Source organism: Microcaecilia unicolor, chromosome 1 (assembly GCF_901765095.1).
Source record: "Microcaecilia unicolor chromosome 1, aMicUni1.1, whole genome shotgun sequence".
Classification (NCBI taxonomy): domain Eukaryota; kingdom Metazoa; phylum Chordata; class Amphibia; order Gymnophiona; family Siphonopidae; genus Microcaecilia; species Microcaecilia unicolor.
Window position 1 is genome coordinate 290,616,038 of NC_044031.1, and position 72,089 is coordinate 290,688,126.

The 72,089-nt window shown below is 43.7% G+C and overlaps 1 long non-coding RNA gene across 1 annotated transcript; it reads right to left on the reverse strand.

Annotated features, from left to right (window-relative positions):
- Positions 1-25,493: 25,493 nt before the first annotated feature.
- LOC115460217 lies at positions 25,494-37,427 on the reverse strand. The gene is made up of 3 exons (XR_003940420.1): positions 37,415-37,427; positions 31,589-31,592; positions 25,494-25,598 (listed from the first exon to the last, which is right to left on the reverse strand). It is a non-coding gene; the product is annotated as an uncharacterized LOC115460217 (long non-coding RNA).
- Positions 37,428-72,089: the final 34,662 nt, after the last annotated feature.

Sequence of the window (72,089 nt, forward strand, 5' to 3'; positions counted from 1 at the left end):
GCATACTGCTGTGATGGACCTGAGTATGACATTTGAGGGTGGGAGGGGGTTAGTGACCACTGCGGGTGTAAGGGGAGGTCATTCCCGATTCTCCACAGTGTTCATCTGGTCAGTTCGGACACCTTTTTGTGCCTTGGTCGTAAAAAAAAAACATGACCAGATAAAGTCATCCAAGTTCTCATCAGGGACGCCCTTTTTTTTCCATTATGGGTCGAGGACGTACATGTGTTAGGCACGCCCAAGTCCCGCCTTCTCTACACCTCAGACTCACCCTCGTGAACTTTGGCCAGCTTCCGATTTGTGTCGAAAGATGGGCGTCCTTCTCTTTCGAAAATAAGCCTGAGAGTAGACACAAATTGTGACTCTTTTAACATATGTTGATAATAGGCTTATTGCTTTTTAGTTTTATCACTTTTTTACTTTTATCCTGTCCCTTTTACAGGAGTTTGAAATTGTATATATTTTGAATCCTTTTTGTTTGCTGGAACCTCTTATATTGTAAGTTGGAGTAAGATATATATAGTCCAACTTACAATATAAGTCTTACAATATATATCTTTTGCCTTCACTTTCCCCCCATTTTTTCTTTCCTCCCCCTCCCACCCCCTCTTTATACCCCCTCCCATCCCCTCTTTATACCCCCTCCTTTTCCCTTCTTCCTTTCCCCTTCCCATCCCTCCTTTTACGCCTTGACCCTTTTTAGCATCTCACTAAGGGCTCCTTTTACAAAACGCAAATGCGATGAAGCCCATTCAATGACAATGGTCTTTGTCACATTTAACATGCTAGAATTTCTAGTGTGGCTTTGTAAAAGGAGCCCTCAGGATTTTAGATTAGTATTTTTGTGCCATAATATATAGGTGTCTTTTTTTACCTACCTTCATGCAGTTATATATTATATATCATCTTTGTTATTGTAGATAGATATATTTATCGATTGTGGTTTCTAATTTGGTAATCAATTTTTAAAAAATGTTAAATTGTTCCTTTCTTTTTGTTTATTTTAACTAATATATCTGTAATATACCCTATACACATTTATATATGTATGCTTTTACTCATGTTTTTAGGACCCCTGATGCAGGCATAGTGCCGAAACACTTACATGTTGGGTCTAAGGATTCCTTATTAGACCTGTGATTGTGGCCATCACCGCCCCCCCCCCCCCCCCTTTTTTGTTTTGTACTGCTATCTACAGAGGTTTTTCTTCTTTGTTGATGCTTTCTCGTGTTACCATAAAAGCATTTGAGGTTTTTATCTGCATATAATAATAACATTCACATTGATATTATAATACCTAAAACAGAATCATAAAGGACCGATAGGCTGTCTCCCATGGTCAGTGCTGAGGCTGGATATTCAATGCTGGGCCGTTTCTGGTGACCAGCTTTAATTATCCAGTTTATTTTTGGCTAGTTATATTTAAACTGACCAACGATATTCCTGCTATTTTGGTGGCCAAATATGGCTGCCAAAGTCAAACTGAAAATGAGCAGATAGTGGGTTATATCAGCCTATATAACTGGCTATCCACTATCCGGTGATATTCAGTGGTTGATATTGTCTAGTACTACTATAGAAATGTTAAGTAGTAATAGTATTTAACTGGCCAGGAGCCGTTCCTGGCCAGTTAAATGGTTTTGAATGTCAGGGGGCTATTGACTTCAATTCTTCAAGACTTAGAACCATAGAAATGGATATATTTCAAAATATCTATCTCCTGACATGGAGGGGCATAATCGAAAAGGATGCCCAAGTTTATTGAGGACGTCCTCGCAAAACGTCCTGATGGAGGGGGTGGGGAAACCCGTATTATCGAAAGATGGACATCCATCTTTCATTTCGATAATACAGTCGGGACGCCCAAATTTTGAAATTTTGGTCATCCTTAGAGATGGTCATCTCGTCCCTACGACTTGGTCATTTCTTATTTTTGGCGATAATGGAAACCAAGGACGCCCATCTCAGAAATGACCAAATCCAAGCCATTTGGTCATGGGAGGAGCCAGCATTCAAAGTGCACTGATCCCCCCTCACATGCCAGGACACCAACCGGGCACCCTAGGGGGCACTGAAGTGGACTTCATAAAATGCTCCCAGGAACATAGCTCCCTTACCTTGTGTGCTGAGCCCCCCAAACCCCCCCTAAAACCCACTACACACAACTGTACACCACTACCATAGCCCTTATAGGTGAAGGGGGGCACCTAGATGTGGGTACAGTGGGTTTCTGGTAGGTTTTGGAGGGCTCGCTGTTTCCTCCACAAACGTAACAGGTAGGGAGGGGGATGGGCATGGGTCCACCTGCCTGAAGTGCACTGCACCCACTAAAACTGCTCCAGGTTCCTGCATACTGTTGTCATGGACCTGAGTATGACATCTGAGGCTGGCATAGAGGCTGGTAAAAAATATTTTGAAAGATACTTTTTGAGGGTGGGAGGGGGTTAGTGTCTACTGGGGGAGTAAGGGGAGGTCATCCCCGATTCTTTCTGATGGTCATCTGGTCATTTTTGCCACCTTTTTGTGCCTTGGTCATAAAGAAAACACGACCAGGTAAAGTCGTCCAAGTGCTCGTCAGGGACACCCTTCTTTTCAATTATGGGTCGAGGACGTCCATGTGTTAGACACACCCAAGTCCTGCCTTCGCTATGCCTCCGATACGCCCCCTTGAACTTTGGACATCCCTGTGACGGAAAGCAGTTGGGGATGTCCAAAATCAGCTTTCGATTATACTGATTTGGACGACCCTGGGAGCAGTGGCGTAGCCAAGGGTGGGCTTGGGTGGGCCCAGGCCCACCCACTTTGAGCTCAGGCCCACCAGTAGCAGCACACCTATGATGTGGCCGGCAGAGATTCCCAAGCTGAAACCTCCCAACAACTGTCCCTCCTGCATACCTTATAAATAGCAGATCTTCGCCTGCAGGAAGCAGCGACTGATACATACTGCTTACACCGGTTCCACAGCCTTCCCTCTGACGTATTCCTGCCTATACAGAAACAGCAAGCTGCATCAGTGGGAAGGATGTGGGGCCTACATGAGTAGTGTGTATTAGTTGCTCCTCACTGCCGGTGAAAATCTGAAATTTATAAGGTGTGCAGGGGAGGGGGGATATTTGAGAGACCATATGGCATACAGGCGAAAGGAGAGACCAAATCACCTATGGGATGGGGTGGGGTTTCTGCCCACCCATCTTGGGCCCAGGCCCACCCAAAATTGAGTGTCTGGCTACGCCCCTGCCTGGGAGAACGACGCCCATCTTCCAATTTGTGTCGAAAGATGGGCGTCCTTCTCTTTCGAAAATGAACCCAATGGTTTCTTATGCTACCATGAAGACATTTGTGCCCTAATTCTATAAAATGTGCTAACATATTCATGTGCCAATTTGTGCGCACATTTTAATTGAATAACTAGCTAATTAGCAACAATAATTAGCTTTTGAAATAATTATTAGCACTAATTAGATTCAATTAACATGTACGCATCTAAATTTTATACGTGAGCCAGTAAAGGGAGCATGGAAATAGGAGTGCCATGGGTGGATCAGGTTTGAATTTTGGGCGAGAGGTCTTGTGAATGGGCTGTGTCAGCATTAGTGCATGGCAGCCACTAGCACGGTTTAGTAAACAAAGGGGTAAGGGGTGCTCTTACTAAGCTGCGTTGTGCTAGCACATACCTAATGCAGCTAAAAATGGAGTATCACAGGACATTCTAAGGCATCCTGCCATAACTCTGAAATGTGAGCATGCTAACCATGCACTAAAAATTATTTTGAATTTTTGGGGAAGAGGCGTATTTCATGGGCAGAGAGTGGGAATTCTTGTGCTAATTAGTAGGTGCATCTACATTACTGCATGGTAGCTGGTTAGCACAGGGATATCAGATAAGCCCTTACCACCTACAAAAAGAGTGGTGGTAAATGCTCATGCAATAATTTCTAAAAATAGCTGTGCACTAATGGCAACATTTGCACATGGCTATTAATACAAAAAAAAAAATAACAAATAGAGTATTTTACAGCTGTGGTAAAATGGCCTTAGCACCTAAAGGCATACTAACAGCACTTTTTGCTGCAGCTTATTAAAAGGATCTCTACAACAACTGCTCCTATAGCTGCCTTTTTAGCAAACTGTGTTAAAGGCCATTTTTACTGCCTGGGTAAAATGGCAAATGTTTCTACCTATTAATGGCCACACACTAATTTGTCAATTATGTGGGTGGTAAGGACTCACTCACTAAGGGCCCTGTTTACTAAAATGTGTTATAGGCAGATTAGTATTTTTAACGCATGTTAACTATGTACATGCGTTAACTGTATACATGCTTACAATATCCCTATAGGTGCCTACATGGCTAGTGTGCGTGCTAATTGTAGGCACGTTAAAAGCGCTAACTTAGTAAACAGGGACCTAAGCACAAACTAATCTGTTAGCACACATCTGTTTAGCTGTGCTAATCGATTAGTGCAGAGAACTTTATATTTTTAGCACATGGGTGGCGAGCATGAGATGCCTGAGTGTGCCCTGCAATAAGCCATTTTTTCCTGCAGTAAACAGGTGTCAGTAAAAGGACCCCATAGATTTACAAGATGATTCTCATCTTAATAAGCCCTGGTGTCTTTCCAGAATTTCCATATTATCAGAATTCTGGGTCTTTAGAAAGCAGTAACATTTGTTTTCATTCTGTATAAGTAACAGTAAGGGCCAATAATACTATTAGCATTCAGTGTTGCTTCTCATGTTACAAAGGTTACAGTGGAGGCATGACTCAACTAATCCATCTCGGCTTGGTTCAAGTTAACACTATAACACTCTTCTCCTGCTGTTAAGTCGGCTGATTGCATTGTACTGCTCACTTTTGTACTGTGATTTACTTCCCTAATAAAAACCGAACCAATGCTTTCCATTTGGAATCTAATGGGTATAAATAAAATACAAAAAAAAAGGAACATAGTCTTAAAAGGAGAAAAAACAAAGGAGAAAATGGCTTTGTGACTTTTGCCTTATGGGTTTGTGAGTCCTTAAGGAGTACTTTCAATCTACACTAGTGGGTGAATTGGCTCAGCTTCCCTAGCAGAGGAAAAGAAAGCACTTTATCTTTGTTGCACAATGGAAACAGAAAGTTATCTGCCTCTTTTGAGCAAAATACTATAATTTGTTCAGATATATTAAATACCCCACTATGGGGCCCTTTGACAAAGCACTGCTAAAATATGAATATAACGTGCTCTTACATGGATATTTTCCATGCTCTAAGGCCATTTTTAGTGAAGCAGTAAAATGAATTTTGTATTAATGGCCATGCGCTAATGTTATCATTGGGATGTGGCCATTAAAATAGATTAGCACATGAGACGTTACTTCTAACTATTTTGTCGGTGGTAAGGGCTCATGTGCTAATCACATGATAATCAGTTAGCACAAGACAATGTAGCTGTGCTGATTACCGCAGACACACCCACTCTGCACCCCCCGGTCATGCTCCCTCTGTGGTAATAATACAAATAATTTTTTACTGCCTGGTATGCTAACCCAGAACTAACCACATGATGCGTGAGTGCACGCCATGGTATGCCCTTTTAAACTGTGGTAAGCCTTCATTGGTGAACACTGTAGCTTATTTATTTATAGTAAAAGGACCCCTATAAGTCTTATCATGCTTGCTCATAATATACATGAACAGTATTATTATGTTAGTAAGATGAGAGCTTGTTCTAGATGTGTTATCAAGTCAACTGAAATAAATTCTTTACCCAGTCTGGGCAGGTTAAAATGGCTGAGTGAGGAAAGTTTTAGAGCTTTTCATAAGTAGATAAGACATTGTGACAGAACCGTGCAATATTGGATTTTTACTATATTATTATGTTTAACCACACCTTCTAAGATGTGGAGTTTGATATCTTTCCCAAAGCCCTCTCTCACTACCTTGGAAGAAAGAATCAAGCATTTAACAAAATATCTGGTACTTCCTTTTGCCTCGACTCCTGTTCATGGAATTATGGCAGTAACTCTATAAATTGTTTGTAGGCAGCATGAAGGCATGCAAAGGCTGGTACTCAAATCATCTGAGCACAAACCGACCAATTACACATGTAAGTGACTCCTTATAGAATACTGACTAGTGAATCTCCCTACATTCCTCCCCTGGAACTCACTGGGTAAATCTCTCTCATCTGCACCCTTCTCCTCCACTGCTAACTCCAGACTTTGTTCCTTTTATCTTGCCGCACCATATGCCTGGAATAGACTTCCTGAGCCGGTACGTCAAGCTCCATCTCTGGCAGTCTTCAAATCTAAGCTAAAAGCCCACCTTTTTTATGCTGCTTTTAACTCCTAACCCTTATTCACTTTGTTCAGAACCCTTATTTTATCATCCTCACTTTAATATTCCCTTATCTCTTGTTTGTTCTGTCTGTCCTAATTAGATTGTAAGCTCTGTTGAGCAGGGACTGTCTCTTCATGTTCAAGTGTACAGCGCTGCGTACGTCTAGTAGCGCTTTAGAAATGATAAGTAGTAGTAGTGGTAGAGTTGCCATTCCTTATGCTGTGTCCTATTATTTTTGGTTGGATCCTTCTTCCATATTCTGAAGAATTTTCTTTATGCTCCAATAGCTTCCTTCATCTCACTTTTTTATCATCATGACTGTCGTTTGTTCTTCCTTCCTCCTTTTTTAATACATGGAATATAGTTGGCCTGGGCTTCCAGGATGGTATTTTAGAACAGCATCAATGCCTGATTTAAAATTGGATGAAATGCTCTAGTTGAGTTCTTTACCTATTGTGGCATAAGGATGGCTCACGTGGATGCAGAATATAGGCTTGCATTTAACAGTGTGACAGTGCAGAGTCAGAGGTCAGTATTTTATTTATTTTATTCTTTTTATAGGAGAGTTCCAGGCAACATAATTAAACTCATAATTTTTGTTGATTATAACCAATTTTGGCAGGGTTTTTTATTAAATTGTTTAGGAATATATACATTTCATTCTTTTTTTTTTTCTTGGGGCAACTGCCTAACTAATGTTTAGTGTGAGGGGAATGCCTCACCCTCCTTTCTGATCAGAGTTTTCAGGAAATCCTCTCTTTGGGTGCCTTGGAGTGGTGCTACCTCATGCTTCACCTCAGACAGCAGCCTGCCATGAGTTGCTCATGGAGATAAGTGCTGTTGGTGGAGGGGGCCAAGAGGACAAAAGTTATGCCTGAGGGGTAAGTGCTGCTTCTGGGGTGAAGGGCTTGAAAAACGTGCTGCCTGTGGATGACCCCAGGAAAAAAGTTATGCCTGGATGGGGGAGGGGGTATGTTTTGGAATCCATGTGCATGGTATGGGGAAGTGCTGGTAAGGAGGGAAGAAGGAAGAGCTGGAATTCGCAGAAGGAGAAAATAGGTGGTTGACGGTGTCGGGCCTATATAAAAGGAAAGAGAACGTGCACTCTCCCCTTGCTAATTTATGTGAATGTGAGAAGGAGCATAATGAGAGAAATTTCCTATGGTGCTGGATCATTTCAGTAAAAAACAAAATATATCTCCACTGTTGTGATATTCTGGCTTCATATTCAGTGATTTAGTTTTGAATAACCATAATGAATATGTATGAGATTTATATATGCAAATGAAAATGCTAATATATCAAGCTCCACCCTTTGCCCCCCCCCCCTCCAAATTAACAAGTCAAACTACGCTAATGAAGCTCTGTTCTGCTAGTGTGTAATAAATAGCCAGCCCAATTTGTGAGCCTATGGAGTGTGTTTATTCTGAAACATTTCTGACAAATAATAGACAAACATTCATTAGAAGATGTTATGTGAAGTGTTCACACAATAACATTTAAAGAATGTTTGTCCATTACTTTTTTCTGAGCTACATAAAGGGGCATAATCGAATGGGGCGCCCAACTTTTTCTGAGAGCATCCTTGCAGGACATCCCCGCGAAGGGGCAGGGAAACCCGTGTTATTGAAACAAGATGGGCAGCCGTATTTCGTTTCGATAATACAGTCGGGGACGCCCAAATCTCAATATTTAGGTCAACCTTAAAGATGGTCGTCCCTAGAGATGGTCGTCCTCGATTTTTGGCGATAATGGAAACCGAGTACGCCCATCTCAGAAATGACCAAATCCAAGCCATTTGGTCATGGAAGGAGCCAGCATTCGTAGTGCACTGGTCCCCCTGACATGCCAGAACACCAACCGGACACCCTAGGGGGCATTGAAGTGGACTTCAGAAAAAGTTCCCAGGTGCATAGCTCCCTTACCTTGTGTGCTGAGCCCTCCCAAAACCCACTCCCCACAACTGTACGCCACTACCATAGCCCTTAGAGATGAAGGGAGACACCTAGATGTGGGTACAGTGGGTTTCTGGTGGGTTTTGGAGGGCTCACATTTACTACCACAAGTTTAACAGGTGGGGGGATGGGTTTGGGTCCACCTGCCTGAAGTGCACTGCAGTACCCACTAAAACTGCTCCAGGGACCTGCATTGTGCTGTCATGGAGCTGGGTATAGAGCTGGCATAGAGGCTGGAAACAATATTTAATTTTTTTAGGGTGGGAGGGGGTTAGTGACTACTGGGGGAGTAGGGGGAGATCATCCCCAATTCCTTCTGGTGGTCATCTGGTCACTTAGGGCACATTTTTGTGGCTTGGTCGTAAAAAAAAAAAAAAAAGAACCAAGTAAAGTCGGCCAAGTGTTTGTCAGGGACACCCTTCTTTTTTCCATTATCGGCCGAGGACGCCCATGTGTTAAGCACGGCCCAGTCCCGCCTTTGCTGTGCTTCCGACACGCCCCCGTGAACTTTGGTCGTCCCCGCAACAGAAAGTAGTTGAGGAAGCCCAAAATCAGCTTTCAATTATGATGATTTGGGCGATCCTGGGAGAAGGACGCCCATCTCCCGATTTGTGTCGAAAGATGGGCACCCTTCTCTTTTGAAAATAAACCTGATAGCTTTTGTACTTAACTTTTAGATTCTAATTATCTCCATTTTCAGGTTTGGTCATTTGTCTTGCTTGTAAATAAATTGGCTTCTATTTTTATTATGTGGGATTTGTGTCAGTTGTTTGTCAGTGTATCCAGGAGGTAAGGACCCAGATTTGCCCAGTCAAGGGGATGTGATATTAAAACCTTTGGGTCCCTTTTACTAAACTCCAGTAAAAGGGACCCTGTGCTATCAGCGGTAGTTGTGTTTGCTGCGCACTGAGGCCCTTTTTAACGCAGCGGGTAAAAGGCTGAAAAAAAGAAATGACCATGCGGTAAGGTAGCACTTACCTCATGGCCATGTGAGGGGGAGCACTTACTGCCACTTATCCACACCTTTGCCTAATTACCACCGGGTAACTGCTATGGTAAAAAATAGGGACCTATTTTCCCTAGCGCCAGAAATGGCACGCTCTGGGGGCGGAACTACTGCTGGCACCTGTGTTGGGCCGGTGGTAGCTCTGGATTGTCGCAAAGTAAGCCCGTGGTGGGCTTACAGCTGCATTTTAAAATAGTCTCCTAATTATCCAGAGTGCTACCTCAATATAGTTTGCACATCCCTACTTAAACTGTTCTACAGGAGGCAGTGTATTTCTGGTTTGCTCCTAAAAAAGTAACCCTCCCTGATGCTCACAGGGCAACCAGGGTTTTGTCGTTAATTCTATATTTCAATAGCAAGGGCAAAGTAGAAACATGATCTTCCATTTACACTACTAGTCTTTAGAGTTAAATTGTATTAGTTCTTAGTGAAGCTGTTCTTTCTGACACTGATACAGCAGTAAATGTGTGATAAATAAAGGCGTTCATTTGAGAGGAGCAGTATTTTTTCTGTACATGTTTTAAGAGTAAATTACCAGTTGAATGGGCAATAAAAGATACATTAGAAATCAGAATTTCAAATTTATAACTACTTGACATTTGCAGAACTTTCAAATATTAAAAAATATATTTCTCATTAATAGTCTGATTCACTAAGCTTTTTTTGTAGACATAATTGAAGAAAAGCCTTACAGGATCAGGCCCTAAGTGGGTGGAAAATTGGAAAGTATAAATAAAATATGGTATATATCACTTAAAAGTTATTTGATTCTTATAGTCACCTGTGCCTCCAAGTTCAGTTTATTAAAAAAAAAAAAAACATACTTTATAAATCTTCATTTCTTGGGTGCATTAATGGGGGGATGGGGAGTATTTTGGAATTTTTAAAAATAACTTTCCACTTCCAATAACATTTTCTGCAAAAGTAAATGTGACTTCTCCACACATTTATATGCTCATAAACATGCACACATTGAAGGTAATTTTGCTAAGAATAGTTGCTTTCACATTTGCCTTCAGATAACAAAAACGAAAAGAGGTTTTAAATTACTGGTACACAGTCAAAGTAATTAGTGGCAGAGTGAAAGAGTCCTCTCTGTGATTAGATAAAGCCATCCGCAGTGTTGTATGCTCATATTAGTTTATCAAACAACACTCGTCGATGACATAATAGAATCAAATTTAATATTTCTCAAACCATTATTGTAGATTTAAGGTTGTTTGTTGGAAATGTGCAGTTAGCCATGTAGAACCTTCTCAATGATGTTACATTGGGCTTTCTTCTGCTGGCTTCATTTCACATACAGAGCTGCATTACTACCTTAAATTCACTCTCCTATTAACTACTAGTAAAAAAGGCCCGTTTCTGACACAAATGAAACGGGCGCTAGCAAGGTTTTCCTCGGAGTGTGTATGTTTGGGAGAGTGTATGTGAGAGTGAATGTTTGAGAGTCAGAGTGAAAGTGTGAGTGTGTGAGAGAGAGAGTGAGTCTGGGTGTGAGTGTGTTTGTGAGAGAGTGGGGCTCATTTTCAAAGCACTTAGCCTCCCAAAGTTCCATAGAAACCTATGGAACTTAGCCTCCCAAAGTGCTTTGAAAATATGCCTCAGTGTGTGTGTGAGAATGAGAGTGTGTGCAAGTGTGTATGTGAGACACAGTGTGACAGAGAGTGTGTGTGTGTGGGCGAGAGAGAGAGTATGTGTGAGACACAGATTCTCTGTGAGAGTGAGTGTATGAGACCAAGCGAGTGTGTGAGAGTGAGAGTCTGAAAGACATTGTATATGAGAGAGAGTGTGAGCCCTGCCCTCCCAATCCATGGCCATCTGTCCCCTGCCCCCTCCATTCATCCTTTTCCAGCAATTCCCCTCTCTCCCTGAGCCCTGCCCTCCCAATCAATGCCCATCCATGCTCCTCTGTCACCTGGCCCCTCCATTCATCCCTATCCAGCAATTCCCCTCTCTCCCTGAGCTCTGCCCTTCCAATCCATGCCCATCCATACTCCTCTGTCACCTGTCCTCTCCATTCATCCCTATCCAGCAATTCCCCTCTCTCCCTGAGCCCTGCCCTTCCAATCCATGCCCATCCATGCTCCTCTGTCACCTGGCCCCTCCATTCATCCCTATCCAGCAATTCCCCTCTCTCTGTGAGGCCTGCCCTGCAATCCATAGCCATCCATGCCCATCTGTCCCCTCCATTCATCCCTATCCAGCAATTCCCCTCTCCCTGAGTCCTGCCCTTCCAATCCATGCCCATCCATGCTCCTCTGTCACCTGGCCCCTCCATTCATCCCTATCCAGCAATTCCCCTCTCTCCCTGAGGCCTGCCCTGCAATCCATATCCATCCATGCCCATCTGTCCCCTCCATTCATCCCTATCCAGCAATTCCCCTCTCCCTGAGTCCTGCCCTTCCAATCCATGCCCATCCATGCTCCTCTGTCACCTGGCCCCTCCATTCATCCCTATCCAGCAATTCCCCTCTCTCCCTGAGGCCTGCCCTGCAATCCATATCCATCCATGCCCATCTGTCCCCTCCATTCATCCCTATCCAGCAATTCCCCTCTCCCTGAGTCCTGCCCTTCCAATCCATGCTCCTCTGTCACCTGGCCCCTCCATTCATCCCTATCCAGCAATTCCCCTCTCTCCCTGAGGCCTGCCCTGCAATCCATATCCATCCATGCCCATCTGTCCCCTCTATTCATCCCTATCCAGCAATTTCCCTCTCTCCCTGAGTCCTGCCCTCCCAATCCATGCCCATCCATGCTCCTCTGTCCCCTGCCCCCTCCATTCATCCCTTTCCAGCAATTCCCCTCTCTCCCTGAGCCCTGCCCTCCCAATCCATGCCCATCCATGCTCCTCTGTCCCCTGCCGCCTCCATTCATCCTTTTCCAGCAAGTCCCCTCTCTCCCTTCCATGACCCCCCCTCGCATCCATGCTCCTCTCTCTCCCATGTCCCAGCCTGGCCCGCCCTCTTCTCCCCCCCCCCTTCGCATCCATGGCCCCCCCCCCCCCCTTCGCATCCATGCATCCCTTTTTGTTTTTTTTCTTTTTTTTAAATTTACCTCCGTGGCGGTTCCGGCAGCGAAGCGTCAGGGAAGGAGGCGGCGCTCCCGACGTCTAGCTTTCCCTTCGATGTGTTCCGCCTTCTTTTGATGTCATCTTTGACGTCAGAAGAAGGCGGAACACAGCGAAGGGAAGGCTAGATGTCGGGAGCGCCGCCTCCTTCCCTGACGCTTCGCTGCCGGATTTTTTTTTTTTTTCCGCCCTCGACGTCATGATGTTTGACGCGAGGGCGGGGCAGAGATGGCTGGCTGGCTGGCTTGAAGGCTTCACACCACGAATCCACGAACCCTTCAGCCTGGGAGTGATGTTAGATGGCTTCATGGCTTCACAGAACGTTGTCCTCAGAACGTTGAGGGTGCGTTTTATTATATTAGATTTCCTACAGAGGTAGATATTCAGCAAGTTGCTGATTGTTTAACTTGACATATAATATGTTGACTTTTAAAGGGCAATTCTATAACTGGGATCCTGCATTTACAAGACATTTGTAAATGCAGAATATAAGTACTTGTGCAGGTAGGTGTAGGGTATGCATGTAAGTGGAAGGAGAAAGACTAAGCAGCATTCAGCACATATAAGTGGCATAGCATGTAAATTAAAGGGCTTTTCAGAAGGGTGGATCATGGGAGGGGCATGGACGGAACTGCCTCTTATGTGTGCAATATACAGAATGCTGCCAGTTACAAATGCCCCTGCTGCTTTAATGCAGCCATAATTGTGCCAGGTCTATAGCTGGCATAATTTGGCCACAGCACAGAGAGGGTTCAGAGTACAGAACAAAAGAACAAAGTCCAAATAACCAAAGAAAGCACTAAGAGCCTAACCAGCTTATAATCGAACGAGAAAAACGCCCAAGTTCCGACCTAAATCGGGAGATGGGCGTTTATCTCACAAAAACGAATAACGCGGTATAATCAAAAGCCGAATTTGGGACGCTTTCAACTGCACTCCGTCGCGGATGCGGACAAAGTGGACGGGGGCGTGTCGAAGGCGTGTCGAAGGCGGAACTGGGGCGTGGTTATCACCCGAACAGAGATGGGCGCCCTTCGCCGATAATGGATGCGTTTGTAGCTAGAATTTAGGGCACTTTTCCTGGACCCTGTTTTTTCACGAATAAGGCCCCAAAAAGTGCCCTAAATGACCAGATTACCCCCAGAGGGAATCGGGGATGACCTCCCCTGACTCCCCCAGTGGTCACTAACCCCCTCCCACCACAAAAAAATGATGTTTCACAACTTTTTATTTTCACCCTCAAATGTCATACCCTCCTCCCAGGCAGCAGTATGCAGGTCCCTGGAGCAGTTGTTAGGGGGTGCAGTGGACGTCAGGCAGGTGGACCCAGGCCCATCCCCCCTACCTGTTACAATTGTGCTGCTTAATGCTTATTAGTCGTCCAACCCCCCCAAACCCACTGTACCCACATGTAGGTGCCCCTCTTCACCCCTTAGGGCTATAGTAATGGTGTAGACTTGTGGGCAGTGGGTTTTGAGGGGGATTTGGGGGGCTCAACACACAATGGAAGGGTGCTATGCACCTGGGAGCTCTTTTACCTGTTTATTTGTTTTTGTAAAAGTGCCCCCTAGGGTGCCCGGTTGGTGTCCTGGCATGTGAGGGGGACCAGTGCACTACGAATCCTGGCCCCTCCCACGAACAAATGCCTTGGATTTATTCGTTTTTGAGCTGGGCACTTTCCCTTTCCATTATCGCTGAAAAGCAAAAACGCCCAGCTCACACATTGGCGAATAAAACATGGGCGTCTATTTTTTATCGATAATACGGTTCGGTCCGCCCCTTCACGGACCCGTTCTCGGAGATTAACACCCATGGAGATAGGCGTTTCTGTTCCATTATGCCCCTCTAAGGTATGCAAATGATACATTGGGATGCCTAAAGCAGGAGCACATTCATAGAATTGCTTCCTTAAAGTTATATATATTTCATCAACACTATGAGGGCATTTGTTTAATAAGTTATCTAGGTGGAAAGGGCAGTGGATTTAAAGACACATAGGGGCCCTTTTACTAAGTTGCGGCAAAATCTGGGCTTAGCACTTCCTAACACATGACTTTCCTGCACATTAACCCATTTTTACCGTGTCCCCAGTAAAGGATATTTTTCTATTTTATTTTATTTTTACAAGTTCCATGCTAACTTTTCCATTAGCATGTTAGACTTACAAAAATATTAGGGGTAATTTTACAAAAGTGTATAAGGGCCTACGTGCGTCCAGCACGTGTCAATCATCATTACCACCCAGCTACCATGTGTCCAGAGTGGTAATTCTGAATTTGGCGCACACTGAAAACACAGTAGAAAATATTTGCTATTTTCTACCACGTGGTGCTTACCCAGCAGTAAATGGCAGTGGGCACATGCTGCATGCCTACCAACAAGGTAGCGCGTGAGACCTTACTGCTAAGTCAGTGGGTGACGGTAAGTCCTCAGGCCAAAAATGGTTTTTATTTTGCTGCACGTCCATTTTCCGGCCCCTTAAAAAAAGGACCTTTTTAAAGGATGTGACAAAAACTGGCCTGGCGTGCGCCCAAAAGAAGCTCTCGCACTGCCACAGGCCACTTTTTGCCTCAGCTTAGTAAAACAGCTCCTTAATGCAGGAGCGTTTAATACCTCCTATTTAGGAGGCATCTTGTGCTCCGGTGTTAAACATTTAGCATGGTGGTTAGTGCTTTCATGCCTATTTCCCAACCATGCCATACCCCTCCCCCAGAATATTTCAAAAACATAATTAGCATGTGATTACTGCATGAAAACAGGAAATTTACCACAAGATGCTGTGCTGCGTCTTACAGTAAATCAAAGAAATAATTTCCTCCCCCCCTACCTTTTTTATACAGTAATAATAAAAAGTACTGCAAAAAACTGGGCTCAAAAAACAACATACTCAATAACAAAGGGGTTCTTTTACTAAGCTGCGGTAAAAGGGGGCCTGCACTAGCATCAACGCATGTTTTTAGCAGTGGGTAAAATGCTGTCCACTTACCACTAGGCCATTTCTGTGCTAAGCCCTTACTGCCACCCATTGAGATGGTGGTAAGGGCTCCTGCGCTAACCTGGTGGTAACCGCTTAAAGTCCCAGCGCTACAAAACTAGGACATATTTTTGTAGCCCCAGAAATTGTGCTTACTAGGAGTGGGAACTATCACCAGCTGCTGCGGTAGCCCATTGGTAGTTCCAGATTGGTGTGCAGTAAGCCTGCAGTGAGTTTACCTCTGCTTAGTAACAGAGACCCTAAATGAAGTAGGGACTGACATCATCATTGCCTAAAAAAAATCTAAACAGAAAACCTTTTTTTACAAAAACTTATCTGTTAAAAAAAGAAGTCTATTATCTCAATCCACTGTATGAATCTATATCACTCTTCAGTGAAACAGCAGTTTCTTCACTCACAACAATTTCCTGTATTCAAGGTAACACCCAACCTTGGCCTCACCCGCACACACTTCACCAATCACCCTGATCATATACATTAGTGCTCATATTCTATAACAGGTCATCCAAGGTTAGGGGCAAATATGTGCCCTTTAGTTTTAGAATATTAGTACTTAAGATTTGTAACTGTTATAGTTACATTAACTTAGTATGCAACTTGTTTACATTCACCGGGGAAGGCACATGGGCAGGGCATGGGTGTGACAACAATTACGAGTGTAACTTATAGAAAACTGTTTGTTAGGTGTTAAACTGCTGTATTTTGAGGTATACATTTACTCTTGCTATTGCCATGGTGTAAATGGTGTCCAGATGCCTTTATATCATTCATGCTCAGTACGCTTCATATTGGCACCTAACTTCTGGTGTCATTTATAGAATAGCCCCTAGGGATGTGCGGCCCAATAATTGTTATTATGGGAACGTTCATTTTCTTTGGGTTTTCTCTTTATTTATTTTTTCCATTACAGGAGCAATATTGTTGGCAGTGTGCATTTAAGACTTCTACTACTACTATTTATCATTTCTATAGCGCTACCGGACATACGCAGCGCTTCATACTTGAACATGGAGAGACAGTCCCTGCTCAATAGAGCTTACAATCTAATTATGACAGACAGACAGGACAAGTAAGGGATAAGGGTTAGGACAGACAGGACATATCAGGGATAGGGGCAGTTGAAGGTTTAGGTTTAGGAGTTAAAAGCAGCATCGAAGAGGTGGGTTTTTAGCCTAGATTTGAAGATGGCCAGAGATGAGGCTTGGCGTATACCTTCTTTAAAAAGAGTATGCCCACTTTCAGATGATTACACATTCTTTTCAGATAATGTGCACCTGAGTGATTATGCACAAACAATCAGAAAAAAAGTGGGTGCTCTTTCAAAAAGTTTAATCCTGTTGTTTCGGGCAGAAAATGAAATGAAACTACATGCTGTTTCAAATGAATGCACTTCCCTAGTGCACACACTAGTCATTTTCAAACAAATACATACCCATTGCTCAAAGATGCACACACATGCTCTCATGCTTACATTCATGTTCTGCACCCCACACACTCCATTCCTCTTCCCTGAACACACATATATACACATACACTCTGCTCCCAGAAATACACAACTCCCCCCTACTGACATATTGAGGGGCATTATCGAACGTGGACACCCATCTCTAAGGGTGTCCATCTGTAAGGACGGCCCAGCGAAGAGGTGGGGAAACCCGTATTATCGAAACAAGATGGGTGGCCATCTTTCGTTTCGATAATACGGTCGTGGACGGCCAAATCTCAACATTTAGGTCAACCTTAGAGATGGTCGACCTAAATGTTGAGATCGCCAGCCTTAGAGATGGGCGACCTTAATTTTTGCCGATAATGGAAACCGAGGCCGGCCATCTCATAAATGACCAAATCCAAGCCATTTGGTCATGGGAAGAGCCAGCATTCATAGTGCACTGATCCCCCCTGACATGCCAGGACACCAACCGGGCACCCTAGGGGGCACTGCAGTGGACTTGAGAAATTGCTCCCAGGTGCACAGCTCCCTTACCTTGTGTGCTGAGCCCCCCAACCCCCCCCCCCAAAAAAAAAAACCCCACTACCCACAACTGTACAACACTACCATAGCCCTTAAAGGGTAAAGGGGGCACCTACATGTGGGTACAGTGGGTTTCAGATGGGTTTTGGAGGGCTCACATTTACCACCACAAGTGTAACAGGTATGGGGGGATGGGCCTGGGTCCACCTGCCTGAAGTGCACTGCAGTACCCACTAAAAACTGCTCCAGGGACCGGCATACTGCTGTGATGGTGCTGGCTATGACATTTGAGGCTGGCATAGAGGCTGGAAAAAAAAATTTTTAATTTGTTTTTTTTTGAGTGGGAGGGGGTTGGTGACCATTGGGGGAGTAAGGGGAGGTCATCCCCGATTCCCTCCGGTGGTCATCTGGTCAGTTCGGGCAACTTTTCGAGGCTTGGTCGCAAGAAAAAAAATGGACCAAGTAAAGTCAGCCAAATGCTCATCAGGGACGGCCTTCTTTTTTTCATTATCAGCCGAGGATGCCCATCTCTTAATCACGCCCCCACCCCGCCTTCAGTACACTGCCGACACGCCCCCTTGAACTTTGGTCGTACCCGCTACGAAAAGCAGTTGAGGAACGGCCAAGTCAGCTTTCGATTATGCCAATTTGGCCGACCTTGAGAGAAGGACGCCCATCTCCCGATTTGTGTCGAAAGATGGGTGCCCTTCTTTTTAGAAAATGGGCTGGATTATCTCCCCCAATCTTCTGCTACACATATCCACTTTGCCCCAGATACATGTACAAATAACTGTCATCTCCATATACACTCACACACCTATAACCCCAAGACATATACATTACAAACTTTCCCCTTAAAAAAACACATATACATACATTCCTTGACCCTAGTGTTCACAAATGCCTCTGCTCCCAGCAGACAGACAACATATATCCTCATACATACGTAAACAGAACCACATCTTAAGAAATACATGTACCATGTAGACACACAAGCACACACACACAAATGCGTGCATGCACGTACACACACTCACAGAGTTACATCCCCGTACATATATATTACACTCCACATCCATAAAAATACATTCTTCACCCCAGGAACGTATATACACCTTACCCCATACAAACATATACCCCCTTCAAAGGCCCCTCTACACACACCAGCATTGCCCACAAATATCTTTGCTACTACACACACACACACACACCATATATTCAACCTGCCTCTGGCACACACTGTCCACCATAAACATATCCATCCATACCCGAAATGCATCCTGTCCTTCATGCACAAACACCTCACCCCAACACACATACAAACCCTACCCCCACAAACACACATGCACACCCTACCTCCTATTCTCATACCCCTTGCTCCTAAATTTATATAATGGAATTATAAAAGATTCAAAGAAGAGTGACCAAAATGATAAAGGTGGTAGAACTCCTTCTCTTATGAGGAAAGGCTAAAGAGGTTAGGGCTCTTCATCTTGGAAAAGATACAGCTGAGGGGGGAAATGATTGAGGTCTACAAAATCCTTAGTGGTGTAGCACAGGTAAAAGTGAATCGATTTTTTACTCTTTCAAAAAGTATAAAGGCCATGGGACACTCAATGAAATTATATGGAAATACTTTAAAAACAAATAGGAGGAAATATTTTTGTTCACTCAATGAATAGTTAAGCTTTGGAACTAGTTGCCAGAGGATGTGGTAATGGCAGTTAGTGTACCTGGCTTTAAAAAAGCATTGGACAAGTTCTGGCGGAAAAGTCCATAGTCTATTATTGATACAGATATGGGGAAGCTACTGCTTGCCCTGGGATTGGTAGCATGGAATGTTGCCACTATTTGGGTTTCTGCCCAGGTACTTGTGACCTGGATTGGCCATTGACAGAAGCAGGATACTGGGCTAGATGGACTATTGGTCTCACCCAGTATGGCTGTTCTTATGTTCTTAAACACACATACATATTTCACACACCTCACCACAGATTCACACGAGTCCTCCCCACAAACATCCACAGCCCACTCAAACACATACACAGTATTCCCCCACACACATTCTTTGCTCCCTAAGAGACACACACTCCCTTTGTTTCTAAACACAAACAAACATATATAAATCCACACTGCCACCAGACACATATCTGCCCAGCCACACATATAAGCATATGCACACACTTCCCCCATATATACACACTCAGCCACACACCCCACATGCTCTGCCCCCACAAACCACAGATGCATATACACCCACATAGATCCCACTTAAATATGCACACACACACACATATACCCAATACATGCCCCATCAACCCATCCTGTCCCCAGACCACAGACATCCTTTGCTCCTAGTCACAGACTTTATACTCCATACATATCCCACTTCAAATACACACACACACACTCACACTGCCTCTCATGCACATCTCACCCTCAACACACATACACATACATACCTACTTCATATGTCCCAGCTACCCGTCCACATGCACACTGTATCCCCCACATACCCTTTATCCCGTAATGCACACATATAAACTGACCCCATCCCCACCAACAGACATACAACATACACATAGTCTGCTCCTAGAAATTCACATACTCCCCCCCCCCAAAAAAAAAAAAACATCCCACCACAAATGAACACTACCATTACTAATCATTTCTATAGCACTAGTAGATGTATGCAGTGCTGTACACATTATATGCAGGTACTTTGTCTGTCCCTAGTGGGCTCACAATTTAAGGTGTTTTTTGCACAAGGGGCAATGGAGGATTAGGTGACTTGCCCAAGGTTACAAGGAGCTGCAGTGGGAACTAAGCCCAGATCTCCAGGATCAAAGCCCTCTGCACAACCATTAGGTTACTCCTCCCACACACACACCTGTCTCTCAGATCATATAGCTCATCATCCACACACTCATTTCTACTACACATGCATCTCCACCTTTAGAAACACATTCCAGACATATAGCCTGCTCTCTCTCTCTCTCTCTCTCTCTTTCACACACATGCACACATGCACACACACACACAAATACACTGTCTCAGACACTCCCACTCACATAAATACTCACATACATACACCAGACACACCAGTAGGTATACACACACATCATATAAATATATATGCTATGTTTATAAGTGGCCTCCAGATTCATCCGACAGGGTTTGATCCAGCCCTGTGTTTATCCCATTGAATGAAAGGATGTATAGTCTTGCTATTCATAGGGAATCCAGTTTGGAAATCAGAATTTCAAGTCCAAGCATGCAATTGCGTAAAACGTGGACTGAATCAACCCTTTCTGGAGAATCTGGAACCAGCTGGCAACCTTAATACACACACATATTCCATCTTCAGACACAAATACACACACATGCAAACTCCTATCCTGCCTCCATAAACATGCACATTCCCTTAATCAAAAGGTTCTCAACCCAGTCAGTCAGGTTTTCAGGATGCCCACATTGAATATGCATGAGAACATCTGGCATACAATGGAGCCAGTAGATGCAAATTTATCTCATCCATATTCATTGTGGATATCTTGAGAAATAGGGCTTAATGTGTCCTGAGAAGTGAATTGAGAACCCCTGCCTTAACCCCTAGACACACATAAACCCTGTGCCCCCCCCCCCCCCAAGCACATACATACTCTGGTTACCTACTTCACTTGAGCCAAAAAACATACATGCCCCCATTCTACAACTACTACTACTACTTATCATTTCTAAAACGCTACTAGACATACGCAGCGCTGTACACATGAACATGAAGAGACAGTCCCTGCTCGACAGAGCTTACAATCTAATTAGGACAGACAAACAGGACAAACAAGAGATAAGGGAATATTAAAGTGAGGATGATAAAATAAGGGTTCTGACCAAGTGAGTAAGGGTTAGGAGTTAAAAGCAGCATAAAAAAGGTGGGCTTTTAGCTTAGATTTGAAGACGGCCAGAGATAGAGCTCAGGAAGTCTATTCCAGGCATATTGTGCAGCAAGATAAAAGGAACGGAGTCTGGAGTTAGCAGTGGAGGGGAAGAGTGCAGATAAGAGAGATTTACCCAGTGAATGGAGTTCCCAGGGAAGAATGTAGGGAGAGATGAGAGTGGAGAGGTACTGAGGAGCTACAGAGAGAATGCACTTATAGGTCAATAAGAGGAGTTTGAACTGTATGCGGAAACAGATAGGAAGCCAGTGAAGTGACTTGAGGAGAGGGCTAATATGAGCATAACGACACTGGCGGAATATTAGTCGTGCAGCAGAATTTTGAACAGATTGAAGAGGAGAGAGATGGCTAAGTGGGAGATCTGTGAGAAGCAAGTTGCAATAGTCTAAGCGAGAGGTGATAAGAGTGTGGATAAGGGTTCTGGTAGTGTGCTCAGAAAGGAAAGGGCAAATTTTGGTGATATTATAGAGAAAGAAATGACAGGTTTTAGCAGTCTACTGAATATGTGCAGAGAAGGAGAGGGAGGAGTTTAAGATGACCCCAAGGTTACGACCTGATGAGACAGGAAGGATGAGAGAGATATCCATAGAAATAGAGAATGGGTGGGGGGATGAAAGGTTGGTTTAGGGGGAAAGATAAGAAGCTCAGTCTTGGTCATGTTTAGTTTCAGATGGCGCTGAGACATCCAGGCAGCAATGTCAGACAGGCAGGCTGATACTTTGGCCTGGATTTTGACTGAGACTTCTGGTGTGGAGAGGTAGATCTGGGAGTCATCAGCGTAAAGATGATACTGAAAACCATGGGATGAGATCAGAGTACCAAGGAAAGAAGTATAGATGGAGAAAAGAAGAGGTCCCAGGACAGATCCCTGAGGTACACCAACTGACAGTGGGATAGAAGTAGAGGAGGATCCACTAGAGTATACACTAAAGATACACTGGGAGAGATAAGAAGAGAACCAGGAAAGAACAGAGCCCTGAAATCCAGATGAGGACAGCGTATCAAGGAGTAGGCTGTGATCAACAGTGTCAAAAGCAGCAGATAGATCAAGAAGGATGAGGATAGAATAGAGACCTTTGGATCTGGCCAGGAACAGATCATTGGAGACTTTATCAAACGCTGTTTCAGTTGAATGAAGGGGGCAAAAGCCAGATTGAAGTGGATCAAGAATAGCTTGAGATGAAAGAAAGTCAAGGCAATGGCGGTGAACAGCACGTTCAAGTATCTTGGATAGGAAAGGGAGGAGGGAGATGGGGCGATAGTTGGAAGGACAGGTAGGGTGCAATGAAGGTTTTTTAAGGAGTGGTGTGACTATGGCATGTTTGAAGGCATCAGGAACAGTCGTAGTGGACAGTGAAAGATTGAGGATATGACAGATAAAAGGGATGACAGTAGGAGAGATAGTGTTAAGTAGATGGGTGGGAATAGGATCAGAGGAACAGGTAGTTAGTTTCTAGGAGCAAATAAGATGTGCAGTTTCCTCTTCAGTGATTTCAGAAAAGGAAGAAAAGGAGACAGGGGTTGGAGGGTTGAGAGAATGGACTAAGAGAAGGAGAGGTGGAGGTGACCTGGTTGAGAATTCAAGTTTAATCTTGTGAACCTTATCATGAAAGAACTCAGCCAGAGTCTGGGGGGAAAGTGAAGGGGGGGGGGGTGGAGGTGAAGGCACTTTGAGGGGAGAGTTCAGTGTGGCAAAGAGACATCGAGGGTTTGAGCCATGAGAATTTGTCAACCGGATGTAATAGTCCTGTTTGGCAAGTAAAAGAGCAGACTGGAAGGAGGTCAGCAAGAATTTGAAATCTATGAAGTCAGCATGGGCACGGGATTTCAGCTAAAGGCGTTCGGCAGAGCAGGCACAGGAACGTAGGTAGCGGATTCTAGAGCTTAGCCAAGCCTGGGGTTTGGTACGTTTTCCTTAGACACAAATGAACCCATGTACACCATCAAATCTTCTCTAACCCACACCATATATGCACCACACATTTCCCCTTACACAAATCATAGCACGCAACTCAAAGGTGCATGGCCATGGGGGGGGGGGGGGGGGCATGGGTGGGTCAGAGGCATTCCCAGAAATTAGGCGTGATGTTATAGAATACTTGGATTTGCGCACCTAACTGCCATCAGTTGGACACGAGCATTTACACCAGATTTTGGTAGGTGTAAGTGCTCTCACATAAAGTTAGGTGTGAGAAGTGCAGCAAGCTCCTATTCTACAAAAGATGCTCTGCAAGGAGTGCCCTTTACAGAACACTTTCTTAGCGTGGATTATAACATTGTCTACTTACTGAATGTGGCCCATCCTACCTTCAGAGATACCCCCCCACCCATACAAATCTCATCTTCCTTTCAAACCAACTCTGGACACACACACAAACGCACATCTCCTTCACTGGGTTTCAGAAGGTCCATGTTGATATGCTTAAAATCCTCAGGAGCCATCATCTGACAATTTGGTATTAAGTTTCACCTCTGCTGATGACACCTACAGTATCTGTGCGTAGCGCTTGGATTATATCTAATGCTCCTGTTGGGAATGTTAATTCTTACGAGCTCATGGAATTAATTTGGGAGTTAGCCAATAGACTCTGCCTTAATAAGAATGTTTTATATACGGCCAGGTCAATTCCTGTAGCTGATTCCTTCTATATTTCTATAAATGGCTTTTGTTACCAGTCAAGAAAGGCTTGTCATTTTGGAATTATAGTTAACTTCCAACTGAATTTAATTTCTTGGGTGACTAAGACTGAAAATGCATGCCTGTCTGGATAGAGTAGGCCAATGATCTGTACGCAGTACTTGAAAATAATTCAAAATGCAGCTGCATATTTATTAGCTGGCTCTGGGTAATGGAATTATCTGTCAGAAAAAAATTGCACACTGGCAAATTCCAGCTGACAATAGTCTGTTTTGCCTTTAGGACTATAGTATGATCCAGGTCCAGTTTTCTCTTTCTGAGCATCACAACCATGACTGCATATTCCTAGCTAATCTCTCAGTTCCAGAAAGGCTTTTTTTCCCCCTTAATGTTTCCATCTGTGAAAGAGGCATGGTTCATTCAGATCCATCAGAGACTCTTCTTGTGTTTTTGTTCCAGTTCTGAGCAATAAACTTCCTAATGAACTTGATTGACTGACTGACTACATCGCTTTTCATCTGTGAAAGTTTGTCACTCATGCATATGAGCCCTTGTTCTTGTAATCTAGGGAATTTATGTGGCTTTTGTTATTTTTCATTTTTAGATGCCCAGGTAGACACCTAAGTATTTACTTTTCTATATATAACAGGCTCAAGCCTGCTTTGTTTTTGTTTTGTATTGGATTATTATTCTTATTATTATGTTCCTTGCCCTGAACACTTTTTCAATTGGTAATACATTTTAAAACAAAGAGAATGTGTAGAACTGAACAAAATTGACTACAAATAAGCTAAACATTCTTTTGAAAGATATGCTCTTCACTTTATTTTTTCATGGGCTATACCATGCACAATCGGGGCCTGCATCTATTTCTAATCAGTTCAGTACATTGACTCTTGAAACTTCCTGCATACTAACTACTAATTCAAAGGTCTCCAGGTTTCATGAATAAAGAAGTAGCCCTATGGGAAACATTACAGAATGGCATAAAGATTGTGATACAGACCCTTTCTTTTTGTACATGCCTGTTTTATTATTAATAAGCCAAACGGACTTTAAATTAGGACCTCTTTCCACAGTATGAAATTGTAGCCTCCCTAAACAATTAAATGGTGCATTGCCTCAAGTGAATTCCATGAGTTATATTGCAAGTTGCATAATTTTTTTGTAGTTGTTGTTCTCTTGAAAGCTAAGGAGAATTCAATATGACATTTCAATTAAGTGTGTGTGGGAAGAAGATGGGCTTGTAATTTAGCTGTAGTCAAGTATAATAAATATTTCTAGAGTTATTGTGCTTATGATATACAATTATGTAAAAACAGAGAAGATTTTGAGAGAAAAAGCATTACAGTGCAATCCGCTTAAGTGCAAGGGTCTGGGACCAAAGAAATAGATGCAGTTAACCGGAGCGTGCACTTAACCGTTGTGACCCAAAGAAGCTTGATATCTGATAAACATATGTACAGTACTGTTTATTATACGTACAATATACAGTCTCCATTAACTGACGTTAGGCTTTCTTGAAGTAATCAGTCATAGTCCTCTGTACGCTATTTTGTCTGTGAGTTCCAAAGACTACGTCTGCCAGATGGTAAAAACTGTCATAGCACTGACATCCAGTGGCCTCCAGATAGGCCCGCAATGTGTTGAGACTCTCTAGCACACTTGTAAAAGTGACAGGAGGCTGTTGAATTCCGTCAGTGTGTGCCTCGCTGTTCATTTCATCATCTGTTCCATCATCAGCAGTTGCCTGCGTGTAGGTGCATATCTCGACATCAGTGCAGTCGTCAGCTGTTTGTAGATCGTAATCAACAGCTATGTAGTGATGAAACTCCTCTTTTTTTTTTTTTTTGTTACATTTGTACCCCGCGCTTTCCCACTCATGGAAGGCTCAATGCGGCTATTCAGTAACACAGGCTGGGATGGGATGTCAATAGCCTGTTCATCTGATGAGTTTGCAACAGCTGCATCTGTTTCGTCACTCTCCACATCCTTAATAAAGCTTGCCCACCTGTAGCAATTCACAATGGTTGCCTGTGTAACATGATTCCAGGCTTCTTTCTGCATATGTAGGGAATCCAACAGTGATAGATTATGAGCCAGTTCAACAGCAATTTTATCCTTCCCAGATTGGTCATCCATAATGCTCATCAGACGACGCAGCACAAGAGCCCAATAATGTTTTTTGAAATTGACTATTATGCCCTGATCGATAGGTTTGATCAGAGAGGTAGTGTTTGGTGGCAGGAAGACCACTTTGATGTTAGACAGCCTGACATCATCACTGTGTTCAGCACAATTCTCACAAAGCAACAACATCTGACGCTTTTGTGCCCGCATTCTAGTGTCTAACTTCTTTAGCCACTGCTACCAAATTCCCCCGTCATCCATGAATTTGCATTAGCCTCATATGACACAGGAAGTCGCTTAACATTCTTGAAGCAATGGGGCTGTTTGCTCTTTCCAATGACGAGTGGTTCCAACTTCTCACTCCCATCCATATTGCAGCAAGTGTTCCATCAGGAATCGCTCACCAGTAGAGACCATTTTCGTCAGCATTGAAAATGTCACGAGGTGCAAACTCATTCAAGATGGTAGGAAGAACTGAAACAACCCAATTTTCAGCACCAAAGTCATCAGCGTTTTGTTTTTCACCATGCTGTTTCTTGAATTTTATGTTGTTCCTCTTCTTCCATCTTTCCAACCATCCAACAGTGGCTCTGATTTCAGTTAGTCCAAGACTTTTAGCTAGCTGATTAGCTTTCTCCATAAGCAGTGGACCACTGACAGGAAACTGTCTGCTCCTGACTTGAGAAAACCACCTAAGAAGAGCATCTTCTACCTCCTCAGCTTTTTCCACCCGTTTTCGTTTCTGTTGTGTATTTGTATTGTTTTGCCAGTCTTCCAGAAGCTGGTCTTTCTGCTTCAAGTTACATGAAATTTGACTGGGATTGACACTATATTCTTTAGCAATAGATTTTTGACTTTGTTTGTTTTCTAATTTTTTAAAAACTTCTATTTGTTCAGCCAGTGTTAGTCTTACAGTTGCGCAATGATAACGACTCCAGTGTACACTCTAAGAACTTTCTTTCACTTATTCTGCCTGTGGCAGTTAACCAATGAGATTTAAAATTTATCGCCCCTTTGTCATGTGCCAATCGGCTTCCATATTCCGTGCATGCGCTTATACGGAGTCTTTCCTGCAGAGGAGTGGTCTTAAACCATACATATAAGCGAATTTTATCAGTGGTGCGCTAAACCGAAGTTTGTCCCCATAGAAATTGATGGCGCCAAAACGTGACCAAAGTACGGCATGGAGTTAAACAGAGCATGCACTTATCTGACGTGCACTTAAATTGAGTGCACTGTATTTGATTCACCCAGTTTGCCGACTGGTGCCTGTCTTCTATGTTATCCTAGTTCCAACTTGCTCTGTGATTTTTCCTACTTCTGCCACTAAGGGTTCTTGGTATCTGGCACGTGCTTCTTTGAATCCTGACAGTGTTTTGATGTCTTCTGTTCCAGGTATTCACCATCTCCTTGTGGAAAAAATATCTTCTTATAGCTCTTTGATGCAGGTTGTCAGTGGGATCTAGTCAAAGAATTAGCTCACCTGCCTGAAGATGCTTAAATCTGGCCAACTAGGGAAATTACATGTGGGTAACATTGGGGAACAGGGTTTGGTTGGGGGAGGAAAATCAAACAGCAAAATTGATGTTTTGGGTTACTGAAAACTAAATTCAGTGCCCAAACCTAGGTGCTGAAATGGCACACCAAATTCTAGAAGCACAGATTTTTGCAAACCAGGTCAAAGCTACTATTATTATTATTACTATTAAACATTTCTATAGCGCTACTAGAGTTACGCAGTGCTGTACAAATCAACATGAAAAAGACAGTCCCTGCTCAACAGAGCTTACAATCTAAATTGGACAGACGAACAGACAGCTAGGGGTGGGGAAATTGCAGTGGTAGGGGTGATAAGTGAGGGTGTTGATTAAGAGAGTCATGGTTAGGAGTTGAAAGCAGTAGCAAAGAGGTGGGCTTTAAGCCTAGACTTGAAGACAGCCAGAGACTGAGCCTGATGTACTGGCTCAGGGAGTCTATTCCAGGAATAGGGAGCAGCGAGATAGAAGGAACGAAGCCGGGAGTTAGCAGTGGGGGAGAAGGGGGACGACAGGAGACATTTACCCAGCGAACGGAGTTCACGGGGAGGAGTGTAGGGAGAGATGAGAGCTGAAAGGTACTGAGGAGCTGCGGAGTGGATGCACTTGTAGGTCAAAAGCAGAAGTTTGAACCATATGCGGAAGCGGATAGGGAGCTAGTGAAGCGACTTTCATTCAGTTGAAAATATACTTCACCAAATCCTCCTTTTCCTTTCTTGGCTTCCTCCTTTCTAATGAGGTCCATCTATCAGGGTTTGTTATGTTTCCAAGATACTATATCTCTGCATATTTTGCTTGGTGTACTCCTTTTCCATTTTGAAGTTGTATTCAAATGTTTTAAATGTTTAATGTGTTTTAGCCAGCTAGCCAAAATGCACCATCATAAGGGTCCCTTTTACTAGGCTGTGCTAAGCACTAACACACACCTAATATAACTTAAAATGGCATATCTCAGATGCACTCAGACGTGGTGCACTAAGTGCCAAATGTGCATGTGCTAACAGCACCTTAAAACCTTTTTTGGAGGGGATGTGTCAGGGGCCAGAGAGTTGGCATTCCCGCACTAATCTACTCTAGTACATGCTAACTGATTAGCACAGGAATATCATATGAGCCCTTACTGCATACAAAATTTGTGGGGGTATGTGCTCATGCAGTAATTGTTTTTAAAATGACCTTGCACTGACCCCCAGATTCTATATAGCACGTCTAGTGTTCCACAACAAAATCCAAACACATTCTGTAACAACGTGCATAACCTAATTGGCTTAAGAAGCCAATAAGCGTTGTTAACAGTACTTTACAAGCAATAATGAGTACTAGTTGGCAATAATTAGAATTTACATGCACAAGTCACTAAGCGTATTCTGTAACGCACTGCGTCTAAATTTCAATGCGTGCAGGCAAAAGGCATGGTTATGGTTGGGGAAATAGGTGTTCTGTGGGCATTCCATAATTTATGCGCATTGTTATAGAATATGGCCCTCAGCACCTAAATCTACACATGGGGATTTACACCACATTTTTGTTGGTGTAAATGGAGGTGCATAGTTTTAGGCAATAGTATATCAACCAAGCATATTCTATTTACCGCACCTAAGTATAGGCACCGCTTATACTACTACTACTACAAATCATTTCTATAGCACTACCAGTCGTACGCAGCGCTTCAAAATTGAACATGAAGAAAAGACAGTCCCTGCTCAAAAGAGCTAATAAAATATGCTTAGGCAGAAATGTTTTCTGTGTGGATTTTCTAGGCACCATATCTGGCTCTAAATGGCAAGATTAGAAAATGGTCATTAACACAAAAACAGAAAATTGGCCATTTTACAACTGCAGTAAAAATGACCTTAGTGTACTGGAAAAACCTGTGTAAGGGCATGCTAAAGTCACTGCAGCTTTGTAAAAGGACCCCTAAGTTAGGTACATAAGTATTGCTACACTGGGACAGATCAAAGGTCCATCAGGTCCAGTATCCTGTTTCTAACAGTGGCCAATCCAGGTCACAAATACCTGGCAAGATCCCAGAAAAGCTCAATACATTTTATGATGTTAATCCCAGAAATAAGCAGTGAATTTTCCAAAAACAATTTAATAATGGTCTCTGAACTTTTCCTTTAGGAAGCCGTCCAAACCCTTTTTAAACCCCGCTAAGCTAACCGCCTTTACCACATTCTCTGACAATGAATTCCAGAGTTTAGTTGCACGTTGAGTGAAGAAAAGGTTTCTCCAATTCGTATTATATTTACTACTTTGTAGCTTCATCGCATGCCCCCTAGTCCTTGTATTTTTGAAAACAGCATAAAAACGATTCACATTTACCTGTCCCACTTCACTCATTATTTTATAGACCTCTATCATATCTCCCCTCAGCCGGCTCTTCTCCAAGCTGAAGAGCCCTAGATGCTTCAGCCTTTCCTCATAGGGAAGTTGTCCCATTCCCTTTATCGTTTTCATTGCCCTTCTCTGTACCTTTTCTAATTCCTTTATATCTCTTTTGAGATGCGGCAATCAGAATTGAACACAATATTTGAGGTGCCATCGCACCAAGGAGAGATAGAAAGGCATTATAACGTCCTCACTTTTGTTTTCCACTCCTTTACTATTAATACCTAACATTCTGTTTGCTTTCTTAGCCGCAGCAGCACTCTGAGCAGAGCATTTCAACATATCATCAACAATGATGCCGAGATCCCTTTTTTGGTCGGTGACTCCTAACGTGGAACCATGCAGTATGTAGCTATAGTTCAGTTTCCTCTTTCCCACATGCATCACTTTGCACTTGCTCACATTAAACACCATCTGCCATTTAGATGCCCAGTCTCCCAGTCTCGTAAGGTACGCTTGTAATTTTTCACAATCTTCTCGCAATTTAACAACTTTTAATAACTTTGTGTCATCAGCAAATTTATAGGTGTCTTATATATTTAGGTACAGTAGGTATATCTCTGTGTCTGGAGGGCTTACAATTAAAAACAAATTGAGTTATGCCTTGCAGTGAAAATGCACTCCTTAAAGCCATGATTGTTATTCCCAGACCATGAGGGGTCACCAACAGGTCAGATTTTCAGGATATATCTAAGAATATGCATGAAGGAAATGCATATACAAGGTTTTAGAGCTTGTTCTCCACGAGCTTCATGTGACCCTTTGTTCTTGAGGTTCTCAATCTACTGAAATAAGATCTGCTGGCAATTTATTGAAGACTGTTTAATATTGGAATATTTTTTTTTAATTCTTTCCTTTCGTCCTTTTAGATGCACTGGGAAGGGCGTAAGCACCATGTATGGAAAAAACTCCTTATGTGGTGGTCAGGTCCCTCCCAGTGCATCCCAGGATGCACAAGGAAGGAGCTGGGTACCGCCATTTTGTTCTGGGCAGGCCAGAGGCAGGAGGGAGGAGGCAGTCCTCCTGCCTCAATTTTTAAGATATGTAGAGGGGTCTGGGGGGGTGGGGGTGGAGAGAAGGAATCCCACTAGACCACCAGGGCTTTACACTAGTGGGTCTGTCTGGAGCCCACCAAGTTGGGATGTTGAAGGTTGGTTGGGGTTTGGGGGATGTTCTTGGGGAAATGGGAGGGGGTCCATTGGACAACCAGGGATTTTCTGTGTTCCCAGGGGGCATGGGGGGGGGGGCACTGGACCACCAGGGAGTTTTTGGAGATGGAGGGGGGTCACTAGACCACCACAGAGTTTTGGGGAGTCCAGTGAACCTCTTTTTGAGCCCCCCTACACAACTCAAAAAGCTCCATGGTGGTCTATTGCCAACCACTGACAGGTGCTGTCTGCACATATGCAAATTACCGAGTTGCAAATAGATGCACAAAGAGAGATCTGTGCATCTCATTTGCTTGGGATCCCCTTTGTGCTTTGGTTGCTGTTTGTGACTCAGTAAATTTTCCCATGGCACCTGTATTTAACGAGTGCTCAATGTCCATTATTTGTATTTGGCCAAATAATATTTTGCATTAGTATTTGGCCAAATAGTAAAATGCGCTATTTGGTACAGGTCTAAAAATGAAAGCACAATACTAGTAAGGCAAACTCAATAATCTGTTGAGTGTAAGGTAAAAAAAAAAATTCAGCAGCATTATCTGGATTGAAAATCACTACAGACTGTTCTAGTACTATTCAGAGTGACACAAGATAAGTTATCATGCCCCTTCATTGTACACACAATGGTATGTTAAATGACACAATTATTTTTTTATGACTACAAATTTTTTTTGAATTGCATTTTGGATTCACATTTATTATGTTAAAAGTTTGTGCATCACGTTTTAGTCAATTCATTGCTTTGATCAATTTTACCAGGATGGCTTTTAGGGGTCCTTTTACTATGCTGCAGTAAAAAGTGTTTTAGAGCGCTGTTATTCAGGTTTTTCCCATGTGCTAAGGCCATTTTACTGCAGCTGGAAAATTGCTGATTTCCTATTTTTTCAATTAATGGCAATGCACAAATGTTGGCAACAGTGCACATCCATTAAAAAGAGTTATCATGTGAGCACTTACTGACACCAAATTTGTAGGCAATAATCTTGCACTAACCAGTTAGTGTGGGTTAATGCAGATGAGCTAACAGGAACGCCTACTCTCTGCCACCAAATATTCCTTTTCCAACAAAAAATAAAATATAATTTTTTGCATGCAATTAGTATGCACCAATATGCAAATTACTGCAGGATGCCTGAGCATGTCCCACGGTAAGCCATTTTAAACTGTGTAATGCATGTGGTAGGGATTACTGCAACTAGTAAAAGGACCCCTTATTGCACTGTGAGAACAGCGTTAGCATCACATCTATGTTATTTACATAGTAGATGATGGCAGAGAAAGACCTGCACGGTCCATCCAGTCTGCTCAACAAGATAACTCATATGTGCTACTTTTTGTGTATAACTGACCTTGATTAGTATCTGCCATTTTCAGGGCACAGACCGTAGAAGTCTGCCCAGCACTAGCCCCGCCTCCCGACCACCAGCCCCGCCTCCCACCACCGGCTCTGCCACCCAATCTCCGCTAAGCTTCTGAGGATCCATTCCTTCTGAACAGGATTCCTTTATGTTTATCCCACGCATTTTTGAATTCCGTTACCGTAGGGTCTGTATTTGAATTCCGTATTTGAATGTTCTAATACGTGCAGCCGTAACATAACAAATAATAAAAGAAGCAAGGTGAAATCAGAGATCAAGTGTTTATTTCAGTAGGATTTGCACAGTGGAGCCGTGGATTATTCATTTTCAAATTTAAATCACTACTCAGCTGAATATGAATCGAATTGAATACAAGTATTTGGTACAGACCTAGAATTTTGCTCCTGGGTTTCCTAATCCAGAATCTATTTTTTATTTACCTGAAGATCAGCCATATTCATGGGGTCTTTTACTAAGCGGCGCTAATCCAGAACTACGGCCAGGCTGCTGCAGCAGCCTGGTGGTACTTCCCAACCCCAGTGCGTGCCATTTCCGATGCTACAAAAATATTTTTATTTTTGTTGCCCCAATATTTACCTGGTGGTAATACTGGCAGTTACTGCTGGGTTAGTGTAAGAGCCCTTACCGCCACCTCAATGGGTGGTGGTAAGTGGTCCCCCCCCCCCCCCGAAATGGCCACAAGGCACGTGGTTCACTTACCCATGGCCGTTTCTTTAAAAAAAAAAAGTCTTTCACCCGCTGTGGTAAAAGGGGGCCTCAGCACACGTCCAAAACATTACCACAGCTTAGAAAAAGGGGTCCTCAAATGAGATATGCAGATAAGTTAGGATACCTAAATTCAGAGAATTGTTGAATATTGCCATTATATGGATATTGGCAGAGATCAGCACCATACACAGATATTAAGAACTGAGATCCAGATATCAGCCAGAGCTGCAAATCTCTCTCATGAATATTCATTGTGGAAATCCTGAAAACTTGATTGACTTGGAGTGCCTCCAGGACCAAGTTTGGGAACCACTGCTACAATGAAACACCAGCTACAAACTCTTGCCTCCAGCTTCAGGCTTCCAAATTGTAGAAACACTACTTAACTTCAGGTCCCTACTTTCCGTCTTACAATTTGATTGATTTCTGTAACACTGTAAAAACATTTTCAATGAAAAATCAACTGAGGAACAAACTGGAATATAGGCAGATTCAGAGATATAGATCGTGATGCATTAGATTTCATAGGACGAGCTTCTGTCAGAGTTGGAATCAACAATAAATTTTGCTAGATGAGTGTTCAAACACTTAAAGGGATTCTAGTTATAAAAAATATAGTTTGCTAATTAGAGGCATGATAATTCATGTATGTTTGCTTTCTGATCTTTCTAGGCACAGTAGAAACTTTTAAACCAAAGTAATTATGAACAAATTATAACAGATGGCTACATTGCGACCTCTGGCATTTTAATAAATGCCTGTCTGAACATATTAAAAACTTTTCTCAAAGTTACATTTTCAAAATTCATTTTAAATGCATGTGAAGGGCCAGATTTCCTAAGCATTTGTTGAACAATGGGGAAATGCCAAGCCCTTAAAGAGGAATATAAGATGTGTCAAAACTATGTTTTCTTCAGTAGGTAAAACTACAGCTGAACATTTTATAATAACACAGAAAATGAATTAGACTGATAAAATTCATATTTTGGGCCTGATAGCAGCTCTTATTTAGGTTGAAGCAACAAAGTGTCATGGTCAGATTTTTAGCAGCACTATTTAGGTAACTGCTGCTGCTGCTGCTGAAAATCTGGTGTGACAACCTTGGCAGTATCTGAGTAGTGGCGGGACATTCTGGGGGTGGAATCTGGTTGGGTATGAGAGTTACCTGAACATCAGATCATAAAAAAGCTATACTGGGCTAGACCAATGGTCCATCTAGCCCAGTATCCTGCTTCCAATAGTGACTAATCCAGATCACAAGTACCTGGCAGAAACCCATTAGTAGCAACATTCCATGTTACCAATCCCAGGGCAAGCAGTGGCTTCTCTCACGTCCATCTCAATAACACACTATGGACTTTTCCTCCAGAAACTTGTCCAAACCTATTTTAAACCTAGGTACACTAACCGCTGTTACCATATGCTCTGGCAGTGAGTTCCAGAGCTTAACTATTCTTTGAGTAAAAAAATATATTCTGTTTGTTTTAAATATATATCCATGTAATTTCATTGAGTGTCCCCTGGTCTTTGTACTTTTTAAAAGAGTGAAAAATCAATTCACTTCTACTCACTCTACACTACTCAAGATTTTATAGACCTCAATCATATCCCCCCTCAGCCGTCTCTTATCCAGGCTAAAGAGACCTCTTTAGTCTTTCCTCATATGGGAGGAGTTCCATCCTCTTAATCATTTTGGTCTCTCTCTTTTGAAACATTTTCTAATTCCACTATATAACTGAACCGAATTGAATGCAAGATTCAAGTTGAGTCACACCATGGAGCAATACAGAGGCATTATAATATTCTTGGTCTTATTTTGCATTCTTTCCTAATAATTCATAGCATCCTGTTTCAGGGTGCACACTGTACAGAAAATGTTAGTGAATTGTCTACAATGACATCTAGATCTTTTTCTCGAGTGCTGACTCCTAAGATGGATCCTATCATCAGGTAACTATAATTTGGATTATTCTTCCCAATGTTCATCACTTTGCATTTGTCAACATTAAATTTCATCTGCCATTTGGATGCCCAGTCTTCCAGTTTCCTAAGGTGTTCCTGAAATTTTTCATAATCCACATGTGTTTTGACAATTTTGAATAGTTTTGTGACATCTGCAAATTTAATCACCTCGCTCGTCATTCCATTTTCCAGATCATTTATAAATATGTTAAATAGCACCAGTCCCAGTACAGATCCCTGTGGCATGCCACCATTCACCCTCTTCCATTGAGAAAAATGGCCATTTAACCATACCCTCTGTTTTCTGTCCAATAACCAATTCCTAATCATCAGGACAATGCCTCCTATCCCATTAATTTTTAATTTTCTATGGAGTTTCTCATGAGGAATTTTGTCAAAAGCTTTCTGAAAATCTAGTTACAGTACATCAACCAACTCTTCTTTATCCACATACTTATTTATGCCTTAAAACAAATGAAACAAATTGGTGAGGCAAGACTTCGCTTGGCTGAACCCATGCTGACGTTATCCCATTAAACCATGTTTGTCTGTGTGTTCCTTAATTTTATTCTTTATAATAGTTTCCACTATTTTCCCTGGCAATGAAGTCAGGCTTACCAGTCTGTAATTTTCCCATTCACCCCTAGAACTCTTTTTTAAATTGGCCACCTTCCAATCTGCAAGTACAATGGACAATGTTAGCGACAGGGTACAGATCAGTAACAACAGATCAGCAATTTCATGTTTGCATTCTTTCAGTACCCTAGGGTGTATGTCATCTGGTCCAGGTGTTTTATCACTCTTTAACTTGTCAATTTGGCTCAGTATGTCTTCCAGGTTCACTGAGATTTCTTTCAGTTCCTCCACATCGTCACCATTGAAAATCATTTCTGGTACAGGTAGATCTCTTACACCTTCTTCCGTGAAGACCGAAGCAAAAAATTCATTCAATCTCTCCACTATGGTCTTGTACCTCCCTGAGTGCCCCTTTTGCTCCTTCATGATCTAATGGTCCCGCAGATTCCCTCACAGGCTTTCTGCTTCTGATGTACCTCAAAAAGGTGTTACTATGAGTTTATGAACTCTATATTAAGAGTTTCTTTTGGGAAGTTTTTATGTCGATGATTGTTTACTGCCAATATAAGCATTTGCCTGGGTGTTCTGAGGCTTTTCTTCCAAAAGTTTATGGGATTTGGTGGAGGTATTGTTCTATGTAATTATTCCAGTAGCACTTCACACTGCCTTAATATTTTTTGTTGAAAAAAATCATTATCACTTTCATCATTTTGTAAATTTCAGGTTTATCTAATCAAAAGAGTTCAAAAAGTGTTACAATAATTTAAGGTGTACATTTTAGAAACAGTGCAATAAAAAACAAGGACTGTGCATGACCAAAATAAAGTTTTGTTGACCTTTGTTTTAAACCAAGTTTTAGTGATTAGTGTAGTATTTGTTTTTCAAGTGTTTGTACACATTTATGTTTTTTGCTGCATTGTGGTGGCGATTCCATAAGTGAGCAGTTTGTTTCAGGTGTGCCGATGTGGCACAGGGAGCACGTATCCTATAACGGAATCTGGCCATCCAGAATCTTTTATAGAATATAAACATAAATTGGAACCTTGCTTACAATTTACACACCATCAATTACACAGTCATAGAGCTGGCATAAGTAAGGGTATGTAAATATGACAAGAACATGTGTAACTTACAGTATTCGGAAAGTTACTTATGTACGTGGGAGACACACCCATGCCTTGCTCATGCTCTGCTCACATGTACACCCCCTTACATTTCCTTTAAGAACTTTAAAAAAGCTCTGAAAATCTGACTTTTCGAACAGGCTTTCAATTAATTGCTTAAAGATGGAAGAGTTGGGTTGTAATATCTCACTGTTAAATCCTCCCCTCTCCACGGTCCTTTATATACTGTCCTCCTCGCCTCCCCCCTATCACCTCTATTTACCCTTCATCTTTGATTGACTGTGCTACTGCTGAATGATACTATCCTATCAAATATTGTAGTTATTTTCTGAATTTTCTGTTTTTAGCCTTAAGTTAGCTTGGGAGGTATAGTAAATGCAAATAAACTGTTAACTATAGAATAGCACTTACCCCCATCCTGTATATGGCACCCAGAATTGTGTACCCAAATTTGTGGACACACCCAAGATGAGCACACAAACTGAGTAATGAGCTCTATAACATCACTAATTAGGTGCTAACAACCAACTGTTGAATTTAATTGGCACTCATTAAAATGTGTGTACACATCAAGCTGCATGCTATTCTATAAGGCATGTTGCCTAACTATACTACTGCATAACTCAAAAGGAGGCATGGCCATGGGCTTATCAGGGGAATTCTAAAACGTTGTACACGGAATTACAGAATATGGTCTCAGCACATCTAACTTGGGTGCCAGCATTTACTCCAGGTTTCAACAGACATAAGTCTGGCGCCTAAAGCTAGGTGTGGAAATTGGCACTAAGCACAAGGTTATAAAGGGTGTGTACCCTTTATAGAATTGCACTTAGCATTGATTTCTTCGGCATAGAATTTTAAGTGCCATTTACTGGATCCTGCCCTTAGGGGCCCTTTCACTAAAGGGTTGCCACACGGCAACCCGGAACCACCACAAGCCCAACGCAGGTGCTGGTGGTAGTTCTACCCCCAATGCAAGCCATTTCCAGCACTACAGAAAATTGTACCATATTTTTGACTGCAGCAGTTACCCGGCGGTAATCCGTGTCCTGCCCAGTTACCACCGGGTTTGTGTGGGAGATTTTACTGCCACCTCAATGGGTGGCTGTGCTCCCTCCAAAATGGCCATGCAGAAAGTGTGAACATAAGATCATAAGAGTAGTTATACTGGGTCAGACCAATGGTCTATCTAGCCCAGTATCCTGTTTCCAACAGTGACCAAGCCAGGTCACAAGTACCTGGCAGAAACCCAATTAGTAGCAACATTCCATGCCACCAATCCCAGGGCAAGCAGTTGCTTCCCATGTCTATCTCAATAGCAAACTATGGACTTTTCCTCCAGCAATTTGTCCAAACCTTTTTTAGACCCAGATATGCTAGCTGCTGATACTACATCCTCCGGCAAAGAGTTTCAGATCTTTACTATTTGTTGAGTGAAAAAAATATTTCCTCCTATTTGTTTTAAAAGTATTTCTATGTAGCTTCCTTGAGTGTTCACTAATTTTTGTAATTTTGAACAAGTAAAACATTGATTCACTTCTACTCGTTCTACACCACACAGGTTATTGTAGACCTCAATCATATTTCCCTTCATCTGTCTCTTTTCCAAGCTGAAGAGTGCTAATCTCTTTAGCCTTTCCTAATATGAGAGGAGTTCCATCCCCTTTATCATTTTGGTTGCTTTTCTTTGAACCTTTTCTAATTCTGTTATATCTTTTTTGAGATACAGCGACTAGAACTGAATGCAATACTCAAAGTCAGGTCATACCATGGAGCAATATAGAGGCATTATAGTATTTTTGTTCATATTCACCATCCCTTACCACATGGCTGTTTCTTTTTTTCCACCTTTTTACCCACTGCATTAAAAGGAGACTCTGCACAGCAAAAATACAAGCTGCCACTAGCGTAGGGCCCCTTTTATCACTGCTTAGTAAAAATGCCCTATAGTGCACTTGCATAGGTAAAGGGTGCATAACTGCAGACATGTAGTTATAAAATTGCCCTTTGCATATATATAAGAACTTTTTGCATGTGCAAATTGTGCCTATGTTAATTCATAGGCATATATATTCACACAATTAAAGTTTTAGGCACCCAAATGAACCAACTCTCTGTGCCTAAATGCAAACCCCTGACAAATAGATCAATGAGACAATGACATGGAGATAGACAAATGAAGTAAACAAATACTGAATCAGAATGATACTATACATTTGAATGAAGGAAGTGTTTCCTTGCCTTAATAATGAATGGCATAATACAGAGAGAAATGCATATAGACCAAGATCTAAGATGGAAGGGAATATAAAGGAAAAAGCTGTAAAGTAATTCAAAAGAAGGTTGTATGAAAGACAATAAACTGAAAAAAAGAGCAATAGGTCTAGGAGAAAGAAAGATAGAAGCAAAGTAAACATCCAAAATAGATAAGAGTGAGTACATCTTGATTTGTTTATTATGGGAAAGCGATTGAAGTATAAAAGGTAAATTTTTCTCTTTTGATTTTCCAAACAAGTCAGATATGTAGTTTCAATTCTGTTTCTAATCTCTTGAAACTCTATTATATGATTGATCATTGTGGGCAAGAAATAGAAATAGAAGACTCGCTGCGTACGTCTAGTAGTGCTATAGAAATGATAAGTAGTAGTAGTAATCTCTCTCCTGGCTTGCAGCCTGCAAGGTGCAGATACCTAGTGGAAAGGAAAATAGAGGAAATAGGGATTTTCTTTCTAGCCCCACATCACCACATAAAGCAAAGAGAAGCAATCTCTACAAAGGAAAGAGACAGAGTGCAAGGTGACTGAAAGATGAAATGGGAAGTGACACTAAAAAGCTCTTTCATTATATGTTGTAATGTTTTAATGTGGAGAATATACATTATTAATGATTATCCCCATTGAAGAAAATAGGATGGATGGTAAATAGTGCACATCTTCTGAATTAAAACTTAAAACATCTCAGTGAATTGGCATCAAAGAGATGTAGAAATAGGATGTATTCTGAGTGGAGTAGGGTAAAAGAGGATTAGTGATCAAAAGGAGCTATATAGAAGGAAGGAGATGAGAGAAAGGGAAGGAGGGAAACAAGAAAGTGGGAAGATAGAGGTACTGAACAAAGAAATGGAAAGTAAGAGAGAAATATGCAAGACAGCAAAATGAAATTAAGAGAGAGGCAGGGATAAATTATAAATATCAAAGATGATTCCTCTTCCAATTATTGATGCCTAAACATTTAGGACCAGATTCTATATATGGTGCCAAAAAAAAATTGGTGCTTTTCTATAAACTTCACATAAAGTTAGGTGCACTTTATAGAATATGGGTAGCTCCCGTTGCTATGACTAAAATTTAGGCATGGATATAGCAAAAGAGAGAGAACGAAGTACAAACTCAAGTCCAAACAAAAAAACAGCACCACGGGCCTTTAAAAATGGAACACAGTTCTTTAATAAATAAACCTTGACAAAAAGACCCGACACGGGCCGTGCTTCGGTGACTAGCACCTGCGTCAGGGGTCACAGTGATGATGTGAAAAACTCGGGGAATAACTCGAAAATATTCCTCTACAATATATTATTCCTTACTCCAAGTCTCATATAGTAAAGACTACAAAGCAACAAGGCCTGTTTTTTTGTTTAAAATTTAGGCATGACTATTTACGCCAACTAAAACCTAAATGCCTGCGCCTAACTTAAGTGCAGATTAGGCATATTCTATAAGAGTGCACTTAATTGTTAGGAATGCCCACAACTCACCCATTCCCCTCCCACAGCCATGCCCCCTTTTTAGATCTGTGCATAAGAATGAATGTGCACCACTTTACAGAATACACTTAGAAAGATTCAAATTCTAATGAGTGCCAATTAGTGCCAATAATTGCTTGTCCATGGCTAATTATCAGGTCTGATTGGCTTGTTAAACAATTACATTGCACATGCAATTTGGCTGTGCAGCAAAATTGTGCACACAACTTTAGTCCCTGTGAGTCAGATTCTATATATAGTGACTAGAAAGTCCACGTGGAAACCATTTCTACCTAAGTGTATTCTATAAGTGGCACTTAGATTTAGGCACAGTATATAGAATACACTTACTTGATATCCTATGAATAGCTAGTTACTATGACATGCTTTCTAATGCAGCTTTCCAGAAACACAGTGTTCTGTCATGTGATTGTATAGATCTGGGTTCCACAATTTCATGCATATTTGCTTTGTTTGACAACCCAACCCAGAGAGCAGGGTTGTTCTCAGGCACTGGAGAATGAGATTAGTAACTGCCCCTTTAACCTGGCATAAACTGGAAAATGATGCAACACAGCCTCTGTGCTAACTACCACAATAATATATTAACACTAAGAGAAAAAAATATGTAAGTACCTGCAATTTCCACCAAAACAATATAAATAATTAAAAATATAAAGATGAGGGAAGCACCATAAAAAGAAAATATATATGGCATAGAAATATACATAAATCAATATAAATATATAAACCATAAAATGTATATAAACTTTCTCAGAATAATAGTATCATATTCAGCAATTAGAGCTGGAACTAGACATCTATTCCATCCGTAACTGCATGATGTAAACATATAAAGAACATCAATTTATGGACTCCCTTTACAAAGCAATTAGTGTGGCAAATACGATGAAGCCCAAAAGAATTGAATGGACTTTGCCGCATTTGCCACACTGCATGACTTTGTAAAAGGAAACAGTTCACCCCAGAGGTCTAAATATAGTAATTGAGTGGACTCTGTTATGAATGATCTGGTTAATGTTTTTTTGGTTTGTTTGTTTTTTAATTTTGAGATCTCACAGGCTATGGCTTTGAGGGACCAATCATGGAAGACTGTGGCATTGGACTGCCCAATTGTGTTGAGTAATGCCATTTGAGATTTTTACCGCCATGCTTGAAATAAGCATCTTTTGATAGTCATGGCAGTTGACAGAAGAGAGCACCATCTGACATGCTGCCAACATCTGTTTAGATTCTATTTTGAGAATTTTGAATGTTTTGAGAGTGGATTATGAGTTATGGGACAATGTATTTATATTTTTTGTATTTGTGCTATTGAATAGCTATAAGTTTATGTTTAAATCATCTTTATTAAACATTGCATTGCCAAGAAAAACACACCAAAACCCAACAAAAACTACAGAGGGAAGCATAGAACATTCCACAGCAGGACAATTTTTATACAGAACAACCCCAAGGTCCCCCCCAAACCCCTCCCCAACATCCAAACCCACAATCCCACTCCCTCCCACCCTTCACTGCTAGAACACCTCTAAACAAATACATAACAGAGTCCAAAATAACTGTGGTTGATTGAGGAGTCTGCTGCAGGCAGCTAGGTGCAAAGTAGCCCAAAGGTGCTCCCAGATGTTTTGAAAATATGCACCTTTTGCAGATGCAATGTCCACTATGTCAAGGCGCTCTAAGGCTAACAAAGAAATCAGGTGAGTGTGCCACATCACCAGAGTTGGGGCTTGAGGTTCACACCAACACAGCAAGATTACCTCTTTTCCAATCAAAACAGCCTGACGGAGAAAGTTCCATAGGCCCAGTGGCACAGGCAAAGAAACTCGGAACACATGAAAGAGGTCCAATGGTGTAAAAGCAAGCCCACTAAATGGAAACAAGTCAAAACTTGGGACCAAAAATGAGCAATCTGAGGGCAAGTACAAAACACGTGGCTCAAAGTTGCCGGGTCCTGATGACATTTGGGGCAAGCCCCAGAGGCACCAAAAGTAGCTCAGAAAGCCCAAGAAGGTGAAATGTACAATCTGTGGAGTGGAGGAGTGGCCTAGTGGTTAGGGTGGTGGACTTTGGTCCTGGGGAACTAAGGAACTGAGTTCAATTCCCACTTCAGGCACAGGCAGCTCCTTGTGACTCTGGGCAAGTCACTTAACTCTCCATTGCCCCATGTAAGCCACATTGAGCCTGCCATGAGTGGGAAAGCGCAGGGTACAAATGTAACAAAAAAAAACTGAGAACAAACTTATATTGTAATTCCCAAACAATGACATTTGATAAAAGGCATTAGACTCCCAATATACAGTTCAATTTTTTTACCTGGTTACATGTCGATGCCAGCTTATTGGAGTCCAAATCTTCCATTGTGTCCTAAAGATATCAATGGTGATAGCACAGGGGCACTGGATTCTGGGATCCCAAAATGAGTGTGATATTGATGGTATCTTGTATATCTTCGCTAAGATTGACCCTCTCTAAACCATCAGCATAATGTGACAATTGAACATATGCAAACGTCAGTGGGTGACAACTTGTATTCCATTTGAAGGTCTCCAAAGGATGTCAGCTTACTCTCCTCAGTCAGAGGTTGATCTAAGTAGTGTATTCCCAAGGCACTCCATAGCACAAAAACTGAATAGTCGGAGACAGAGGGGAAACTGGGGTTAGAAAAGATGGCCAAAAACAGAGTGACAGCCACAGAAAAAAAATAATGGCACTTGCAGAGCCATCTCCAAATGGTTCAAGCTGAGAACAGGTTTGGATTACGATGCAACACAGGAAGAGATCTTATGGGCAATAGCCAGCTAATATGCACTGTAGGTGAAAAGGAGGTTTCCAAAGAAGTTACAGAAAATGTACTAGTTCCCCTATAACAATCATTAATGTGTCACATTGAGCAGGTTACAGTCAGATATCGGATTCTCAGAAGCCCCAATCCACCACAAAGCCTGAGGCTTCTGTAGCATTGAGAGAGGAAGTCTGGGGCACCTACCCTGCTAAAGAAAGTGCTGTAACTCACTGTAGAAAAGATGCTCCTCACTTCACCTTAAATAAGGAGGCAGCGTCTGAAAAACATACAGCCAGTGGGGAGAAAGCATCATGTTAAACAGATTAGTGCGCCCCAGTAAAGAAAGGGGATAGATGCTCCAGAGTTGTAACAAACATTTAGTATCAGACTACAAAAAGTGTACATTGCAATCATATAACCTAGATAAGGATGGTATATTAACTGTAAGGTACCATATCTGTCCATCAGCCCACCTCAATGGACCAAGGGGGTGAGTGGAAGCACTAAAGATTTAGTCAAATTAAGCTTAAACCCCACCAATTCTCCATATTTAGCAGATAGGGGAGAGAGTTCCCCCATTTCAGCCAAAGTTAACAACAAATCATCTGTATAGGCTAGCGTTTTCAGAGTGTAACCCAGCAAGGATATGCTTTTCACCTTTTCTTCTACACGAAGAACACACAATAGGGGCTCCAAAGAGAGGAGAAATAACAGAGAAAGGGGTCAGCCCTGCCGCATCCCCCAGACAAAGGAATAAAACGGCATATAAACGCCAATGACCAGCAAAGAAGCTTGCTGAGATGTAGAAAGTGTAGCAATGGCATGCAAATACCAACCCTACAGGCTCACATGGTTTAAAGTATCAAATAAAAAGGGACAATATACTTGATCAAATGTGTGTTCCGTGTCGAGGCTCATCACCAAAAATGATTCCCCCGTCTCACGCACATGAAGCACTAACAACAATTTACAGACGTTGACTACTGACTGGTGTCCTCTAACAAAACCCATCTGGTCTTCTGCTATTAAGGTAGGTAAAGAGGCACCAGTTGGTCTGCCAGGACATGAGATAAAAGCTTGACATCTACATTGATGAGGGAGATCAGCTGGTAGGACCTGTGTAATGTAGACTCCCATCCTGTATTTGGGCAACAGATTGATAAAAGTCATATTAGCATGTAGAGGGAAAGCTGCAATGACACTGTTATAATAATCTAAGAGGGGACTGATAATCTGCCCTTGCATAAGCTTGTAGAATTCACCTGTGTATCTGTCCGAACCTGAACCTGGCATGGAAAAAAGTTTCAGCACTAAAATGCCCCTTGCAATTCTTTTACTATTACTGGGCAATTAAGAGCTACTGCATTCTCGATGGAATGACAAGGCATATGAAAAGACTGTGAATAGTTCTGAATATGTGCATCCCCAGCACCATAAAGAGTGGCAAAATATTGATGAAAAATAGCTGCAATACCTTCTAGTTCGAAAGAAATTGTACCCTTGGCGATTGCAAAGCAGGAACAAAACAAGACAGACAGTCGCCAAGTCTTACTGACCAGCACCAGTAGTTTACCCAGTCTATTCCTGAATTTGAAAACTTTATATTTACGCTACATTCGAGTTCTAGAAGTTCGCTTATGGAGGAAACTGTTTAGGGCCATTCAGGTGGCAGTAAGAGTCTCAAATAAAGGCGGAGTCAATTTCTGCACATACTGTCTCTTTAGCAGCTGCAATTTATGCTCCAGTTCCACTATACTTTGTGTGATGCTCTTATTACAAGCGCTAACATAGGCAATGATGTCTTTGCAGAGTAGTGCTATGACGATTGACCTAAAAAGGATAGGATTATCAATATGCTGCTGGTTCAGGGTGAAAAAAATCATTCCACTTAGCTAATAAGTAAGAGGAAAACTCAGTAGAGGAAAATAAATAAGCAGGAAAATGCCACTCTGGTGATTTCCAAAAATAGAGCATGGTTTCCAGATCTAACCAAATCGAGGTACGATGTGAGATCTCATCCGGCCCACTGCAGGTGAACACCATCTGGGGAAACATGCCTCACATGCCTCGAGTTGTAAAAATGTGATCAAGTCATGAAAGTGTATGATGCACCCGAGAAGTTTGAGTAAACTCTTTTTCATTGGGGTGGAGCAAACACCATGGCCTTACTAAATCAAGAGCAACACAAAAGGACTCCAACAGAGTTTCACACTCAACAAAGTAATTTTCAACGTTGGCCAGTACGGTCCATTGCTGGATCATATACAAGATTCATGTCCCCCACCAACATCACAGGCAAATGAGAATACTTTTGGCAAACAGCAGGCATGCATGAAACCCACACTCTGCTACAACTGGGGTATATACCATAACCAGTACAACTTCTTGACCCTGAAGTCCAACATAGCAGCTGTCCTGATCTTTAAATAACAATTTGGAGTGACAAACTAACGACTTATGAATTAACACTACCACACCAACCCTACACCCCATTGCAGGGGAACACTGAACTTCTCCCGCCCAATGTCTCTGCAATTTAACATATTCTTCTATGGAGAGTCTAGTTTCCTGCAGACAAGCAATATCCACTTTATGCCTTTTCAAAGCAGCCAAAATTTTGTGCATTTAACTGGGGAGGTGATCCCACAGATATCCCAGGAGAGAATACAAATAGGGCAACCTAGGGTCTTACTCAGAGCCACACCAGAGGGACAGCATACCCATATATTCCAACATATAGACCCTGGGGTACCCAGTCCCACCCCATGGCAGAACATTCCAGGAACATATATCCCATAGGCTATGCATGCAAACAATGCTACCCGCAACACCATATATTCTCAGCATAGCAAAAAGAAAAGCTCAGCACATCCCTTCCACAGCAGTAAAATCCATAATCCCCCTGAAACCCAAACATATCCCCTCATTCTCTCAGCCCATCCACCCCACACCACCCTGTAATCAAACTGGTATCCTCACACACATTGTGAGGGGAGTACATGAGGTCAGCCTAGAGTTAGGAGGCCCCCCTCTCCGGAAAAGGAACAAACTAATCCCCACCTAAACATAACACAAGGGTCACATATATATATATACAGAATAAGAGATGCAGAACAGTGTCACACCAAACAATAATAAGAATCCAGGGCACTTTTGGACAACAAGAAGCCCCACAGCAGTCCCAACTGGAAAAATAGTCCAGGACTGCCAGAGTCAGTTAGGCGTGCTTGGAAGCTGATTGATAAAATCCTGGGCATCCACAAATGAGTCACACACTCTCCATTGGCCCTTAAAATAAATCTAAGACAGCAGGATATAAAAAAGAAATCACATTTTGAGATCAGAGAGAGCATTGCACAGAGGAGAGAATCAATGTTGGCGCTCTAATAATACTGGTGAAGAATCTTGAATGAGCAATACAGAGTCCCCGTCATACTTCAAATGGCCTTTATTGCATTTGTACAGATGCAAAAGTTCAACCTTGTATGAAAAGTCTAAAATCCAGACCACCAATGCACAGGGGCCATGTGGCACTATCTCTTTTGCAGCCCGGCCTATGTGCACACTCCAGCCACAACTGCCCTAAGTTTGCTAATTGTGGATATTTCTCAGTCAGTCAGCATTCTTGGCAGCGTGGCAGAGAAGCCTCAAGAATGCTTTCTGGAAAGCCCACAAACCTCACATTATTGCGCCTGGAGTGATTCTCCAGGTCGTCCACTTTAAGGGCTAAGTCCTACAGTCAGTGGCGTACCAAGGTGGGGGCGGTGGGGGCGGTCCGCCCTGGGTGCACGCCGCTGGGGGGTGCCACGGCGCGCGCCTGCTCTGAGTTCGCTGACTTTGCGCGTTCGCTGCAGCTCCCTCTGCCCTGGAACAGGTTACTTCCTGTTCCGAGTCAGAGGGAGCTCCAGCGAACGCGCGAAGTCAGGGAACTCTGAGCAGGTGCGCGCTGCAGCACCCCCCCCAGCTGCGTGCACCCGGGGGGTTCCGTGCTGCATCGGGGGGGTCCTGCACCCGGGGGGGGGGGGGCTCCGCCCCGGGTGTCCGCCCCCCTAGGAACGCCACTGCCTACAGTTGGTCTTGCAGGTGCATTACCTGAGTCTCTAAAGCCACTGAACCCTCTTCAGTTGTGGACACCCGCTGCTCGAACTCTTCAGTTCGAAAGTTCGTTTCGGTGAGCAGTGTTTCTATATTTAAATACTGACCAAAGAGCTTAGCTAACTGCGGCTTCAATGCCTGAGACACCGCAAGCATGAGCTGTTCTAATTGATGCACAGTAAAATCTGTTACCACAGAACTTGCAGACTCCACCATTTTCTCTTCCCCACTGTGGCTTTTGCTTGTGTCTATGCTATAGGTAAAAAACATAACTTTTAAACTTCATAAAGGTCAGTATACAGGTGCCTATGTATTTTATACATTAAAACATAAACAAATGCATAACTTCATTGAGCCACCAAATAATATAATTTTCATGATAAAAACCATTGATGATAAACAAGGATTGAATCTCAGACACTGTGGGTAGAACCATACAAAAAGTTATATTAAAAAGTGAATAAAAATAATGACAGGGAGATCAATAACACCACCGCTACTTGCCTGTAACAGACACTTGGTGGTGATTTTTTTTTTTTGAGTGGCCCTGGCATCTAAGCATTTCTGATTTCATTCCATTCAAGATAAGTGTATTCTGTTGCTTTCATTCTCTGAAGAGCTCAGTGTTCATCTAGTTTAAGATGTGTCTCGTTTACATCGTGCAATGATGGATGAAATAGTGCCAGCTCTTATTGCTGAACTAGTAAAAAAGGCCCGTTTCGGTGAGCGATGAAATGGGCGCTAGCAAGGTATTTGATTTCTGCAATGATTGTGTTGCAAGTGTTTTTATAATAATTGTGTTGTGTTGGTAATGAATATTTGACATTTTTGTGTTATGTGCCATTTCATTTGTTATTTTTTGTGTAAGATAGTTTTTTTTTTTTGTTGGGAAGTGAAAGAGGTTGGGTCAAAATTGGAGTGCGAGGGCGTGTAGGTTGTTTGAAGGGGGCTTGGAAGGTTTTGTGTTTCTTTGAGGGGTGGGTGGACTGAGTTTTCCCAGATTGTGTGTGGTTTTTTTTTTTTTAGGGGGGAGGTTGGTGAATGTCCCTTGCTTGCAAAGTTTGATGGAGTGGTAGGTGGCTTTGAGGGTGTTGTTGTATTGTCAGTGTGTGGCAGTGCGTTTTGTCAGTGGGGGTTAGTGTGTGTGGTGCTGTGGATTTACGGTGTGCAGAATTGGTGGTGCTTAGTGTGTTTATTCTGGCCTTTTCTCTTTATTGTGTCTGTGTTTTTTGATTGTGGGTTAGCGTGTGTGGTGGAGGTGTGTTATGGTGTGCAGCATTCGTGATGCTAAACGTGCTTACTGTGCCCTTTTCTCTATGTTGTTCTGTTTTAGCAAGAGCATGTTGAAAGCTGAGATAGAGAAGGGCAGAGCTTGCACTGTTTTTTTTTCTTGACGTCTTCCTTGGGAGGGAGCTTTGTTCTTGAACATGTAGGAGGGCTTTTCATATGGTGTTGTGTTCACTTTTGATGGGCTTTGGATTTTATCCCGTGGCTGGGAGGGGTGGGAGTTGTTGCGTGTGCGAGAAGGGCAGAGCCTGTTTTTTTGTTGTTGTTGTTGTTTGTGGCTTTGGTGGTAGGGTGCCTGGATCTTGTACATGTAGGAGGGCTTTAGTGTGGGGGTCTTTCGGTGCAGATGCGTTTGCTGACGGGAGTCTGGTGATTATGTGCTTTTTAAACGGGGAGGCCGGAGGTTTTCGGTTGTGGAGGAGGTAGAGGGCGGTGTTCCGACGTCGTAGAAGACAGGGAGAGAGGAGTTGGAGGGCGGTGTTTCGAGTTTGTTAGTTTGTATTAGTGAGGGAGTTAGGCGGTAGCGTTTTGGGTAGAGGGGTGTGTGAGGAGGGCTGTGTCCGGTTGTCGTGGTCTTGTGTTCAGTTTGGGTGTGCATTGGGTTTTTTCCCCGTGGGTGGGGGGAAGGGGGGTGGAGGCTTTTGGTTGTTGTGGGTGTGGTGGTTAACCTGGTGTTACCCAAAGTGCTGATGCTCATCTTCTTTGTCCGTCTGAAGAATTTATTGCGCTGTTGGCAGTTTTTTTAAATACGTTGTAGTTGACGTTGACTCGCGCTGCTGTGCTGTGATTGGGCACAGTCGTTGGTGATACGTCAGTGAGAGGGAGACGTCATCATGTATGGAGATGGATACAGAAGCACGAGTGCTTCAATGTTTTTGTCCACGCTGCCAGCTTCAGAACGTTGGAGGTGCTTTTTATTATATAGGATATGACACTATTATTCTGTGCACATTAATACACCTTTTATGATTTGTTTGTTTGTTTATTTATTTAATGGTGTTTCTCTCATCATTATATTTTTGATTACTTATTTATATCACAAGATAGAGGGATATCAACTGCATAATCCTGAAAATGTCAGCCCCAGGTATGGACTAATTATGTCTTTAAAAAAGGAGAAATATTTATCAATAAAGTAATTAACCCCAGATATCACATACCCCACAGTTATTTAGGCTGCAGGACATAAAAATACATCAAAGTTGTGAAAAAAATTGCATAGTCCCATTCTACTGACCCTATAGTACACACACCTTTCAAAAATGAGTTTCCCAAAATTTACCCCTCAAAACCTTTACATGTATTATTTATAACCTCACTTTTAGTACCTTTTCACTCAGTGAGTCATATATATTAATATCTATAGTCATAAGAAGTATCACGAACTACCTCCAGTTCAGACAAGACCTAAAGACCTACCTTTGCAGGAAATTATATGAGTAAAATATGCACTAATCATTCTGGAACAACAATATTTATTTATTTATTTATTTATTGCATTTGTATCCCACATTTTCCCACCTATTTGCGGGCTCAGTGTGGCTTACAATACATTGTAAATAATGGAAATGCAATTTGTTACAATCAGTTATGGATTACATTGTGAGAAGTTAAGCAAGACAAAGTCAAGGTGTCGTTAGGGAATAGGACAAGGAAAAGAACAATGGAACAATGGAAAGAGACAATGGGAAATTGGTAGGGTGACAGAACCTTAGCAAAAGAACATTCGGTATAACATTTTCTGTGAGTGAGGTTTAAGTGTGATGAGATTACGGGGGATGAGAGTTCAGAAAAGAATGTATTGGTGTATTTCTGGAATAGCGAGTGTGGACTTCATGTGTATTGCTCCTTACAGTAAATTTTATCGAAGAGATGAGTCTTCAGTAGTTTGCGGAAGTTGGTTAGTTCGTGGATTGTTTTCAAGTTGCGTGGTAGTATATTCCAGAATTGCGTGCTTAAGTAAGAAAAGGTTGATGCGTGCAGCGCCTTGTATTTTATGCCTTTGCAATACACAACACAACCTCAAACTGTAACACATCTTTTCATTTAAGAACTGAACTAAGACATATCTTCTCAAGAAACCCAATGACTATTCCATATGCACTAACAGTTATCTTGTCAATCACTATAAAACACAGCATCATACAACCTTGCAAATGTAAACTGAATCAATGTGATCTCTAACAACTGTTAAATGTAAGCCACATTGGATATCTGAGAGCAAATGTACATTGACAAGCTGCTATTCATTCAACATACTATAAATCACATTGACAATTTCCCTTTAAAGTAACAGTAAAATAACTGAGTATTGTGTTTGTGAAATTCCTACTAGCACCAGGATGGCTGTTTTTTTTTAATAAATGGGGAAAAACACTGGAGCAAGTAAGAGCAACTGTTTGGCAGAAAAATATACACAGCAGAGCAGTGACATCTTATGCTAAAAAGTATGACTATAGTTAATCATGCCAGCTGCTCTTTAGTGGAACGGAGAAGAAAATACTTGTGCCATTTTAGACAAATGCCAAAGCTTTTGTTTCCCAGGATGAAAATACTTACTGTCTTAGAAGATCGTTTTATCATTTTAAAGTCTAAATGCAAGATTGTTGACATGCAAAGGGTGATTTTATAAAGGCTTTTCACATATATACGAGAATATGCCCACAAAAATGCCTCATTAAAATTACCCTTTGTGTGAGTCTAAGTACACTGTGATATGCATGTTCAGGGGCCCTTTTACTAAGCTGTGTAAGCATCTTTGCACGCCCAATGTGCGCCAAAATGGAATTACTGCATGGCTCTTGCGGTAATTTCATTTTTGGCGTGTGTCTGATACGTGCAGCCAAAAAATATATATATTTTTGGATACGCGTATCAGACGCGCACCAAGTGGCATTTGGCGCATGTAGGTCATTACTGCCGGTTACCGTGTGAGACTATCGCTAGGTCAATGGCTGGCAGTGAGGTTGCAGACCCAAAATGGTCATGCAGCAATTTTGATTTTGCCACACATCCATTTTCGGTAAAAACTTTTAAAAAGGCCTTTTTTACAGGCACACTGAAAAATGGATTGGCGCACACCCAAAACCCATGCCTACACTACCGCATGCCATTTTTCAGCACACCTTAGTAAAATGGACCACTCAGGGAGTTGGGCTTGACGTGAGCAGTTGGAGGAATAGTTGACTGTAACATCTAACGCATGGGCCCAAGTTTGCATAAGCTGTCCCCAACTACTGGAGTTGCCGTCAAAGCCCACTGCAGCCTATCCAGATCCAGGGCAGGCCAGCATTCCTAAAATCTACACACGTTGTTATAGAATTTGGGGCATCTGTGTGTAAATAAGTCATTGTTATTTACACAAGGTTTTCATTGGTGTAAATTGTTGCACCTACCAGGAGGACACAGATCCTAGCACTAGGTGCTATTCTATACATGGCACTTATGACTTAGTCTTTCTGTTGAACAGGATACGTTTCCCGTAGAGTTACCTGTTGTTGTAGCTTAGGGTTCTGATGTATTTCCTCTTGTGCAAGCTACGCCTTTCAGATGGTCACAACAATCGAACACAAACATTTGTCTAGGTTGATGTTAATAGCTGGGTGTTCCTGTCAATCTGGGGGAGCTTCAAGGTAATTTTCAACTGTGCTGGAAGGTATTTTCAGTTAAAAGGCTGGAGGCCAGCTTGTTAGTGTATGTTAGTCCTGTCCCCTCCCCTCATCCATCCATCCATGTGCATCTACTTCCTCTGTCTTCCCTCCCCTCCATCCATGTCCAGCATTTCTCCTCTCTCCCTTCCCCTCCATCCGTGTGCATCTCCTTCCTTTGTCTTTCCTTCCCTTACCATTGTGAAGACGAGGCTTCTCCTCCTGCTCTCCAGCAGACCTCACTGGCCTCTAGCTCCCAAGCAGGACTCCAGCCAGTCGCTTCCCAGTAGCCTGAACACTCCAACCTCAAGATCCTGGGCCCCTTTTCACTCAGGGTGAGCTCCAGGGAATATGCAGATTAGATGCAAATTACTCAAGTCCAATACAGCATATTCATCAATCAGCTCTTTATTCCAGCCCCCTGGGGCCCTTCCCGCTCACTAGGGCGCCCGCCGATACCATGCTCCCCCAGGCTGGCTCCCTGCAGTAGGTCCCTTCTGATCCTCATCCCCTGCAAGTCCCAAAACCTGGTTCTCAATGTCCATCTTTGTTAGATCTTTCTCCATCGGCAACCGACTCAGGCAAGTACTCACGAAGCCCTGGCCTTCTCCTCTCTGGCTTCTCAGGCCTCCATCCTTCCTGGCCGTCTGATGGGGTGCAACCTGTAATCACAGAAAAAGAAATCCAAGTGTGGCCTGTTTACTTTCCTGGCCCCCACACTTGCGCTGCACCTCCCTGTGGTCTCCTCCATCCCCTACAACAAATCCCAAGCCTCCAGAATCTTATTCATCCACCCTCACCTCCCCCCTAGGTACCCTTTACCTGGAGTAGGTGAGCAAAGTGCTTTTGCTATCGTTGGCCCCCTCGCGGGGCTTCTGGAACCTCCAAGGACAACCCCATCTCACGCCAGCTTCTCGTCTGGTCCGATCTGGCTCTCTGCTCCCCTGTGGAAGTCCAGTGCAGATCCCACCACCACCTGTGAAGATGAGGCTTCTTCTCCTGCTCTCTAGCAGGCCTCACTAGCCTCTGGCTCCCAAGCAGGACTCCAGCCAGTCTTTTCCCAGTAGCCTGAACACTCCAACCTCAAGATCCTGGGCCCCTTTTGCACTCAGGGTGAGCTCCAGGGAATATGCAGATTAGATGCAAATTACTCAAGTCCAATACAGCATATTCATCAATCAGTTCTTTATTCCAGCCCCCTGGGGCACACTTCTTCCAGCTTAAAACACTTTCCTTCTTCCAGCTTAAAACATTATCACAAGCTTCAAACACTTTCTCAGATCTTCCCACTGAGCCTCACACCCATAGACACCTGGGCTCAGTGCTAACAGCCTTCTGTCCTCCAGCCCCTGGCTGCTAGTTCCTTGGTCTTCTTACACAGTTCTATATACAACAGATTAACACAACAGACTCTCTAGAGCCCAGCCAGTACCTTCAGGGAATCCTCTTTCCTCAGCTGCCAGCTCTTCAGTTCCTTTCTCTTCTCTTTCTTTCCAACCTCAGGCAGGTATAAAAATGGGTGACTAGCTTCTACACCCATTTAGGCTCTTCCCCCTAACTCCAGGCAGAACCCAGCCCATAACAACCTTCACCTGTTTCCAACCCAGGACTCTCCCAGGTCCTAGCGACCTCCATCTGGACCGTCCCCTACTGGCTCCCTCTAGTGACCCATCCTAAGCATAAGCATTTCCCCCCAGTTCTATGGGAACAGCACCATCTAGTGGCCTACCCAGGATAGGACAGCCCCTTATTCTTCACACCATATAGCTGAGGGGCCAACTGCAGAGATAGTGATTGGGACAAGATGCGTGGTACAGAGTCAGTTGGGATAAAGAAATGGTTTGCTAAACTCTAGGCAAGTTCCTTGTACAGTTAAACAAGCTATAAGGAACTGGTCTGAGTTATAATGCATATAGCAAGCTAGTCCAGGTACAGAATGGGTGTATAGTCATGTATTATATAGGCTTGGGAGATGAGACAGGCTTTTACCTGTATACCTATATAGAATCTGAGGGATAATGCACACTCTTTTCAATGATTTGCACATGCAGACTAGTTTGTACATGCCCCCTAGGGGGAAAAGAGTGCACTCTTTAAGAAGACAGCCTATTCCTAGTGCAGACATGTTTATGTGTTGGTTTTCAACCCATTGAAATTTTTGGATTTTTTTTTTCTTTTCTAAAATAGATGTTTATGCCGATCACACTTGGCACATAAATGTCTCCTGTATTTTAGAGCAGCTTCTACGTCAGCATTCTGACCTCTACATCCTTTCCAAAATGAGGCTGTTAGATTAAAAGAAACAAACAATAAAAGAGTTCAAACCACATTCCAATTCTTTTTTTATTTTCTTTTTAGGGAATACAACACATTTCAATTATATCTTTGAACCAGGCAAAATCAAACAGGAAATAGTTCCTTCATGTTGCAGCAGAATTTGTGTGATCCTACAGTGACAAAGTGACATTGAAACAGATAGAGATTATCAATCAACAGTTCTGGCTACCGTGAATAGATTATAACATTTCATTTTCAGTGTTTGTACCATGCTGTTTCTAAATTAGTGGACCATTTTTTCCTGTCATTGTTTAAGCAAGAATTATCCATTCATCAAAAGAAGAAAATTATTACAACATTGAAAATTGATGTTTGATGCATAGAGATATATAAAAAAAATAACCTGCTGTGATCAGAACTCCATGACTAGCAAGTACGCTAAAGATTTCAGCGTAGGTACAATTAAATGATACACATTTGGATTTTCATAGAAAGTTCCAGCAGTGCTGGGCCATAGCTCTGTACTTTACTGTGTAATTTGTTTTATAATTGCAGTTCTTGCATCATTTTGATAAGTGCTGGTTGAGAAATCAAAAATCACTCAGCAATCATTGAGTAGATTCTGTTAATGTGCAAGCTATCATGGGTAAAAGAAATCCCATGATTAACTGAAAAGGAAAATACACCAAAAATATAGGGGATTGCTCCAACAGTATTTAAATGGATTTAAATGGTGCCTACTTGTGTATTTCAGTATTCAGAGAAAAGAGTTATTTTGCTATCTCTTGGAGTAAAAGAGGTCATACATTTTCTCCTTTCTATTATTTCCTGTTTCATACTGAAGTAATCACCTTTCCAAATCTCAGCAAAATGTGAGTTAAATGTAAATACATTGGGGGGCAGTGCGGTGCTCCTCAGTAGGGAAAGGGGGGAGAACACCACATGCAATGCAAATCACTATTCATTACAGACCATGACACAGGGAGTAGCAGGGGGAGAGAGTGGAGGGGGGAGAGTGGAGGGGGGAGGGTTTCCAGCAATGTATATAAAATATGTAAATAATATATTTAAAATATAATATATAAATAAAATAAATAAATGTGTAGGTTAGCACTGCTTCACAGCTTTGGGGGCCTTCCCCATCACCAAACACTGCATATCTCCTTCCCACACCTCTGTGCTGTAGCCACTGTGTCCTCTGCACTCCTTCCACAGTTCTATGTCTACCCACCTGCCTGTGTGGCTCTCTTGCACATCAGTCTCTGTAGTACACTGCGCTCCTTGTCTCCAGCTCTGTACCATGTACAATGACATCTGTGGCTTACCTGCCAATCCCATTCCTGGGTCTTTGCCTGTGGGGCTATGTATATGAATGCTGAAAAACAAAAGTGGGTTATTTTGACCAACACACTTCCTCCCCTTTTGCTATGCAGGTGATGACAGCCAGTTGGAGGAAGAAGCTGGCCCTAGTGGCCACCAGCCCCAGCACACAGAGCAGCAAACCAGTGGGCCTGCACAAGAAACCACACAGGGCCATGGGGTGGAACCACAGGACCCAGCAGCAGCAGCAGCAGCAGAGGCTCTCCCTCCACCACCTGCAGCAGAGGCTTTCCCTCCACCACCCGCAGCCTTTGCTGATGGTGGCACTGAAGAAGAAGCTGAAGATGCAGAAGGGGGGACACCTCCTCAGCAGAGGCCATCCAGCCAGAGGAGGCAGCTACTGCGCCTCACCTCACAATTGCTGGGCCACAATGTGCAGATGGAAGACTACCGGTGCCAGAAATTGGAGCTGCACCGGGAAGCGATCCAGGTGCATCGGGAAACGCTCCAGGCCCAACGGGAAGCGCTCCAGGCCCAATGTGATGTGATACAGCAGCTCCAATGGCTGGATCACAGCACCGAGGGCCTACACCCTGACCTGAGAGCACCTAATACAGCCCTGATGCAGCAACAACAACTGGCGCCGACTTCCACCACTGCACATGAACCACCTGCTAAGAAGTGGAGCTTGAGATCCTCAGCCTCCCCAGCCACTGGTCCAGCAGCCACCACACCAGCTCCCCTTCTGGGTCCTGTGCCCAGGTTGCAGGGTAAGCCATAGAACGCAAAGTGGCTGGACTTCCACAGGGCAGCCCAGGCAGCAGGCTACCTTGTGGACACAGAGGAGGAGAGTGGGAGCTCATCAGAGGACTCTCAACAGAGTTCCCCTGCAGCACCAGCTGCAAAGGAACACGGTAGGAGGGGTAGGAGGGGTAGGAGGGGTAGGAGGGGATGGGGCAAGGGGAGGGGGCGGGAAAAGTGATGGGACATGCTGGTGGGTGAGGGTTGGAGGGAGGGGAATATGCACAGAGCGGGTGATGGTGGTGGGAGGGGGGTGGTGGTGGTGTTGGTGTGTAAATACTGTGTGATATGAATAAATGTCAACTTACTCTCACAGAAAACTTGTCTCGATCAGTCTTTACCTGGATCTGACCCCCAGCTAGTGTGCACTCTGCTCTGCTCTGTGGGCGGGAGGTGGAGGAGGCTCCTCATCCTGTTCATCTGGGGCCTGCTACTCTGGTGGCTGTGGCTCTTCTGGGAGGGCCTGTCCTCTGCACATTGCCAAATTATGTAGCATGCAGCAGGCCAGGATTACCTTTGACACCTTTTGGGGGCTGTAAAGGAGCTCCCCTCCAGAACGGTCCAGACATCGGAACCTGTTCTTAAGTTGTCCAAAGGTACGCTCGATGATGCCACAGGTAGTCCGATGTCTACTGTTGTAGTTCTCCTCTGACCTTCTTTGTGGGTGCACTATGGGGGTCATGAGCCAGCTCCGCTGTGGGTAGCCTCTGTAACCTTTGGAGAGAAGCAGGATGAGAAAGATGAGTGTGTATTGTTTTGAGCGGGTACCTTGTGGAGGTGGGGGGGGGGGGGATAGTGGGTTGTGGAGTGAGCTGGAGGGAGATAGTGCTGAGGGCTGCCTGTTGGAGGAGGTATAGTTTGGGCAGATCCATGCTGCACTTACCTAGGAGCCATCCGCTGGTGATCTCCCCTCGGTCAAACCTGCGGAAGATTCCTGAATGCTGCAATATATAGGCGTCATGGGTGGAACCTGGGCATTGGGCAGACACGTCTAGAATCTCCCCCTGGGTGTCACACACAACTTGCATATTCATGAAGTGGAATGCTTTCCTGTTCCTATAAGTGGCCTCTCGTGCCCGGGGGGTCTGAGTGCAACATGTGTGCAGTCAATAGCACCTATAACTGAGGGGAAGAGAGCTACAGCGTAGAAGTCAGCCATGTTGTTCTGCAGGGTCTGGGGGGGGGGGGGAGGTGATGTACTCAGAGGTGTGGGTAAGGAAGGCATCAAGGAACTGGGTAAGGCAGTAGAAATGGAAAGCTGGGTGAGACACGTGTTCACAGCTAGGACAGACTGGAAACTCCTAGTGGCCAGAAAAGAGAGAGAAGCAGTGATCGTTAGGTGCACAAGGATGGGGTTGTTCCTACAGGTCCCAGGCTACATGAGGGGTTGGAGCTGGTCACAAAGGTGCTGAATGGCAGCCCTATCAAAGCGGTTCCTAGTGAGACACTGCAGGTCAGTGAGGTCTAGGAAACTGCTAGGGGCCTGAAAACTCTGGGGCATGCATACCTCCTGCGGTGCCTCCCCTCTTCCTCCAACATGTAAGCCACCTGTGCATTTAGTGCCTCCATTTCCCCACACTAGAGGAGCAATCCAGTGACACCAGTGCTCACCTCTCCCTAACAACTTGGTGAAACACAGCAGCAACAAACAGAAGCTGACACTCACTCTGCCACCACCTACAAACAATGCAGTCACACACAGCAGAGCCACACTGCAAGCACTCCTGCCACACCCTCTAACCAATCACTCTCCAAGCAGTCTTCACAAAAACAGTGCAGCAGTACACAGGACAAAGAGACACACAGAGACTACAAACAGATAAAGGAATGGAGAGGGATGGGGGAGATAGAGGAAGGAGTAGTGGCAGGGCCGGTCTTAGCAAGTGCGGGGCCCTATGCAGACCAATTTGATGGGGCCCCACCCTAGCCCCGCCCCCACCCTAACTCCGCCCCCACCCTAGCTCCAGGGCCCGCCACCCCTCCCTCCGAGCTCCAGGGCTTGTCGATCCTGCAGTCAGTGCCAACTGAAAGCCATGTCTTTTTCACAAACACAGATACACCCTAATCCACTATAGAATAAGTAATCATAAACTTTCTATTTAGACAAAAAATAAAATGAAAGCCCAAGATGCCAGACTCTGCATACAATGCAACACCACAGAAACAGAAAATGTCCCCTAGTACTGTGCAAAATATAAAGACAGCAGATGTAAATTTGAAAAAAACTAACAAATACCAATCACCACTTTACAAATTAACAAATAGAAATAAAACAAATATAGAAAATAAAATACCATTTTATTGAACTAATATATTTAACTTTCAGAGGCCAAAACATCCTTCCTCAGGTCAATACAGTATAGTACTGTTACAGTATCCTATCCTGACCTGAGGAAGGGGGTTTTGTTCTCCGAAAGTTAGCCAAAATGTATTAAAATTAGTCCAATAAAAAGATTACCTTGTTTGCATGTTCTATTATAAACATTTATTAACATATCTACAATACTACTTTATCCTAAAGCAAAAAAAAATTTAAATATATATTTTATTTACAGTTTGTTGTCTCTGGTTTCTGCTTTCCTCATCTTTTCACTGTCTTCCTTCCATCCAGCATCTGTCTTCGGTCTCTCTCTGCCATCCAGTGTCTGTCCTCTCTGCTGTCCCCTCCATCCAATGTCTGCCCTCTCTTCCTGCCCCTTCCATCCACCATCTGCCCCTGTCTGCCCTCTCTCTCTCCCCCATCCATTCACTGTCTGCCCTTTCTATCCCTTCCATCCACTGTCTGCCCTTTCTCTCTGCTCCTTCAATCCACCATTTGCCATCCCTCTCCCATCCATCCAGGGTTTGCCCTCCCTCTTGCTCCCCCATCCAGGATCTGCCCCTCTCTCCGCCCCTTTTTTTCAGCCCCCAGTTCCAGCCCCACTATCCCACCAGTCCCCTGCTTCAGCCCCCCGAGCCACTTCTCCCTGTCCCCTTTTCAGCCCCCAGTCCCCCGTTTCAGCCCCTGCCCCTTTTCAGTCTCCAGCCTCTTATCCCACCTAACCTCCTTTTCAGCCCCCTTCAGCCACATGCCTTGTATTAGGGCCCCCCTTTTCAGAACCATTCTCCCACCTGACCCACGCAAACCCCATTTTCCCACCAGCCCCAGGCATGGCCCCCATTTTCCCATATTGCCCCTTCTCAGACCCAGTCCCCTTCTCCCATTCAAGAACCCCAGTCCTCTCCCCACCCGTCCCCTTCTCCCATCCAAGAACCCCCTCCCCAGTCTCTCCCATCCAAAAACCCCAGTCCCTTCCCCACCCGTCCCCTTCAAGTATCCAAGAACCCCCTCCCCATCCCCTTCTCCCATCCTTGAACCCCCTCCCCACCTCAGTCCCCTTCTCCCATTCAAGAACCCCAGTCCTCTCCCCTTCCGTCCCCTTCTCCCATCCGAGAACCCCCTCCCCAGTCTCTCCCATCCAAGAACCCCAGTCCCCTCCCCACCCATCCCCTTCAACTATCCAAGAACCCCCTCCCCACCCCCTTCTGCTTCTCCCATCCATGAACCCCTCCCACCTCAGTCTCCTTCCCATTTGAGAACCCCCTCCTCACCCCACCCTTCCCCCACCTGAGAGCCCCACACCCTTCTCCCATCTGAGTCCCTCCCCACCTACCAGCTCCATTCTTCTGCCGCCCAGGCCCACCACTCTCACTGCCTTAAAAAAAAAAAACAATTTGAAGCGCTGGAGTAACAGGCAGGAGCGCCTCCCGTCTGCCCTGCTACTAAAAATCTCTTCGACGACGTCATTGGGCCTTCCCACAATGAGTCCCGCCTGCCCTCGCGGTAATTGGAAGTTACCTCAGAGGAGGGCGGGACTCAATGTGGGAAGGCCCAATGACGTCGTCGAAGAGATTTTTAGTAGAAGGGCAGACGTGAGGCGCTCCTGCCTGTTACTCCAGCGCTTCAAATTGGGTTTTTAAAGGCAGGACAGGACAAGCAGCGCCGGGAGCGGACTCGGAGCACCCCCCCCAACCCGCTGACATGTGGGGCGGACTGCCCCCACCACATCGCCGTCGCGCGTTGTTGAACTTGGGAGGGAGGGAGAGTGATGCTCGGGCGGTCGAGGCGGGGCGACCTGAGGCGCGCTGCGCGGGGCCCCCCTGAGCGCGAGGCCCTATGCGGCCGCCTCGGTCGCCTCGCCTTAAGACCGGCCCTGAGTAGTGGTGCCTGGGTTTGGGGGCTAGAAGGGGTAGGCAGGGAAAGGTGAAAAGGTAAAACACAAATGAGGCAGGTGAGGGTGAAAATGTTCCGACCACAGCACACAGACAAAGGTAACAGGTACTCAACAAACTCTCAGCTTTCTCTGTGAACAACAATTCAGCTTTATCTCCCAACAACGCTCTCGCCACTCTCCAACTCCACAAAATCGCTAATGGGTCTAAAGACGACTTCCCCCTTACTCTGGTCGCTTTTATTTCAGGTCTAATTAAAAACGCCCATGTTCCGACCCATGCGAAACCATTTCGCAAGCCGTTATATGCTGGGGGAGCACATAATGTAACACCGCCCCTAACACGCCCCCTGTGGGGGCGACCATAGATGGGCGTCCTCGCGTTGAGGACGCCCTTATGGCCCGGTTTTGATTATTGGATTTGGCTGACGTTCTTTCACGGGGACGCCCATGTGCCTTTTGTGTCGCTTTTTGGCCACCCTTCTCTTTCGAAAATGAGCAGGTTAGTAACATAGTAGTTCACGGCAGAGAAAGACCTGCACGGTCCATCCAGTCTGCCTAACAAGATAAACTCATATGTGCTACTTTTTGTGTATACCTGACCTTGATTTTTATCTGCCATTTTCAGGGCACAGACCGTAGAAGTCTGCCCAGCACTAGCCCTGCCTCCAAACCTGGTAGAGGAGTGGCCTAGTGGTTAGGGTGGTGGACTTTGGTCCTGGGGAACTGAGTTCAATTCCCACTTCAGGCACAGGCAGCTCCTTGTGACTCTTAGCAAGTCACTTAACCCTCCATTGCCCCAGGTACAAATAAGTACCTGTATATGCAAGCCGCATTGAGCCTGCCATGAGTGGGAAAGTGCAGGGTACAAATGTAACTAAAATAAATAAAAATAACCACTAGCCTCTGCCACCCAATCTCTGCTAAGCTCCTGAGGATCCATTCCTCCTGAACAGGATTCCTTTATGTTTATCCCACGCATTTTTGAATTCTGTTACCATTTTCAAATCCACCATCTCCCGCGGGAAGGCATTCCAAGTATCCACCACTCTCTCTGTGAAAAAATACTTCCTGACATTTTTCTTGAGTCTGCCCCCCTTCAATCTCATTTCATGTCCTCTCGTTCTACCGCCTTCCCATCTACGGAAAAGGTTAATTTGTGGATTAATACCTTTCAAAAATTTGAATGTCTGTATCATATCACCCCTGTTTCTCCTTTCCTCCATGGTATACATGTTCAGGTCAGCAAGCCTCTCCTCATAAGTCATATGTTTAAAAACACCCCGAGATTTGCTTTTTCTCGAGGAGTTAATTTGGGGGAACGTTTGAGTCCAAGCAGAAATAGAACACAACAGAATAGATCAGATGGTTATGGACATGGTGTGTGCACTCATTGTGTTAATTGTAAACTAGTAAAAAAGGCCCGTTTCTGTAGGCAAGGAAACGGGCCTTAGGCAGGCAATTCCCCCCCCCCCCCCGTGCTACGGCCCCCTCGAATCCACCCCCCCTCCGCGAATCTGTTGATCCCCCCACCCCGGAATGCCGAAAACTGCCGCCACCGTCGCCACCGTTGTTGTGCTACCTTCCCTTCCCGTAGGTTGTTCAATCATCTTAGAAAGTTTAACTCCGTGCGTCTGACGTCAGACGCACGGAGTTAAACTTTCTAAGAAGATGATTGAACAACCTACGGGAAGGGAAGGTAGCACAACAACGGCGGCGGCAGTTTTCGGCGTTCCGACGGGGGGGGGGATCGACAGGTTTGCGGGAGGGGGTGGGTTTCGAGGGGGCCATAGCGCGGGGGGGGGGGGGGTGACAGCTGATTCCGAGGCAGTAGGAGGAGTAGGGAAACTCCCCTTGCCTTGCAATCAGTTGTGTTGACTTCAGTGACGACCTGCGTGTCTGCCTCGCAGACCACTTGCAGCCAGGGACCCACGGTCCCAAGCATGGAACGTTGGAGGTGAGAATTATTATATAGGATATGTATTACAAGTTCAAGAAATTGTTATCCCTTATACTAATGGGAAAAAATATAAATTGATGGGATATTCAGATTGCAACACAAAAAAATTGTGTTTATGGGATTCAGTGTCCACGTGGTTTTTGGTATACTTGCCAAACCACACGGAAAATTAAAACTCGTGTTTGAGCGACCTCAATTAAATGTTAATTAAGGTGCGGGGAAGTAGAATACTTGCATAGGTTGCTGAGTCAGCTTCAAAGAGCCTGTTTAAAAGAGGCCCCTTAGATTCAAAACTATATAAAGAGGAAAGGTCCCACTGAACTTTCTTTCTGAGAAGTTCCGAGAGAAGAGAACATTTCTCAAGTGAACGCTATTTTGCTTTGTGCTTTTGGAACTTAAAGATTGGCGTTTAAAGAAGGAATTGTAGGTTAGTGTTAGGCAAAATAAAAATATAAAAAGCAAATTTTATTAACTAATCTCCATAGTCTTTTCCACTTAGTTTTAAAAACTTTGTACCACAGCATTAACAGATAGAATCTAACAGGCACTGCATGATCTAGTTTAGTCGTCCCACCCACCCCTAGGACAACTCTTCATTTATAATCAGTTATTGTAATTAGGGTAACAAGCAAGGAGTGCTCTTACAGAGTTTTAAATACATTTCATTACCATCTAAAAAGGAAACACCAACTAAATCATACAATATACTATCCAGCTTATAATTGAAAAAGAAAAACGCCTATATTGCGACCCAAATCGGGAGATAGACGTTTATCTCACAAAAACGAATAAAGCGGTATAATCGAAAGCCGAATTTGGACGTTTTCAACTGCACTCCATCGCGGATGCGGACAAAGTTGATGGGGGCGTGTCAAAGGCGTGGTGAAGGCGGAACTGAGGCGTGGTTATCGGCCGATCAGAGATAGGCGCCTTTCGCCGATAATGGAAAAAAAATATGCGTTTTTAGCGAGAATTTAGGGCACTTTTCCTGGACCCTGTTTTTCTACGAATAAGGCCCCAAAAAGTGCCCTAAATGACCAGATGACCACTGGAGGGAGTCGGGGATGACCTCCCCTGACTCCCCCAGTGGTCACAAACCCCCTCCCACCACAAAAATATGCCGTTTCACAACTTTTTATGTTCACCCTCAAATGTCATACCCACCTCCCTGGCAGCAGTATGCAGGTCACTGGAGCAGTTATTAGGGGGTGCAGTGGACGTCAGGCAGGTAGACCCAGGCCCATCCCCCCCCCCCCCTGTTACACTTGTGCTGGTAAATGGGAGCCCTCCACACCGCCCCCCAAACCCACTGTACCCACATGTAGGTGCCCCCCTTCACCCCTTAGGCTATAGTAATGGTGTAGACTTGTGGGTGGTGGGTTTTGAGGGGGATTTGGGGGGCTCAACACACAAGGGAAGGGTGCTATGCACCTGGGAGCTCTTTTACCTTTTTTTTTTTTTTTTTTTTTAAGTGCCCCCTAGGGTGCCCGGTTGGTGTCCTGGCATGTGAGGGGGACCAGTGCACTATGACTCCTGGCCCCTCCCACGAACAAATGCCTTGGATTTATTCGTTTTTGAGCTGGGCGCTTTCATTTTCCATTATCGCTGAAAAACAAAAACGCCCAGCTCACAAATTGTCGAATAAAACATAGACGTCTATTTTTTCCCAAAATACGGTTCGGTCCGCCCCTTCACGGACCCGTTCTTGGAGATAAACGCCCATGGAGATAGACGTTTTCGTTCGATTTTGTCCCTCCATATAAACTAAAAGACACTTTTATATTAGGCTAATATCCTTAATACTGTAGCAAGTTTTAAATTATTGAAAAACTCAAAAACACTAAGATGGAGTCAGCAGTCCAGCAGCGAGAGGGATGCTATCCATTCTTTTGCATTGATTGTCACATGTATGATTATCTCCCAGTTGGTGAGATATGATATGTGTGTGCCCGATGCAAAGAGCTCCTAGCTCTCAGGGACCGTGTACGTTCTCTTGAGGCTAGAGTAGCAGACTTGGTGGAGCTGAGGGAGACAGAGAGGTACATAAAGGAGACCTACAGGGATGTTGTAGAGAAGTCCCACCTCCAGTCTGGTAGCCCTTGTGCCACCTTGGAGGAGGGAGGTCTCCTAGAAGAAGAGCATCACCCTGGTGAAGTAGGAAGTACTCCTGTAGTCAGGACCTGCCCACCAGGGGATGTACTATTCTCTTGCACTGAGGATATGTCTCCAAGTGCTGCCCGGGAGGAAAAGGTTAGGACAGCTGTTGTAGTCAGTGATCCGATCATTAGGCATATAGAGAGCTGGGTGGTTGGTGGACGTGAGGATCGCCTGGTGACTTGCCTGCCTGGTGCAAAGGTGGCGGACCTCACGCTTCTCCTAGATAGGATTTTAGATAGTGGTGGGGAGGAGTCGGCTGTCTTGGTACATGTGGATACCAATGACATAGGAAAATGTGGGAGAGAGGTTCTGGAAGCCAAATTTAGGCTCTTAGGTAGAAAGCTCAAATCCAGATCCTCTAGGGTAGCATTTTCTGAAATGTTACCTGTTCCATGCGCAGGGCCCAAGAGACAGGCAGAGCTCCGGAGTCTCAATGTGTGGATGAGACGATGGTGCAGGGAGGAGAGTTTTAGATTTGTTAGGAACTGGGCAACATTCTGGGGAAGGGGGAGCCTTTTCCGAAAGGATGGGCTCCAACTTAACCAGGGTGGGACCAGGCTACTGGCATCGGCATTTCAAAAGGAGATAGAGCAGCTTTTAAACTAGAAATGGGGGGAAGGCCAACAGTCGCTCAAAAGCGCATGGTTCGGGATAAGGTATCTTTCAAAGATATCACCAAAACAGGGAAGATAGGGTATCCTGATAGTGAGGTTGTAAATGAGACTGTGGTAGATCAGCAGCCTTATTTTCAAAAGTGATGGGTGCCCATATTTCAACCCAAATCGGGAGATGGGCGCCCATCTCGCAAAGGCGCCCAAATTGGTATAATCGAAAGCCAATTTTGGGCATCTGCAACTGCAATCTGTCACGGAAACGGGCAAAGTTGATGGGGGCGTGTTGGAGGCGTGGTGAAGGAGGGACTGGGAGAGATGGGCGCCTTCGGCCGATAATGGGAAAAAAAAAAGACGTTTTTAGTGTAAATTTGGGTCATTTTTTGGACCCTTTTTTTCACAAACAAGTCCAAAAAAAAGTGTCCTAAATCACCAGATGACCACCGGAGGGAATCGGGGATGACCACCCCTGACTCCCTCAGTGGTCACTAACCCCCTCCAACCATAAAAAAAAACAATTTTAACAACTTTTTTTTCCCAGCCTATATGCCAGCCTCAAATGTCATACCCAGCTCCATCACAGTAGTATGCAGGTCCCTGGAGCAGTTGTTAGTGGGTGCAGTGGACTTCAGGCAGGTGGACTCAGGCCCATCCCCCCCTACCTGTTACACTTGTGGTGGTAAATGGGAGCCCTCCAAACCGCCCCCAAAACCCACTGTACCCACATGTAAGTGCCCCCCTTCAGCCATAAGGGCTATGGTAATGGTGTAGAGTTGTGGGCAGTGGGTTTTGGGGGGGATTTGAGGGGCTCAGCACCCAAGGGAAGGGAGCTATGAACTTGGGAGGTATTTAACTTTTTTTTAAAATTGTTACAAGTGCCCCCTAGGGTGCCCGGTTGGTGTCCTGGCCCCTCCCACAACCCAATGCCTTGGATTTGTTCGTTTTTGAGCTGGGTGCATTCGGTTTCCATTATCGCTGAAAAATGAAACCGCCAAGCTCAAATTCACACAAATCCGATGCATTTGCTGGGCACAAACCATATTATCGAAAAAAAAAAAATAGACGCCAATTTTTTCCCGAAAATACGGTCTGTCCCGCCCCTTCACGTACCTGTTCTCAGACATAGACGCCCATGGAGATGGGCATTCGCGTTCGATTATGCTCCTCCACGTGTCCTTAAATAAAAATAAAAATCAAACAAAAGATTGCAAATTAATACTGTCAAGTACTAAGCATGATGTAAATAGGAGCAACAAACACAATATAAAATGTTTGGTACTTTTTTGGGATCTGCCAGGTATTGGTGACCTGGATTGGCCACTGTTGGAAACAGGATGCTGGGCTTGATGGACCTTTGGTCTTTCCCAGTATGGCAATACTTATGTACTTATGTAGGTGCTAACCGTGAATATTTAGCAGAGATAACGGGTTAAGTCATGCTGAGCTGCAAACAAGCTATTTAACTGGTCAGCGGCCATTTAAACATGATTTGGACAGCTTCCTAAAGGAAAAGTCCATAAACCGTTATTAAATGGACTTGGGGAAAATCCACTATTTCTGGGATAAGCAGTATAAAATGTTTTTGTATATTTTTGGGATCTTGCTGGGTATTTGTGACCTGGATTGGCCACTGTTGGAAACAGGATGCTGGGCTCGATGGACCTTTGGTCTTTCCCAGTACGGTGCAAACTTTGAACGCAATTTGTTCTTTTACTGGGAGCCAGTGTAGTTTTTCTCTTAGGGGTTTGGCGCTTTCGTATTTCGTTTTTCCATATATGAGTCTGGCTGCTGTGTTTTGAGCCGTTTGGAGTTTCTTAATGATTTGTCCTTTGCATCCTGCATAGATAGCATTGCAGTAGTCTAGGTGGCTTAGCACTATTGATTGTACTAGGCTGCGGAATATTTCCCTTGGGAAGAAAGGTTTTACTCTTTCGAGTTTCCACATTGAGTGGAACATTTTCTCATACGTCTTGTAACGCAAATCCCATACCATTCTCGTAGCTTTTCTTTGCACCGCTTCAATTATTTTTACATCCTTAGCAAGATACGGCCTCCAAAACTGAACACAAAACTCCAGGCGGGACCTCACCAATGACTTATACAGGGGCATCAACACCTCCTTTCTTCTGCTGGTCACACCTCTCTCTATACAGCCTAGCAACGTTCTAGCTACGGCCACCGCCTTGTCACACTGTTTCGTCGCCTTCAGATCCTCAGATACTATCACCCCAAGATCCCTCTCCCCGTCCATACATATCAGACTCTCCCCACCTAACACATACATCTCTCGTGGATTTCTACTCCCTAAGTGCATCACTTTGCATTTCTTTGCATAGAATCAAATAACCCTCTACATAGAAGCTGCCTTTAATTTAGAAGAGACAGTGTTAAGACATTCCTTTGAAACTATATAATTTTCTAATGGGTCCAAAAATAAATAAGGATAGCCACCATGTATTACCAGGCATTTACAGGGACATTTCAAGAAAAAAGACCCACCTAAAGTCAAGTCTCAGCTTCAGGAAGGTTTTGCACTTCATTTGAGTAGGCCTGGTAAACATCAGGAAACAACACTGTTTGACCACAAAATGGTACAGATTTTATAGGAAAATGTGCCTTAAGAATTTTTAATTTCTGTTCAATGCAACCCAAAACTACCAATAAAGTTGCTCTCAGTTAAATTATCTCAAGAAGACTCAAGAAATATTGTCAGATCTAGAATATCTGGAGAATTCTTTCATCAGGACATCACCCCCAGTTTCTGTATATGACACCCAAACTTTGGGGCCAATATTTAGGGCACTGATCCAAGATGTGCTCCCAACTAAATTGGCTAATGAGCCAATTAGTGCCGATAATTGGGAGCTAATTGGAACCAATTGGCATCAGTTTGAATTTGCATTCGCATCTTGCCAGGGCCGCCGAGAGACTGGGTTGAGCCCAGGGCCCTGCCCCTGCAGCCGCCCCCCCCCCCCCCCGGTCCCGTCAACAGCTCCCCTCCGTCCGCCACCAGGCCGGGCCATCTGCATTCAAATCACAGCACCTCACCTCTGTGTGAAAGCACAGCAGTGGCAGATCACCTCCCTTCGGGCCTTCCCTCCCTGTGTCCCGCCCTCATGGAAGTTACATCAGACGAGGGCAGGACACAGGGAGGGAAGGCCCGAAGGGAGGCGATCTGCCACTGCTGCGCATTCACACGGAGGTGAGGCACTGTGATTTGAATGCAGGGGGCTCGGCCCGGTGGCAGATGTCGACGGAGCCGAGGGCGGATAGGTGAGACCGGGGACTATGGCGCCGGGCCCCCCTTGGAGGCCCGGGGAATTTTGTACCCCCTGCCTCCCCTCTCAGTGGCCCTGCATCTTGCTATACACTATTCTATAACAATGTGCACCTAAATCCCATAGTGTGCAGTAAAAGGGGGCATGACCCACCAAATGGGGTGCTGAAAATTACACCTGGTTTCAGCAGGCACAAGTCCTGGCACTACAATTTGGGCACTGAAATTGGTACTCAATACTAACTCCAAAATGGGTGCTCATTATAAAATAGCATCGAGCACTGTTTATTGAATCTAGCCCTAGAGAATGACGTAGGGACAAAGTTTGTCCCCGTACCCCTCCCCATCCCCATCCCCATGAGCTCTGTCCCAGTCCCACCCCCATGAGCTCTGTCCCCATCTCCACTCGGTCCCCAAGAGTTCTGTCTGATCCATCCGCAGAAGCCTCGAAAAGTTTGGGTTTTATTTTTAAATCATTTAATTAAAGTATAAAAAGAAACAATATTCTGTACAACTGTACAATATTTCTGACCCATTTTTTTAGACAGAGAGAGAAGTCTCTCTGCCTGAAAGAATGGTTCAGAGATATTGTTGAATGATGCATTAAAGAATTTCTTCGGGGGGGGGGGGGAGAAGAAGGAAGGAGAATACTGAACAGGGGAGGAAAACTTCAGTACTGTTCATATTAAATTTTCATGTTTTATAGACGAAGCAACTTTAAAAGTATTAAATGGCATGATGTTTCTAATAAAATGAGTTCAGAAAGAGAGGGGAACAGGTGGTAAATAAAAGCTCTATATTAAATTGTAGATTTAATGGGATTTTTTTTTGTTCCTTGTGATATATTTGTAATGTTCACAACGAAAACAAATCCTTCATGAAAGTGATGCAGAAAATAGATTTCTACTTTAGTACTGATTACCATAATTTTACAGCTTGACCTCTACAGCCAACATTATTTACCTTTCTATAGAGAGTGTTATTACCCACATGCCATGCTCTAAATGGTAGTCAGAAACAATCTCACAATCATTCTCTCTTACAGCTAAGCCTGTTATGCTCACCCAAACTCTGCTTCCATTTTTCTAAGGCATCTTCCGTTGCAAACAGAGTACTCTTGACTTTTGAAAAAAGAAAAAAAGAGCCTATATTCTGTGCCTTCTCCCTCTTTTGTTCTTCCCTCCCTGACTTTCATCCCCTTTGCGACGGACGCTACAGAGATTCCCAATAGGCCTGCTCCAGGGCTTTCCCTCCTCCAGCTCCTGCCTTCTGCTGTAACTTTTCATTTTGTGAAACAGGAAGTTGCATCAGAAGGTGGGAGTCACCAGAGGAGAGAAGGCCCCAGAGCAGGCCTATGAAGAATCTCCTTAGTGTCACGATGGGGAGGAAGATAAGAGAGGGAGGAACAAAGGAAAGAGGGAGAGAGGAGACGCTGGACCCGGGGTAATCACAGTTTTTATTTTTTACCACAGGAACAAAGTTTTTACCGCTGCCAGGGTGCGGTAAAAAGTTTTGCTCCCACACCCTCAGTAAACCTTGACAAAAATGTTTAATGCGGATTTACCATAGTTTGCCACAGATTACCGTGGGTTTCTGTCCCTGTGTCATTCTCTATTTAGCCTGAATTTCTTGTAAGATGATTCACTGCCGATTGAGGGTGGGAGTTCATTCCACAGCCTCGGAGCTAAGAAAAAAAAGGTGAAGTGTTCATAATGATCCTGTTTAGGAGTATGAAGTACAAGTCAGTGATAGTCCAATGAAACCCAGCATATGTATCCATCTTTGCATAAACTCATCTGCCAAATTCTCTACCTCACCGTCTTTCTTTTGACATTTGTCTTCCTCTTCACTTGACTTTTTTTTACCTTTCCTACGTTAATCTCACCCTTTTGTGTTATGCACTTGCCTTTAGTGGTATCTCATCTACTACCACTTACAATTGCTTGCATTGATTTTACATCTTCTTAAAACATAAGAACATAAGTATTACCATACTGGGTCAGACCAAAAGGCCATCTAGCCAGTTTCCTACTTCCAACAGTGACCAAGCCAGGTCACAAATACCTAGCAGAATCCCAAGAAGTAGTAATGCCACTGAGCCCCAATGATAAGAAATAGCTTTCCCAAGATCTACCTATAAAATATATAGCCCCTGTCACAAATGTGTATCACAGAATTTATTCTGACTAAGCTTGTGGTGCAGACCTGTGATGTCACACAGATTTTCTCTGTCAATGACTTTCACTGTCTTGCATCAGATAAGGCCAATGATTGTGGCCCTACTGGTTTGAGCCAGGAACATAATGTTCAGTGACTCAATTACTATGGAGCTGGGAAGAGTCAAGATAATCTTGAAAAAGGGGTATTACTCACTATTTTGTGATACCTGAGGCTGACATAGAAGGCTCATATATGATTGTCCTGCTTCTATCAATAATTACCCGCAACCAGTCGCCCTCCACTATGCTATCAGTGTTTGAAAAATATGACTGGTGCTCATCCCATGATCATCAAAAGAGAAGACTGCACTGCCATCTACAGCTCATAAGGTCAAGTTCTGTGATCACATTTACATCTGAGTTTAGCTAGCTGGTAATTAACCAGGAATTGTAGTGGGTGTTAAACCAAAGGCTCAGTGTCTGCTTTCATCGGCAATAACTATTAGTATTAGCAATCATAGAAATTATCATAAGATTTCATAGAAATTGTTTCTGAATCTTCATTGCTGCTTCTTTCATGTCTTTATTGCTCAGGGCAATTTCTCCAAATGGGTTAGTTTTTCACATCAACCCAAAATAATGATATCTGTTCACTTGTTGTAGTGTAGGTGTAATTTCTATATATATATGGAGGAAAAGCCTCAATTGACGATAGGATACTCCTTTGTTGAACCTTTATTCAACTTAAGGGAGCACCATCCATTCATCATAGGCTCAAAAACCTCCTTGATATTAAAGTCCCCCCCAAAACACAATACAATTGTCTGTTAGTGTTATGGGGTGTACTTATC